At 37.6% G+C, this 72,089-nt stretch overlaps 4 protein-coding genes across 5 annotated transcripts; 2 read left to right on the plus strand and 2 right to left on the minus strand.

Annotated features, from left to right (window-relative positions):
- Positions 1-21,608: 21,608 nt before the first annotated feature.
- LOC107788892 (uncharacterized) lies at positions 21,609-29,915 on the plus strand. 2 transcript variants are annotated; one of them, XM_016610623.2, is made up of 10 exons: positions 21,609-23,084; positions 23,740-23,974; positions 24,062-24,195; positions 24,285-24,353; positions 25,569-26,063; positions 26,175-26,243; positions 27,265-27,429; positions 28,050-28,266; positions 28,418-28,759; positions 29,154-29,915. In XM_016610623.2, exons 1-10 carry the CDS (start codon positions 21,837-21,839, stop codon positions 29,267-29,269), a joined length of 3,090 nt encoding a protein of 1,029 aa, XP_016466109.1. In that variant the 5' UTR covers positions 21,609-21,836; the 3' UTR covers positions 29,270-29,915. The 2 variants fall into 2 exon arrangements, with proteins under 2 accessions (XP_016466109.1, XP_016466111.1); XM_016610625.2 differs by having other exon boundaries at positions 21,664-23,084; positions 24,068-24,195.
- A 6,627-nt stretch (positions 29,916-36,542) lies between these two features.
- On the plus strand, positions 36,543-44,127 carry LOC107788890 (serine--tRNA ligase). The gene is made up of 9 exons (XM_016610622.2): positions 36,543-36,848; positions 37,568-37,638; positions 39,474-39,635; positions 39,716-39,821; positions 40,753-40,946; positions 41,468-41,571; positions 41,707-41,890; positions 43,267-43,446; positions 43,666-44,127. Exons 1-9 carry the CDS (start codon positions 36,716-36,718, stop codon positions 43,873-43,875), a joined length of 1,344 nt encoding a protein of 447 aa, XP_016466108.1. The 5' UTR covers positions 36,543-36,715; the 3' UTR covers positions 43,876-44,127.
- Positions 44,128-48,752: 4,625 nt separating this feature from the next.
- Positions 48,753-54,163, minus strand: LOC107788889 (uncharacterized). The gene is made up of 6 exons (XM_075238493.1): positions 53,399-54,163; positions 53,267-53,309; positions 53,088-53,168; positions 51,263-51,449; positions 49,448-49,715; positions 48,753-49,324 (listed from the first exon to the last, which is right to left on the minus strand). Exons 1-6 carry the CDS (start codon positions 53,453-53,455, stop codon positions 49,118-49,120), a joined length of 843 nt encoding a protein of 280 aa, XP_075094594.1. The 5' UTR covers positions 53,456-54,163; the 3' UTR covers positions 48,753-49,117.
- A 336-nt stretch (positions 54,164-54,499) lies between these two features.
- Positions 54,500-59,118, minus strand: LOC107816269 (peroxisomal adenine nucleotide carrier 1). The gene is made up of 5 exons (XM_016641970.2): positions 58,846-59,118; positions 56,449-56,680; positions 55,586-55,732; positions 55,243-55,400; positions 54,500-55,161 (listed from the first exon to the last, which is right to left on the minus strand). Exons 1-5 carry the CDS (start codon positions 58,986-58,988, stop codon positions 54,891-54,893), a joined length of 951 nt encoding a protein of 316 aa, XP_016497456.1. The 5' UTR covers positions 58,989-59,118; the 3' UTR covers positions 54,500-54,890.
- Positions 59,119-72,089: the final 12,971 nt, after the last annotated feature.

The following is a 72,089-nucleotide window of genomic DNA, read 5'->3' on the forward strand; positions in this document are numbered from 1 at the left end:
AGGATAATCTCAATGCTATTTAACATAAAAGCCTTCGTAAAGGAGTTCAAATCAAAACAAAAGTGCGAAAAAGAAAAGCCCGACATCGGGGTGTCACTAGTCATGAGCATCTACTACAACTTGTATGACAATATCGAGACAAACATAGTCTGGAAAATACCTAAATATAACTAAAGGAAGATAAGAGGGAGAAGAGTAGGGCTGCGATCGCCAGGCAGCTACCTTACTATCCCTAAGAAAATCTACAACCGGAATAGTCAACAGCCGCTACCGTGTCCAGCTACACCTGGATCTGCACACTTGGTGCAGGGAGTAACGTGAGTATGCCAACTCAGTACGTAACAACAATAAATAAAGACTGAGCAGTATTGACGAGCAATAAAACATATAAAGTTCATATCATGAAAATCTCAGTAAAATACCACATGCTTTAAAAGAAATCGGGGTTTGAATCAAAATATCTCGTTTAAACCCAATTTCAGTAAAATCATTTAAAGATATTTTTCAACAGTTTTCAAACAAAGGCGCAATGCAAGGTGAGCAAAAATGATGAAATCATAAACATCCCCTCGGGCGAAAATATCACTCATATACAGCCCATCGGAAAAACCTCACAGTCACTCGTATACAGCCCCTCGGGCATACCTCACAATCACTCATGCCTCTCGGGCATGCCTCACAATCACTCATGCCTCTCGGGCATACCTCACAATCACTCATGCCTCTCGGGCATACCTCAAATCACTCATACCTCTCGGACATACCTTACAATCACTCATGCCTCCCAGTCACTCAGCATTTGGCACTCGCACTCAATAGGTACATGCACTCACTGGGGGTGTGTACAGACTCCGGAGGGGCTCCTTCATCCCAAGCGCTATATCAAGCCAAATCATGGCATAAATTACTAAGGCCCTCAGCCTATATCAGAACATGTTACGGCATGCAGCCCGATCCCATAAATATCCTCACAAAATCAGGCTCTCGACCTTACTCGGTCATAAACCTCTCAAGCCACTCGGGCTCTCAGTAAAACAGGGCATTCAGCCCAAAACAACATTTATATGCATCAAAACAGAGTAATAAAAATGGAGTTATAAAGTAAACATGTATAACCATGACTGAGTATAGATTTTCAATCAAAAACAATGAGAGGATAGTAAGAAAAGGCCCCTAAGGATCCAAACAGCACTGGCGCAAGGCCCAAACATGGCATTCCGCCCAATTTACAGAAATTAAATTCTAAAACTCATAAGTATCATATAGTTTCAACAAAATATGCAACTTTACAGTTGCTACGGGACGGACCAAGTCATAATCCCCAACAGTGCACGCCCACACACCCGTCACCTAGCATGTGCGTCACCTCAAAATAGTAGAATGATACGAAATCCAGAGTTTCATACCCTCAGGACTAGATTTACAATTGTTACTTACCTCAAACTGGTCAAATCTCTACCCCGCGATGATCTTGCCTCTCGACTCGGCCTCCAAATGCTCTGAATCTATTCACAATCAGTACAATACCATCAATTTATGCTAAAGGAATGAATTCCCAAGAAAACTATCAATTTAGACCAAAAACCCGAAATTCACTCAAACCCGTCCCCCAGGCCCACGTCTCGAAATCCGACAAAATTTATAAAACTAAAAAGCGCATTCACTCACGAGTCCATACATATAAAATTTATCTAAATCCGACATCATTTGGTCCCTCAAATCCCCAAATTACTCTCTCCAAAATCCTAAGCCCTAACCCCTCATTTTCACTACAAAATCCTACTAATTAATGATGAACAAGCCAAAGATTCACGAAATTTATACCATTATGGGTTAGAAATACTTACCCCAACGTTGCTTTTTGAAAACCTTCGAAAAATCGCCTCTCTCCTGAATTTCTCAAATCCAAAAATTGAAAATGAAGACAAAACCATGAGCTGGGGCTTTTCTGCCCAGCACGATCGCACTTGCGGCCCCTTATCCCGCTTCTGCGACGCCACACCTGCAGAATTTCCATCGCAGGTGCGGAACTCACTTAAGAGCCCAAGTTCCACATCTGCGGCCCAATTCTCGTGCCTGTGGAAGCGCATCTGCGCATTTCCTTCCTCTTCTGCGAAGCCTGTCCAAAATCCTCCTCTCTGCATCTGTGCCCCAGTCCTCGCACCTACGGGCTCGCAGATGCAACAGAATTCTCGCACTTGCGTATCCTGCCTAACCCCAGCACTGTCCGCACCTGCGAACTCCCACGCGCATCCGCGACCTCGCACCTGCGGGGGCCCCCTCCGCAGGTGCGAAAATATCAGTAGCAACAGCTTCAGCTGCATTTTTCAACTTCAACCAATCCGTTAACCACCCGGAATCACCCCGAGACTCTCGGGACCTCAACCAAAAATACCAACAAGTCATATATCAACACACAAACTTAGTCGAACCTTCGAATCATTTTGGATTCAAGCCTAAGAACTTCTAAACTTCCAAATTCGATCACGGATGCCGAAACCAACCAAACCACATCCGAATGACCTCAAATTTTGCACAAAATGACATCACAAACCTCCTCCAACTTTCAGAATTCCATTCCGACCCCGATATCAAATTTTTCACTACCGACCAAAATCGCCAAATTTCCAACTTTCGCCAATTCAAGCCTAATTCTACTACGGACCTCCAAATCACATTTTGGACGCGCTCCTAAGTCCAAAATCACCTAACGGAGTTAATGGAGCCATCAGAATTAAATTCTGAGACCGTTTATACATAGGTCAATATCTGGTTGACTTTTCCAACTTAAGCTTCTACTTTAAGACTAAGTGAGTGTCTCATTCCACTCCGAAACCACTTCGGACCCGAACCAACCCGGTATATCATAACATAGCTGAAAAACACAAAAGGAAACAGAAATGGGAAAACGGGGCTATAACTCTCGAAACGACCGGCCGGGTCGTTACAGTTGTCTTCGACCCTGATCTTCGATTGGTACCTATTGTAGACGTCGGCCTAGGTTACCGCTTGGTACTCTACCAAATTTTGTTTTAGCTATTACGAGGCGATGAAACTTTGGGGGTTGGGCCCCTGAGTGAATGCCTGAACAGACCAATCATCCGCAACCGGTGGTAGATCCATCCATTCCATCTGGAATCTTGACACGAACTCTATGAGCATCTCGTTATCCTTTTGTTTGACCTTGAAAAGTTCTGACTTTCTAGTCTCGACCTTGATGGCTCCGGCATGGGCCTTTACGAAAGCATCTACAAGCATAGCAAATGAGTCAATGAAATTTGGAGGCAAGTTGTGATACCATATCATTGCCCTCTTGGATAAAGTTTTTCCAAACTTTTTCAGCAACACCGACTAGATTTCGTCATCATCTAAGTTGTTTGCTTTGATCGCACATGTATAGGAGATTACATGCTCATTTGGATCCGTGGTCCTATTATACTTGGAAATGTCGGGCATTCGAAACCTCTTCGGGATAGGCTTCGGTGCCGTGCTCGTGGGGAAGGGCTTCTGGATAAAATTTTGGAGTCCGGTCCCTTCAATATCGGAGGTTCTCCCGAGATCTGATCGATCCTGAAGTTGTATGTTTCTACCTTCTTATCGTTGGCTTCAATCGTTTTCTTGCCTGACTCCACCCGTTTTGTAAATGCTTCGAGCATCTTCATTACCTCTGAAGTTTCTCCGGGCTCGGCTTCACCCGGTCTCACGGCAACTTGTTCATCTCTGCGAGTATTTTCCCGAGATTGTTCAGGCTTGACCCTATTAGGGGTGTGGCTTTGGTTCTATAGCTGTGTTGTTGCCGCTTGTTGAGCCTGCAATATTTCGAAAATCAATCGTAGGCTCACCCCATCACCTTTACCTTCGGGCGCTTCTCGAGCCGTTGGCTGAGGTCCCCCGCGAACACTGTTTTCGGGATCAGTTGGCAAATTGATGTTGATGGCTACCTGCGAGTTAGCATCGACCAGGTCGGCGGGTGGGACACCATTGGGATCGGCAGGAGGCATAGTATTACTGGGCACCACATTATTATTTTTATTGTGATGGCCTGACTCAGCGTCAACGTTCAAATGAGCAAACTGAGAGTTTGACATTCTTAGGCTGACCTCGGGCTGGAATTAAGACTTCAAAGAACAAGCGTAAAATATGACGTGTTATGGTGATTCGTATCAAATCACCACTAATATCCTTAGCCTCACAGTGGGCGTCAAACTGTTTACCCCAAAAATAAATAACAATTAAATGTGTACGCGATTTTAGAGATATATGGTTTAATTCTATACGAACAATTAAGAATAACAGGTACATAAGTTAAAAATAAAATAAATGATCAAACCAATCGCAATGCAATGGCCAAGCCTGATCTTAGAGTGAATAGTGGAATTCGTCCTCGATTAGACCCTCGGTACGAACTCGGTCGCGAGTGAAGGAAAGAACAAATGAATAATGCCTTGAACAATAGCTAGAAGACAAACGTAAATTTTTATTGCTTTGATTTGTGTGTTACAATATGTCAGAATAAAGAAAATCTTCCCATTTATATAGTAGGAGAATTTCAGTCCTAGTACAAATCTAAAAAAGGGAAAAATCTTCTTTTTCCGGTAAATGTTGATCTACAGTTGATACCGAATAGGATTCGTGCCGCAATATCTGGTTGAGGTCAAATATTACGTCCCTTTGCTCGTCATGTATAACTGTTTACTATGTTCCTGAGGTCCAAAAGCTATACTTGGACTGAGTCTGTCATATCACCGTGTCCGAATTTATACTCATCGTTCATTCCCCTCGGATTTCGATACGAGGGGTTCCTGGGCCTCGATTATAATCACTTCGAGTCGTGCCTCCTCTTTATTCCTTCATCGGGGAATCAGGGAAAACTCTGTCTCGATTTTATTCATATACAATTAGTAAATAATTTTCTTTAATAAGATCTAATGTAATGTATTGCAGATACATTGTCTATATCTTGTAACTAAAACTATCGCTGACCAAAATAAATAAGTATTATATGAAGTCGTTTGTTGTGAATTTCAAGACTTTACTTACATATAAATTTCAAGTATGATTCGATTATTATGCCAAGACCAAAAGAAGTTGAGAAAAGATTGATTTTATTATGCCAAGGCCAAAAAAAGTTGAATCACGACAAAATGAAGACATTGATCCCTTGAACCACAAAAAAAAAAAAAAAAGAAAGAAAAAAAGAGAAACATACCTATTCTAACCTTCTAATTTCCTTGATTAATGTGAATAAAAATTGTAAAATGGGAACCATGGAGAAGTTTGTTGATTACTTGATTATGTCATTCTCATTGCAATAATACATCGAAGTAAGATCAAATACATACTAATATTAAACTGATAATTCAGTAATTGGCTCGGTAACATCACAAAATTTTATTGTATGACATTTCTCTAAGTTATTCTTTTCCGCGTCATGCAGAAAGAAGATGTAGATATTATTATACTTAGTGTGCTTGATTCATTTAGAATGTAATGTTTAAAGTAAATTGTTGATAATCTGCATATACTGAACTCGCCAACGTCAAGCTAATCTATCTTTGTTTGCTTTCACCTCTATGGGAAAATTAAATGACATGTTCTTGGAAAATCAGTTACCTAATATTTTCGTGTTTTTCATGTTCTCATGTTGGCTTAATTGATCTTCTTTATGCATTTCATTGTAACATGAATGCTTAGAAAGCTGGCTAATATTGCAGAAGCGAGCAAAAGCAAATAAAAGATACTCCACAAGCAAAGCAAGAGGAGTTCAAGATCATGGTATCTGAAACAAAAAAAATGTAAAAAAAATCTGTGCAATGTTAATTGTTATATTAAGAATGTAATAAGTCGTTTTTTCAAGTTTTCATCAAATTCTGATAACGGTAGAAAAAACATAAACTTTAATAAGAAGTTATTATCTTCTTTTATATTCACTTCAGGAAAATAATAAATAGCTTTTTACAACTCTTTTATTCTGTATAATGGTATAAGAACGCAATTAAATCTTATTTTCAAGTTTACAAGTTTTCAATTTTTATTTTCAAATTACAATTAATTTTAGTTCTTTAACGATTGAAAGACTGCCACGTTTATTAAAATGTTAATCAATATTTATAACTCATTATTTTTTACGTTTTATTTGTTTGACTTAATTAAGAAAAAAATATATATTTTCTTGTATGTTGCACTAAATGTAGTAAAATCTCTTTGCCAAGTTTTTAATTTTTTATTTCAAGCCTTCAAGTTTTTAACAAAAGAAATATTTTAGGATTTTAAATTAAATTATGCAAATCTTTATATTATTAAATTAATATTTTTATCCAATGAGATCTAATGTAATGTGTTGCAGACACATCGTCTATATCTTATAACTAAAACTATCGCTAACCAATAAATAAGTATTAATAGTTGTTTGTTGTGAATTTCAAGGCTTTACTTACATATAAATTTCAAGTATGCTTTCATTATTCCAAGGCCAAGAGAAGTTGAGAAAAGATTGATTTTATTACGCCAAGACCAAAAAAGCTGAAAAAAAGATTCTGAAGAACTTCGTTTCATTTGTTAGATCATGGGTGAGTCTTCAGATTATCAATTTCACTGGTTAAGTCTTTCAAAATGGCAGTAACATTATTCAAGTTAAGATTTACCTATCGACTCCTCACTTTAGTTCACCTATCCATTCCGCAAATTTGTTAAACTTTTCAGCATAATTAAAAGAAATAATTTAAAATACTTAATTAATACAGTTGCTAGGGTAGGAAAAATGGCCACGAGAACAGGATCTTCAGTCATCGAAATTTAATAATTACTAAGTCACCATATGATATGCAATTTGCACAACTCAAAGTTATTAGAGTGTCAGCATGATACCTCATCAAGATTAACATAGACTTTCTAAAATCATGATATTTGGAATATATGCGAAAGACTCCAAATTAGGACTTTGACATGACATTCAAACAGAGGAGACATGCATTATGTATTCAGCAATGCTCAAGCAAAACAAAGAACCAATTAACTCCAAAAAAGATGACCTTCAAATTTGAAATAAAACCCTAAAACATGGTTTCTACCAAATCATGGAAATAATACTTCATTTAAGCAGTAAATCAGAGAAATAATTAGAATATTGAAACTTGCCTTTTTCGGACTCGCAAAAGGACAGTGACGTCTCCGAACAGCTATATGATCGCCGCCTCAAAGTCAGAGGGTGTTTTGATTGATTTATTTTAAGTGTTTATTAGTTTTTAAGCACGTTTTAAGTTTTTATGGTATTTGGGAATGATAAAAAGTACTTACTTTATGTAACAACCCGGCCTATCGTTTTGAGTATTATAACCCTCTTCCCCCGTTTACTGTTCAATTTATACTTTACACTTGTTTTATGATCTGCCAGGGTATTTGGTTCGGGTCCGGAAGGAATTCGGAGTGAAATGAGACACTTGGTCTCATAATTGAAAATTTGAAGTTAGAAAAGTGACAGGATGTGGACTTATGTGTAAACGATCTCGGATTTGAATTTTGATGATTCCAATAGCTCCGTATGGTAATTTTGGATTAGGGAGCGTGTCCAGAAAATTATTTGGAGGCTCGTGGTGGAATTATGCTTGAAATGCCGAAAGTTAAATTTTTGGGAAGTTTGACCGGGGGTTAACTTTTTGATATCGGGGTCGGAATCCGATTCTGAAAATTGAAATACTTCTGTTATGTCATTTATGACTTGTATACAAAATTTGAGATCAATCGGAATTGATTTGATAGGTTTCGGCATCAAATGTAGAAGTTGGAAATTTTTAAGTTCCTTAAGCTTGAATTGGGGTATGATTCATGGTTTAATTGTTGTTGGATGTGATTTGAATACTCGACTAAGTTCGTATGATGTTTTAGGACTTGTTGATATATTTGGTTGAGGTCCCGTGGGCCTCAGGTGAGTTTCGAATGGTTAACAGAACAAAAAGTGGACTAAAATAGCTGCTGCAATTTCCTTCTACTGCAAATTCCTTCGCCCAGAATCGAGCCCAGAATAGAGCCCAAAAATCAAGCCCAGAATCTCCCAGAATCGAGCCCAGAATCTTTCATGATCGAGCCCAGTATCGAAGCCATGATTGAAGCCAGGGTCGAGGGCCATGATCGAGGCCCATGATCGAGGCTCATGATCAAGGCCCAGGATCGAGGACAGGATCGAGGCTAGGATCGAGGACCACAGTCGAAGGCCAAGATCGAGGCAATACAGAGGGTTGTCTGGGCAGAATTATAAAGCAAGGGACTTCGTCTCATTCGTCATTTTTGACAAATTGGAGCTTGAGGAGAGGCGATTTTTGATAGATTTTCAAGAAAAACTTGAGGTAAGTCCCTTGTGATCATTTCTACTTCATAATATTGAATTATCATCGAATAATCCGACTAGATTACATGATTTTGAGGTGTAAATCGGAGATTTGAACTTAGAGAAATTTGGAAATAAGATTTGTAGATTTGAGGGTCGAGTTGAGGTCCGATTTTGGTAAAATCGGTATGGGTAGACTCGTGGTTGAATGGGCTTTCGAATTTTATAATTTTTGTCGGGTTCTCAGATGTGGGCCCCACGGGCAATTTTAGTAATTTTGGATTTTTATGAAAAACTTACATTTTCTTATGGAATTAATTCCAGTATATTTTATTGACTGAAGCGAATTATTTATGGCTAAATTTGAGGCGTTTGAAAGCCAATTCACGAGGAAACGACATTGCAGAATAAGAATTTCACGGCTTGATGTAAGTAACAGTTTTAAATCTGGCCCTGAGGGTATGAAACCCCGAAATTTTATGTCATGTAATTATTTTAGAGGTGACGCACATGTTAGGTGACGGGCGTGTGGGCGTGCACCGAGGGGATTGTGACTTGGTCCGTCCCGTGAAACTGTAAAGTTGAATAACTTGTTGTTAGCTATATGCTCTCTATGTGTTGAAGAAATTTGACTGTAAATCATGTTAGAAATCATGCTTAGGCTATGTGATAGTACTGTTGGGACCCACAGAGGTCACGTACTTGTTGAATTATTTGCTAATTGCTATCTTGTGCTCAGTCATGATTTTTCTTGCGTATCATACCTCAGTGTTTCTTGATATTTGTTGATACATTATGTTATTTTTGTTTGGGCTGATCTTTGTGATTTTCGAGAGACTAGAGAGGTTGAGGACTAGTAGAAGCCGAGGGCATGTCGGTGAGGTAAGGATATTATAGCACGTGAGTAGTCCGTAAAGGATATTATAGCACATGAGTTGTCTGTGCAGCACGTGAGTTGTCCGTGCGGATTATGGCACTTGAGCTGTAGGAACCCCTCCGGAATCTGTACACCCCCGGTGAGCGCGGGTACCCATTGAGTGTGAGTGCTGAGGGCTGAGAGCCGAGTGGTTGAGTTTTTATGATGAGTGGAGTGATTGTTGTCCTGAGAGGCTATACTTGCTTTTCATTTGTTGTTGCACTTAGTTGCTATTTGTCATTGTTGTGAAATTCTCTAAAAGATTTTATATCCGGATTACATGAATTTGAACTGTATAAATTGATTTGACTTAAACTGCTGGATTTGAAAGCATGTCTTTTCTCTGTTGGAATTACTGGAGATGAACTATAACCGTGTAGCTTGTCACTATCTTCAATTCCTTATTTATTACTATTACTTGCTGAGTTGGTTGTACTCATACTACACCTTGTACTTCGTGTGCAGATCCACGTGCTTCTGGACATAGCGGTTTTTGTTTTTCTCGCACAGTTGATTTTTCGGAGATTCAGAGGTAGCTGTCGTGTTTTGCAGACCTTGTCTTTCCTTCCCTATCTCCTTCTTTATTGTATTTGGTCTTTTTCTATTATAGACCATTTTCTTTTGACTTGTATCCATATTAGATGCTCATGTACTCAGTGACACCAGATTTTGGGGAATGTTCGTATCAGTATTGGTGGGATTTTGTATTGTATTTAAATATTATATTTCCAAACTTAAGAGAAATTGTGGTTTATTGAGATTATTAGCTTGCCTAGTATCGAGATAGGCGCCATCATGACAGGTTGGGATTTTGGGTCGTGACAAGTTGGTATCAGAGCCCTATGTTACATAGGTCTCACGAGTCATGAGCAGGTTTAGTATAGTCTTGCGGATCGGTACGGAGACGTTTGTACTTATTTTCGAGAGGCTGCAGAACCCTTAGGAAAACTTCACTTTCTTGTATTCTGTCTTGCGAATTTGTTGATTCTGGGAACTAAATTTTTGTTATTCTATTCTCTCACAGATGGTGAGAACACGTACTACCGGATCAGACGACCAACCACCAGTGCCACCAGTTAGGGCCGCGAGTGGCCGGGGCCGTGGTAGAGGTTAGGGCCGAGGTAAAGGTGTAGCTCGTACCACAGTTGGACCGGCACATGTAGTACCGCCAGTTGCTCCAGCTCAGGAGCAGATTCCAGATATAGCTGAGCCGGCGGGACCAGCTCAGGCACCAGCCGTATCCATTGAGATTCCAGGCCTTCAGGAGACTTTGGCCCAGATATTGACAGTTTGCAATGGTCTTGCTCAGGTGGTTTCGGCTTAGGCCGCACCTGCCACTTCTCAGGCCGGGGAAAATACTCATACTCATGTTACCCGTACTCCAGACCAGGTAGTACAGGGACTTCATATACCGGGAGCACTACCAACCCAGCCGGTTGCAGCTGCTCAAGCCCTGGTAGTTCCTTTTATGGCAGACGATGAGCATAGGAGACTTGAGAGATTTGAGAGGCTTCGACCTCCACCATTTAGCGGTGCTGAGTCAGAGGATGCTCGAGATTTTCTGGATAAGTGTCAACGGATGCTTCGGAAAGCGGGTATTTTAGAGACCAGTGGGGTCTCATTCACTACTTTTCAGTTTTCTGGGGCTGCCTTCAGATGGTAGGAGGCTTACGAGAGGTGTAGGCCTGTCAGTGCAGCACCCCTTACCTGGAAGCAGTTCTCCGGTCTATTCCTGGAAAAGTTCGTGCCTCAGTCCCGCAGAGAGGAGTTGCGCAGGTAGTTTGAGCAGCTTCGTCAGGGTAATATGTCTGCGATGGCCTTACTTTTCAGCTGCGATTACTCATGACTAGAGAGAGAGAGTGTCTGGTGCTACTTTCGACGAGGTTGTCGACATTGCTCGTCATATTGAGATGGTTCGCACCCATGAGCGGGTGGAGAGGGAGGCTAAGAGGCCTCGTGGTTCAAGTGATTTTAGCGGTGTTCCTTCAGGGGGTCAGTTTTACCGCGGTAGGGGTCGTTCTTACAGACACGCTCAGACGGGTCGTCCAGCTCATCATGGTGCATCAGCTAGCCACGATTCGTACAGTGCTCACTCAGGCCAGTCTTCATTCAGTGCACTACCAGCACAGAGTTCTCATCATGCCTCGTCCGCTCAAGCTTCTACAGGTAATTCTTTAGGTTATCAGGAACAACAGTTCGATCAGACGAGGGGTTGTTTTGAGTGTGGAGAATTGGGTCATTTCAAGAGAGATTGTCCTAGGCTGTTGAGTGGGGCTCTGCATCAGAGTTCTAGAACAACGGCACCGGCACCGACATCGATAGTTATACCACCCGCCCAGCCAGCTCGGGTGGCGGTCATGCAGCTAGGGGTCGCCCAAGATGGGGAGGCCGGTCAGGTGGCGGTCAGGCCAGATTTTATATTTTTCCTACCAGACCAGATGTTGTTGCCTCAGATGCAGTGATCACAGGTATTGTTTCGGTGTGCCACAGAGAGGCTTCTATATTATTTGACACTGGTTCCACTTATTCATTTGTATCATCGTATTTTGCTCATTATCTGGATATGCCATGTGAGTCCTTAGTTTCACCTGTTTGTGTATCTACACCGATGGGCGATATTATTACTGTAGACCGTGTATATCGGTCATATGTGGTAACTATTTGGAAACTGGAGACCAGAGTTGATCTCTTATTACTCGGTATGGTTGATTTCGATGTAATCCTGGGTATGGATTGGTTGTCTCCATGTCATGCTATTCTGGACTGTCACGCAAAAATCCTGACGATGCTGGGGTTGCCAAAGGTTGAATAGAGAGGTTCTCTAGATTTTGTTCCTAGCGGGGTAATTTCTTATTTGAAGGTCCAACGTATGGTTGGAAAGGGATGTTTGTCATATTTGGCCTTTGTGAGAGATGTTGATGTTGATACTCCTATTATTGATTCAATACCAGTCGTGCGAGACTTTTCGGATGTATTTCCTGCAGACTTGTCGGGTATGCCATCCGACAGGGATATTGATTTCGGTATTGACTAGGTGCAGGGCACTCAGCCTATTTCTATTCCTCCGTATCGTATGGCACCAGTTGAGTTAAGAGAATTGAAAGAGCAACTTCAGGAACTCCTTGAAAAGAGGTTTATTAGGCCTAGTGTGTCACATTGGGGTGCACCAGTTCTGTTTGTGAAAAAAAAGATGATACTATGCGGATGTGCATTGATTATAGGCAGTTGAAAAAAGTTACAATCAAGAATAAATATCATTTGTCGCGTATTGATGACTTATTTGACCAGCTTCAAGGAGCGAGGGTGTTCTCCAAAATTTATTTGAGATCTGGGTATCACTAGTTGAAAATTTGGGATTCGAATATTCTAAAGACGGCATTCAGAACTCGTTATGGCCACTACGAATTTCTTGTGATGTCTTTTGGGCTATCCAATGCCCCAGCAGCATTTATGCATTTGATGAATAGTGTATTACAGCCATATCTTGATTTATTTGTCGTAGTATTTATTGAGGATATTTTGGTGTACTCATGTAGCCAGGAGGAGCATGCACAACACTTGGGTATTGTATTACAAAGACTGAGAGAGGAGAAACTTTATGCCAAATTCTCTAAGTGTGAGTTATGGCTTAGTTCGGTGGCATTCTTGGGACATATAGTGTCCAGTGAAGGAATTAAGGTAGATCCGAAGAAAATAGAGGCAGCTCAGAGTTGGCCCAGGCCATCTTCAGTCACTGAGATTCGGAGCTTTCTCGGCTTGGCCGGTTATTATCGTCGTTTCGTGGAGGGATTCTCGTCTATTGCATCGCCTATGACTAAATTGACCTATAAAGGTGCTCCGTTCAGGTAGTCGGATGAATGTGAAGAGAGCTTTCAGAAGCTCAAGACAGCTTTGACTACAACTCCAGTATTGGTGTTACCTACAGGTTCAGAGTCTTATACGGTGTATTGTGACGCATCGCGTATTGGTCTCGGCGTAGTGCTGATGCAAGACGCTAGGGTGATTACCTATGCGTCCAGACAGTTAAAGGTACATGAGAAGAATTATCCAGTCTACTATCTTGAGTTAGCAGTTATTGTTCATGCCTTGAAAATTTGGCGGCATTACTTGTACGATGTCCAGTGTAAGGTATATACCGATCATCGGAATCTACAACATTTGTTTAAACAGAAGGATCTTAATTTGCGGCAGCGAAGGTGGTAATAGTTGCTTAAGAATTATGACATTATCATTCTCTATCATCCTGGAAAGGCCAATGTAGTGGCCGATGCCTTGAGTAGTAAGGCGGAGAGTTTGGGCAGCTTAGCATACTTACCGGTAGCAGAGAGGCCTTTAGCCTTGGATGTTCAGGGCTTGGCTAACCAGTTTGTTAGATTGGATGTTTCGGAGTCGAATCGAGTTTTGGCTTGTGGTTTCTCGGTCTTCTTTATATGATCGCATCAGAGGGCGCCAGTATGATGATCCACATCTGCTTGTCCTTAAGGACACGATTTAGCACGGTGATGCCAAGGAAGTCACTATTGGAGATGACGGTGTATAAAGGATGCAGGGCAGGCTATGTGTGCCTAATGTAGATGGTTTGCATGAGTTGATTCTCCAGGAAGCTCACAGTTCGCGGTACTCCATTCATCCAGGTACCGCGAAGATGTATCAGGATTTGAGGCAGCACTATTGGTGGAGGCGAATGAAAAAAGATATAGTTGGGTTTGTAGCTTGGTGTTTAAATTGTCAACAGGTGAAGTATGAACATCAGAGACCAGGAGGATTACTTTAGAGACTTGAAATTCCGGAATGGAAATGGAAGCGTATTACCATGGATTTCGTAGTTGGGCTCCCACGGACCTTGAGAAAATTTGATGATGTTTGGGTGATAGTAGATCGGTTGACCAAATCTGCGCATTTTATTCCAGTTGGTACTAATTATTCTTCGGAGCGGTTGGCTGGGATTTATATTCGCGAGATTGTTTGCCTACACGGTGTGCCAGTGTCCATCATTTCAGATCGGGGCTCGTAGTTTACATCATATTTTTGGAGAGTAGTGCAGCAAGAATTGGACACACAGATTCAGTTGAGTACAACATTTCACCCTCAGACGGACGGACAGTCCGAGCGCACTATTCATATATTGGAATGTTACGCGCTTGTGTCATTGATTTTGAGGGTTCTTGGGATCAATTTCTGCCACTCACGGAGTTTGCTTACAATAACAGCAACAAGTCGAGTATTCATATGGCTCCGTATGAGGCTTTGTATGAGAGACGGTGTCGGTCCCCGGTGGGTTGGTTTGAGCCGGGTGAGGCTAGGCTATTGGGTACTGACTTGATTCAGGGTGCTTTAGAGAAGGTCAAAATGATTCAGGAACGGCTTCGCACGATACAGTCTAGACAGAAGAGTTATGCCGACAGGAAGGTTCGTGATGTTGTTCACATGGTTGGGGAGAAGGTTCTGCTCAAGATTTCACCCATGAAGGGTGTGTCGAGGTTCGGGAAGAAAGGCAAGTTGAGCCCTCGGTATATTGGGCCTTTTGAGATACTTAAGAAAATTGGAGAGGTGGCTTATGAACTTGCTTTGCCACCTAGTCTATCAGGTGTTCATCCAGTGTTCCATGTATCCATGCTCCGAAAGTATGTCGGGGATCCGTCTCATATTCTGGATTTCAGTACAGTACAGTTGGACAGTAATTTGACTAATAATGTGGAGCCGATGGCTATTTTAGACTGACAGGTTTGAAAGCTGAGGTCGAAGAATATATCATCAGTGAAGGTACATTGGAGAGGCAAGCCAGTTGGAGAAGCTACTTGGGAGATTGAGCAGGAGATGCAGATCAAATATCCACACATATTTCATACTTCAGGTATGATTCTAAACTCGTTCGAGGACGAACGTTTGTTTAAGAGGGGGAGAATGTAACGACCTGGCCGGTCATTTTGAGTATTATAACTCCGTTCCCCTATTTACTGCTCAATTTATGCTTTACAGTTATTTTTATGACTTGTCGGGGTAGTTGGTTCGGGTCCGGAAGGAATTCGGAGTGAAATGAGACACTTGGTCTCATAATTAAAAATTTAAAGTTAGAAAAGTGACCGGATGTGGACTTATTTGTAAACGACCTCGGATTTGAATTTTGATGATTCCAATAGCTCCGTATGGTAAATTTGGACATAGGAGCGTGTCCAAAAAATTATTTGGAGGTCCGTGGTAGAATTAGGCTTGAAATGCCAAAAGTTAAATTTTTTGGAAGTTTGACCGAGGGTTGACTTTTTGATATCGGGGTCGGAATCCGATTCTGAAAATTGAAATACCTCTGTTATGTCATTTATGACTTGTGTGTAAAATTTAAGGTCAATAAGAATTGATTTGATAGGTTTCGGCATCGAATGTAGAAGTTGGAAATTCTTAAGTTCCCTAAGCTTGAATTGGGGTATGATTCATGATTTTAGTATTGTTGGATGTGATTTGAAGACTCGACTAAGTTTATATGATATTTTAGGACTTGTTGGTATATTTGGTTGAGGTTCCGAGGGCCTCGGGTGAGTTTCGGATGGTTAACGGAACAAAAAATGGACTAAAATAGTTGCTGCAAATTCCTTCGCCCATAATCGAGCCCATAATAGAGCCCAGAATCTCCCATGATCGAGCCCAGTATCGAAGCCACGATCGAAAGCAGGGTCGAGGGCCATGGTCGAGGGCCATGATCGAAGCCAGGGTCGAGGGCCATGATCGAGGCCTGGATCGAGGCCCAGGATCGAGGACCACGATCGAAGGCCAAGATCGAGGCAGTACCGAGGGCTGTCTGGGCAGAATTATAAAGCAGGGGACTTCGTCCCATTCGCCATTTTTGACAAATTGGAGCTTGAGGAGAGGCAATTTTTGATAGATTTTCAAGAAAAACTTGAGGTAAGTCCCTTGTGATCATTTCTACTCCATAATATTGAATTATCATCAAATAATCCGACTAGATTACATGATTTTGAGGTGTAAATCGGAGATTTGAACTTAGAAATTTGGAAATAAGATTTGTAGAGTTGAGGTCAGATTTTGGTAAAATTGGCATGGGTAGACTCGTGGTTGAATGGGCTTTCGAATTTTGTAATTTTTGTCGGGTTCCGAGACGTGGGCCCCACGGGCGATTTTTGAGCTAAATTTTGGATTTTTATGGAAAACTTGCATTTTCTTATGAAATTAATTCCAATATATTTTATTGACCGAATCAAATTATTTATGGCTAGATTTGAGGCTTTTGAAGGCCAATTCACGAGAAAAGGACATTGCAGAATAAGAATTTCATGGCTTGATGTAAGTAACAGTTTTAAATCAGGTCCTGAGGGTATGAAACCCCCGAAATTTTGTGTCATGTGATTATTTTGGAGGTGACGCACATGCTAGGTGATGGACGTGTGAGCGTACACCGAGAGGATTGTGACTTGGTCCGTCTCGTGAAACTGTAAAGTTAAATAACTTGTTGTTAGTTATATGCTCTCTATGTGTTGAAGAAATTTGACTATAAATCATGTTAGAAATCATGCTTAGGCTATGTGATGGTACTGTTGGAACCCACAGAGGTCGCGTGATTGTTGAATTATTTGCTAATTGTTGTCTTGTACTCAGTCATAATTTTTCTTGCGTATAATACCTCAGTCTTTCTTGATATTTGTTGATACATTATGTTATCTTTGTTTGGGCTGATCTTTGTGATTTTTGAGAGACTAGAGAGGTTGAGGACTGGTAGAGGCCGAGGGCCTGTCAGTGAGGTAAGGATATTATGGCACGTGAGTTGTCCGTAAAGGATATTATAGCACGTGAGTTGTCTGTGCAGCACATGAGTTGTCCGTGCGGATTATGGCGCTTGGGCTGTAGGAGCCCCTCCGGAATCTGTATACCCCAGTGAGCGCGGGTACCCATTGAGTGTGAGTGCTGAGGGCTGAGAGCCGAGTGGTTGAGTTTTTATGATGAGTGGAGTGATTGTTGTCCTGAGAGGCTATACTTGCTTTTCATTTGTTGTTGCACTTAGTTGCTATTTGTCATTGTTGTGAAATTCTCTAAAAGATTTTATATCCGGATTACATGAACTTGAACTGTATAAATTGATTTGACTTAAACTGCTGGATTTGAAAGCATGTCTTTTCTCTGTTGGAATTACTGGAGATGAACTATAACCGTGTAGCTTGTCACTATCTTCAATTCCTTATTTATTACTATTACTTGCTGAGTTGGTTGTACTCATACTACACCTTGTACTTCGTGTGCAGATCCACGTGCTTCTGGACATAGCGGTTTTTGTTTTTCTCGCACAGTTGATTTTTTGGAGATTCAGAGGTAGCTCTCGTGTTTTGCAGACCTTGTCTTTCCTTCCCTATCTCCTTCTTTATTGTATTTGGTCTTAGACTATTATAGACCATTTTCTTTTGACTTGTATCCATATTAGATGCTCATGTACTCAGTGACACCAGATTTTGGGGAGTGTCCATATCAGTATTTATGAGATTTTGTATTGTATTTAAATATTATATTTTCAAACTTAAGAGAAATTGTGGTTTATTGAGATTATCGGCTTGCCTAGTATAGAGATAGGCGCCATCACGACATGTTGGGATTTTGGGTCGTGACACTTTAAGTCTTGAAAAGTACAAAAATAAGCCAAAGGTCAAAAGTTGGGTATTACAAACTTATGGCTTTTGGCTTTTTAGCTTATAAGTTACTTTTTAAAAGCCACTCCAAACACCTTCTCAGTTTTCCACGAATGGCTACCAAAGTTAGGGCTGGTCATATATCGGGTATAACCGATAGCCCAACTCGATAAAATGCTATTGGGTTATCGATATCGGGTTATTGGTAAATAGTTCGATAATTGTTTAATGTTGTTTGACTATTGGGTTATCGGTTAGGGTCTCAGTTTGCCCACTTTCATTAACGGTTTAACCAATAGCCAAGGGCAGATCTATGTAGGGGAAAGGGGGTGGTATGCCACCCTAGGGGTGTCAATGGTTCGATTCGGCTAGTTATTTTATAAAATTTATACCATACGAATTTTTCGATTATTCTATTATGTATAACCAAAATTAGACTTTTTGAAACCGGCCCAATCATGTCGGTTTCTCTTCGGTATCGGTACGGTTCAGTTAATTTTCGGTAATTTTTTTGAATGTCATGTAAAAGTCACTTGTAGAAGTAGAATGCAATAACATACGTACTTTTATAGGACTTAGCAAAGCTCTCTAGACATTTTTTACAGTTTAAAAGATGATGAATTAAGAAAACATGAAAGATGGCTAGTGTATAGATCCATCAACTATTTTACAACAACGTAAAAGAAACTAAGCAAATACAATGAAAATATAAATTACACGAGTGAAAAAATATTAACCAAGCTGGCACTCGAGAATAAAGTTTATAGAAGATTAAATATTCAAAAAAAAATTAAATGATAAGAAAGGAAACATATTCAATACATTGTAGTTTGCTACTCATAATCGCTACAATACCTTGTGTCTTGCTAGTGAATATGCTGAAAATAATTTAGTTTCAATAAGAGTAGCATAATAGGTTTGGGAATTACGATTTTGAGTTTAATTAGTTGTTGGCTTATAATTATTTCATAATTTCAAGGCCCAAAAAAAAAACCAATGCTTTATTATTTTTAAACTTAATATATAAATATATTTTTCACATTGTAAATTTATTCGGTACGGTTTTATATTTTTTTGATTTACCTATCCTAATTATCGGCACGGTTATGAATTTAGATAAAAACATACGGTTTTATTAAATGAAACCTAAAAATCGGTTCATTACGATACAATTTAGTTGGTTTAATCGATTTTTAAATATCCATTGACACTCCTATGACACCCAGTCGCTCGATAGAATTACATGTATGCACTAGTATTTCGCGCGGGTCTACCTTAAGACTGTAGGTGCCATGGTCTACCTTACCAGATGCAAGGCCCTAGAGATCGATACTAGCTTTTCTCAATGCAATTAAATTTAACTTTTCCTCCGCTTGTTCCTTTTCTCCATTCTATTTTCTTTTACTCTCTTTTTCGTAATTTCTCTTAATTTCTTCATCTTTGTATTTTCTCTCTTTATACAATCCCATTTTCTTATTTTGTTTAACTTATAAAATTAAATTTGCTTCTGTTTTCATTTTCTACATCTCAAATTTTTATTTTAATATGACTTAATTATTATTGTAATCCATTTAATGTTATTTTTTCCTTGATTTTAAATAAATGACCAAATATTTTTCCTCAATGCAATTCAATATTACTTTTCCTCTGCTTGTTCCCTTTTCCATCCTCTTTTTCTTATTTTCTTCATCTTTGTATTTACTCTCTTTATAAAACCCTATTTTTTATTATTTATTTAAATTATAAAATTTGATTTTGCTTATGTTTATTTTTTTACATCTCAAAATTTTTATTTGAATATAACTTTAATTATTATTTTTATCCTTCTACTGTTATTTTTTCCTTGATTTCAAATATATGACTCAATATTCTTTATTTGATTATCACGTATTTATTTAGGCACCAAAAATCTTATAAAGCGAACTGAATTAATTTAAAATGGGTTGAACTGAACCGAATTAAACAGAGCGAACCGACCAAATGTACACCCTATTTAACCTCCTCCACTAGTGATAAGTTTACAATAAATATAGTGACACCCGTAACCGTAACCATCAAATTCTGAATACGCCAAGTATATAAAGCCACCTTATGACTTCATTCTCTCAATATCTCTTAGCAGTTACTCTTGATCTTCAGACCTTAATCCTTAGAGTAAGTTTTAAACTTTTCTGAATTTCTCATATTAATTCTTCAATTAAGATTTTTAGTTCTAAACTTTAAAGTTGTTCGATCAGATTTTTAGTTTTTCTATATGTTTCTTTTGTTGCACTGATTCTTTAGTATTTATAATATTAGGATTTTATTATTTTCGTGTGAATTATGCCCACCCGTAGTGAGATAGTTAGTAAGATTAGATTGCTGAATATCTTATTCCTAACTCCCACTAACTTATAACTTTGAAAATTTAGATCATTCATTAGGATCTTCAAATGCAAAAAAAAGTTTTCTTTTTCTAAAGTTGAAATTTAATCCCTCTTTTCTTAAGAGCAAAAATTCAGTTCCTTTCTCTTAACAGTATGATTACGATTTCTATAATAAAATATGAAATTTTTGGATATTTTTTATTCTTATCGGGTAAACCGATAACCAAACCGATAAGGATCGATAACCGACTAACCGATACCCGATAACCGATATCTTATCGGTTCGATTATCGGTTTGCCATATTTTAAAACCGATAACCGATATATCTAACCGAACCGAACCGACCGATACCCAACCCTAACCAAAGTAATCAAGCTTCAGTATGCCGCACAGGTTTTCAAGGAGTTCAAATCTCCTCGTCAAATATGATGGTATATTTAAGAGTAAGTTTATAGTTCTTTTTAAGTAGGATTACTAGTTTTAAGGATCGGAGGAATACTCCGTTTGTTTTATTTTATATTACATGATATTCTTTTTAGTCTATTTCATAAATTTTATGTTTGAACATAATTGAAATTGAAAATTTTATTTTACTTTAATAAAATAATTTATGTCACAAATGTGATAGTATATGTAAAAAGTGAAATTCAAAGTTCTTTTAAATAGGAGTATTAATTTTAGACTAATGATCTATTTGGAAAGCCATGTATGATTACCTGACAATGTAATTACTAGGGTAACAATTACACACTCTCATAATTATACAATACTATGACATGTTTGTTTGCCACAACGTAATTACAGTATAATTTTCACTGTCATATTTGATTGGACAAGTATAATTATATAGTTAAATAAAGAAATCAGTTTAACATATGAATAAATTTTACTACATGACAAACATATGTACATAGTAGATATCAAAAATGAATTAACTAAGAGGTATTTAAAATAAATATTTTCCCATCAATATAAATTAAATAATTATAAATTAGTAAATAATATCATAAAAATAAGTGATATCTTATAAATAAATAATATTGTTACTTAAGCTAATTAATCAAAATTTTATTAACGAGTTTAATTTTTATAACTGACGTATATGAACATATAAAAGGTTAAATATGAGCTTAGAAAGTACTTTTTATAACAAATATTTATACTAATAATTAACTAGTAAATATAAAAAATAAATTTTAATGTGTGACAACTACACAATATATGGAAGCACACCATGAACAATATATTGAAAGGTTAAAAAAGGAGGATAAGAAAAGAAGAGAAACGGTTTTAAATTCACAGTACTTAATATATTTAAAAAAGGACAATAAAAAAAAAAATTAAGAGTTACGATTAGTTTGTAATTTCAAATTGTGTAACTACGTCCAAATTCAATTCATAATAAGTAGGAAGGAGTTTAACACGTGATCAAAGTAGTTTGGGTGTTGATATATTACTAATTACTAATTCTATAAGAACTGGGGAATTAAAACTAGTCGGAGGTGGGCGGTTGAGACCGCAAAATGGAATATAACAGCCTCGTACAGTCGGGGGGAACAAGGTGACACAAAACCGCCGTGCACCACCGCCCGCCGCGACAACTATGGCGGAAGACGACGATGACAGCTTCGGCGATTTCACCTTCGCATCTACGAATTCCCTCAACACCCAATTCACCCTACCACCCAAATCAATCGACCCCTCCGCTGAAGACGATGAATGGGGTGATTTCGTCGAACACCCTAGCGGATCTGAACCTTCCACTGCATCCTCCCTCACCCAATCTAAACCCTTCGACCCTTTTGGTAATAGTCCTTCCGTTTCTGAATCTGGGTGGGTAAAACCTTGTGGTGCTCTTCCACTTTCATTATTCGGCGAAGCAGAAGCAGAAGATGATGACGTGGATAAAGAGAAACAAAAGCCTGCTGAAGAGAATACCAATACTAAAGTAAGAAATAACGGTTCTAATTCCAATTTGGGTTATGGATTTGATTCAGTTATTTCAAACTTATACAACCAAGATCACAACTTGAAATCACAAAATGGGTCTCTTTCAAATTCCAATAAATTGGTAGGTTTGAATAGTGTTAAGTCGAATTCCAAAGATTCCGCTTTCCAGTTGAATGGGTCGGGTTTCGATCCAAATTCGGGTTCTCCTTGTGTTAGTAGAGTGCAGAGCTTGAACTACCTGGCTAGCTTGAATGAAGAGGTTCAACAGATCAAGACAGGAAGTACAAATGTATCAAATTCAAATTTTTCTATGTTGAATCCGGACTTTGATTTGTCCAAATCTAATCAGAATGGATTGGACAGAACTTTGAGTGTAGATGCTGTAACAAGCTTGAATGATCAGTGTCTGCAGATCAAGACCAAAAGCACTGGGTTTGATTTCGAGTCGAATGCATCGAGTTCATCAGCAAATTTCACAAGTTCTAGTTTTGGTGTGTGGAATCCGGTTTTCCATGTGTCCAAATCCAATCAGAATGGTTTGAATAGAACTTTGAGTCTGGATGGTCTCACAAATTTGAATGATCATCAGAGTCAGCAGATTAAGACTGAAAGTGGGGTGCTGGTTCCCAATTCAAATGGTTATAGTTCTTCTGTAAATGCACCAAGTTCAACTTTAAGTGGATGGGACTTCGATTTTGGTGGATTTGGATCCGATGCTGGGAGGTCGATTTCTACAGCTAGTCCGGATATTAGTGGGTTGAATTCAAACTTCAATGCTGTTGGCTCAAGTGAAAATTTGAATGATGCTCACAACAACAATGATGACAACGATGATGATGATGATGGATGGGAGTTCAAGGATGCTTACTCAATGTCAACCGTCAAAGATGGTAACAATAAGGTAAAGCCTGACATTTCTCCCATCGATAATAGTTATGTTGTGCACTAGTGTAAAAACCTTCTCTGCACTGTTTTAGACTCACATATTTTTGAGTAAGGTAATAATATTATAAATCACTAGCACAAAGGGAGTGCTTATAGTAGTAAAACCATTACAGACAGAGAGCAAAAATAGTCTTGTAGTAGATCATTATAAGGATACTAGGTTGTCTAAAATAGAAAATACATCATCTAAGAAGCCTTCTTTAAACCAAAAGTGAAATAAAAATATATAATTCATCTTTGTTCTAGTGGTATTTTTGGGTAATTTATTTTGTCCATTCACATGTTCGTGCAATTTTGTTATTTTGGTTACTTTTATTTATTTATTAACACTAAGTCTGGTGTTTGTCATGAGTTCTTTTTTCTCTGGTTAGAGGTTGTATCAGGGAAAGTGAACTCCTAATTTACCCTAAACGGCAAATTATTCAATATTGGGATGAAATGTGCCTGAATTTAGTAGAATGAACATAGAGGATTCATATAGTGACTCCAGCTTGTTTAAGATTGAGGAATAGTTGATTGATTTCTTGATTGGTTACATTTTTGTTCTTATTTACTAGTTTGTAGGCATGAGGGTGTTTATGGTTCACTAATCTTGTTCTTTCTGTGTGAAGGCTACCTCAGAGGCGAAAGAATTGCAGCAAACTAATGCATCCTCTTTCGCTTTTCATAATGGCTTGAATGGCTCAGTCGACTTGTTTGCAACATCTAACGGATCGGTAACAGCTGATTCTAAGGCACATCACGCTGGTGACATGAAGGCATATTCCTCTGGATTTGGCAATAGTCTAAATGGTTCGATCGATTTATTTTCCACGCCAAATGAACCAATTGATCTATTTGCAACATGTAATGGGATTTCTTCTGTTCACCCTGACAATATATTTGGATTTGATATTGAACCATCTATTGCATCTAAAAATGTTTACATTTCAGCATCAGATGGTAGAGGTGAACAAAAAGAGAGTAATGATTCACTGGACCCTCATCCAGTTGTTGGGAGTGCTGAAACCGATGAGGATTTTGGGGACTTTACGACGGCATTTTCAGATTCTGGATTGAAACCAGAGGTAATTTTATTTTGATATTTTTGTTATTGTATACCACTATTGGAGTTTTTCCCCTTATAGGCCATTCTTCTTTTTATCTTTTTGTGCAGGAAGAATGGAAGGTTAATGATGTTACTCATTATGAACTCCAAGCTTCTGAATGTGATGATAAAGACCAGGTCAATTGTTGACTTAATGGCACTCCTTTTGGTTAAGAAATTTCTATTTTTTTTTTGCTGGGGAAAAGATTAATTGCCTCTTCCTTTTTTTTTCTCCTTTTATTTTCATATATTTTGTTAAGTTCGAGACAAGAGGGGTTGCTCTGATGGTAAGCAACCTTCACTTCCAACCAAGAGGTTGTGAGTTCGAGTCACCCCAAGAGCAAGGTGGGGAGTTCTTGGAGGGAAGGATGCCGAGGGTCTATTGGAAACAGTCTCTCTATCTCATGGCAGGGGTAAGGTCTGCGTACACACTACCCTCCCAGACCCCACTAGTGGGATTATACTGGGTTGTTGTTGTTGTTGTTGTTATATTTTGTTAAGTTCAGTTAGCAATCTGGACTTTGTTGAAGAGAGTCTGTGTTTAGTATTTACTCGTTTCTTTTGGCTCTGCTCCCTTGTTTTTCTTTTTTTGTTTGCTAAACATTTTTGGACTTTGTTAAAGATAACTGTTCGTTCAGCATTTAGTTTATTCCATTTGCATCCTCTTCTCATTTTTTTCTTTTCAACCTAGCTTAACAATTGAACTTTGCTACAGTTTGTACCTTCTACGTAGCATTTTGGTCATGGTGAATGCTTTGCCCCTATCAATACATGGTATCTCTGTTTTACAGTAAATGTATAAGCAAGGTGCTAAAAGTTTGATACGAAGTTCCAATCTTCGTCACTTGTCTTTTTCATTCCTACAACCATGGCGCCTGCATGTGTCTCTTGCAAAATTCTTCTTCCCTTGTTCCATCTATGCTTGATTTCTGCAGAGTATGCCTTCTCCAGATATATTTGGCCATTTGGAGCTTTCTATTCTTTTGTGCTCTTTCCAACAACGATGTTTCCTTTTATACATTAATAATAAATCTCTAAGTTTACTCTTGGCATGATTAGGGACGTGTGTGTGTGTGTAATGGTTGGACTGTTCTTCTCTTTCTTTATAGAAATTTTTTTGTAGGTTTTTGGTCTGTTTTTATAGGTAGGAACATTTGATTAAATGAAATACATGTAAAGTAACTACTATATTCAGCCTCTTTATTCTCTTAAATTGCCACGTTTAGAGTTGAGAACTGCATCATCTACCAAGATTGGTAGAGCTTTTCTTTTTTACATTTTGAACTTAGGTAAGTATAGTGTATAGGCAACTTATTTCCAGCCCTTCCTTACCTATTCTTGAATATTATCCAGGTGAAGGAGTTAAAGTTAGAGAATCATAAAGGGGCTCTTCCCCTATCAATATTTGGTGATGAAGAGCAGGAGATTGATGGTTCATCTAATATTGAAGATATTTTTGTCCCCCATAATGCTTCTTATTCGAAGAATGATAGAAGTCCAGATTCAAACATTTCCATTAATGATCTCATTTCAAATTTATATAGCCAAGCTGAACAAATCTCACCTGCTCACTCTGTTCAAGTACCAAATAGCATCAGTGACAATCCACAAGATTTAGTCTCAAATTCAAATCTGGTGAATGGTGAGGATGACTTGGATGATGGTGAATGGGAGTTTAAGGATGGCTCTTCTCAAATGAGAACAGATAACGATACTTCTCTTCTTACTTCTGATGATCCACCAAAGAGAAGCTTTTCCAAACTCAATCTGGATAATTATTTGGATTTGTACTCTAAATTAAGGAAGGAGTTGTGCTATCATGCTAAACGCCATCTCGATGAGCTTAAGGTCTGTGTGGTTGCTCTTTATATTTTGAATTGTCGTCAGTAGTTCCACATACAGAGAACTAGCTGAATTTATGTACTGGTGCATTGACTTGTTTATATTATATTCTTCCAGAGAGCTCAAAGCATTGATGGACTTCCAGTAGAGGAAGCAAAAATTTCAACGCTTAATAAGGAAATTGAGGTTTGTGCTCTTCTATCTATGTCATATATTACTGAATATTACGGACATTTGCTCATGAACAATATCCTCTTTTCTGTTCCCTTCCAACTTGTGAGATTACCAACTTTTGAGAAATGTTGAATTCCTGCTACCGATACCCGAGGATCTAACTAGGTTTCGGGAAAATGTAGAACGTTACTATGTCATGGAACTTCCTATGTATAAAAGGAGGAAGTTTCCTTTGATGAAACCTAGAATTTGTATGCAATGCACAGTGTATTTCTGAGATTTAATGGAAACTTCTAGTGGAACTGACATATACAACCCCTGCCGGGTGGGTGCACTTGCTTATGTATGCGAGTTGGGTTCATACTTTATCAAACTATTAGTAGTTGCCTTTCCATTTAGCTTAGCTGAGACTACTTTGTTCTGACAACTTTGAACTGTCACGTTGATTGTTCATGCTGCTTAAATCTCATTGCCATATTCTGGCATGGGTCTAATATAATAGAGCCTAGTATTCCATTTTGGGAAGCGGACAGTGGTTTACCATGAGCCAAAGTGTAAACATGACATCCGATATAAAGAGCGTTTTGGTCTCCAAACTTCTGTCCCTCTTTGAGTTCTTTTTCTTCATTCTGTGCTTTATTGAGATCCACACTTTTGTCCTCAAGGAGTTGAAATTTGAAAACAGGTGCTTTTCAATTAGGTCTGCTAGATCTGGTGATAGGAATCTTCTAAAAATAGGTGCTGCTCAATTCGGGGAACTCAAGGATGGGAACTGGATACTGAGAGCTGTTTGGTTTCCAATAAATTATTTTAGGTTAAGGTTCTTTGGGAATCGTTTTCACCACCATCTCATGTTTTCATATGCCTCCTTGATTCACTAGGTTTCAGTGCTCTCTGTTTCTAATAGTTTTGAGACAAAAAAAATCTAATAATAAGGTGTGAATTTGCCCTTTTTCTTTTATTTCCTCAATACGATGTGCAAAATGTTCTTTCTCAGTGTTTAATGCTATATGTAATATATTTCATTCTATAGGAGGCTTGCAAGGATATTGACCTGGATAATGCTATGTGCAAGGATGGCCATATGGAAGGACATTTACATCAGAATGCTTGTATGAGTGCATTTATTGAGATTTTGCAGGAACCAGAATTTCAAATACTTGAATCAGACTACCAATTATCAAGGAGACTATCATTGGTATGTCATTTTCTCCATTTCCTAATGCTTAGGAAACTTCTTAACTGCTATATTCTTAGATTTAATTCCTAATTTACTTATCAATTAAGTAATTATGATGTTGTTTACTAATAGAATATTAAAGTTTTTTCCATTTTGGAAAAAAAGACTCTTTAAGTTTTCTCAATATATTCAGCAAGTTTCTGAACTACTTAGTATCCAAATTTGTAATTCTATTGAACTAGACTTCTTGATTTTTGAATAAATTAACAACGTTTACTGAGATATCACAAACTTGTCTCAATTTAATCAAAGTTGGGTAAGTCCCTTTTGTCGTCATCAGAGAAAAAGTGTTGTTTTGAGCTTGGGCATTGCATTGTAACAACGCTTAGCTTGACGCCCAGGCCTAATCAAGGCAATAATGTCAATGTACGGCTTTTTGGGTTTGAATTTCAAACCAATACTGAATATTTTCTAACAAATCCACTCATCAAAGAAAAATGCTTCGTATAAAATCCCATGTACTTGGTCATCCTTTTCGATGTTGTGCTTGTTTATTCATTTGTTATCATGAAACACAAGAAAGAAAGAAGAAACAAGCTTTGATTTGCTATACTTACATGTCATTTTCTGGTAAATAGGTGGAGAATGATTTGGAAACAACAGTGGATCTTGTAAGACATGCTACAATGATGCTAAAGATTTTGAGATCAGGATCTTTGGAGGAGCAATCAATTTATGTTTCAGTATGGTATAAAATGATCTCTGTTTGTGCCCAAGAGTTGCAACATGGCTCCTGTATCTGGAAGAAGATATTGGAAATGAATGCTCAGAGTCATATGTTATCTCTCCCTCGAGGTACATTATCTGTATCTTATTGGTGCATGGCCCACAAAAAAATGGCTTAATGAAAAGTTTGTTGGCCCATAATAGGGAATTCCATGGAATTGTTTTGTAGGAAAGATTCCATTTCGCTGTTCCAGTTTCTCATTTAATATGATAAATGCAGGAAGGGCATTCGTCCGGGCCCTGGGTGAGATCTATAGGGTTACTGTAGTGCTTGAAGCATCTGTGAAACTTTGCAAACCTTGGATTTGGTCGAATTCTGCTCAGTGTACAAGTATTCATTCTATGCTAGATGAATGTCACACTATGTGGTCCTCTTTGGGTCTTGGAGAAGCTGTGTCGAGTATGTTAGACTCTGCTTCTTCTGGAGATGGGAGTTCTGTTGCTTCATTGCTTGACTCTATCAAGTTAATTCATAGTCTTGATGCACTTACCCTTCAAAAACATCTCTATGCTCAGAAAGAAGTGTGTAGGCTGTCGCTTCTAACTTTGGAAGTATTACCAGGTATATTAATTCTAAAAGATCATGATTTTCAGTGTGAATTATTATTGCACTTCTTACCGTTCTTGTGACAAAGCCATTGTTAGTAGCAGGAGCCACAGAGTCATGACAATGTAATGGTTCCTATTGTTGAAGATACATAACAAGATATTGAAACTTAAAAAAGGAATGTTAAAAAAAAATTAGGTGTAGTCCTAGGCTGAAACTTGTGCAATAACTTTGTTCTTAATTGTTCTTTTGTTACTATGATTGGTGTGGTAGAATAAGAATATAGTAAAACTCATTGAACTGCTTGGTTCTGTTATAATTTCTCGGGAATCAACCTTCACACATTGGGTATTATTCTCGCAAGTCTGCTAATTTCACTTTACATTCTTTTACCCTTGCAATGAAACAGGGTTGAAACTTATCGACTGGAATGGAGAGCATTACTTCCTCACACTTGCAAATCTGTGGGCAAACCTTATAAGCAGTGACCCTCCGGAGTTGCCTCATTTAACTATTGGATGGTGAGAAAATATCTAAGGTTGGTATCAAATATGTGATGTGTCAAATCTGAGATGAGGTACTTGGATTAGCACCATGTCAACTGGAGATTGCTCTGCAGAGGCTGCAGTGAGGAATGTAGACTGCTTATTCTCCAGGACTCTGGCCTTTGACTTAATTGGAAGAGTTTTGTGCGCACAAAAGTATGCTCTCGGACAAAAAAAGGTAGCTCTGAACATGGAGAATACTGAGAGGAATGTGCAGAAGCACAGCTTGAGGATCCTTTACAAACAGAGTAGAAAGATGCAGTGAGACATGAATTACATTGATTTTGGTTTTGGCATTCTTTTCTCGCAAGATATGTTGTAAGCATAGTATCAGTAGGTCATTATTCCGATTTTCCCCTCAATTGGGGAAAGGGAGGAGGTGTGTGACCTTGGTCACGGTTGTACCATTAAGTTGCATGTGTATAAGTTGTATTTATTTGGTGAAATCTTATGTTACATCCATAAAGATAGAAGTAGGATTGTAACTTGTAAGGAAACAGAACAAAGATCTCGATTCTTTTGCAGCGCCTGTTTGCTTAATTTCTGATCTGCAGTGGTGAACTCTAAGGAATGGTTTGGTAGGAGGTATTAGAAAAAATAATGTAAGCATTAGCTCTATGCATTACTAATTTCTTGTTTGGTACATTTTTTTAACCTGTGTATAACTAATACATCATACTTGGTATTATCCTATGTATAAATAATGCATAGAAAACCATGGCATTAGTAATACCAAGGCTACTAATGCTTGCATTATGTTAGTTAAAAACAAAATTATCCTTAAAGTCCCTTAAAGCTTGAGAATATGGAGGGCATTTTTGTAAACAACTATTTTTCTTAAAAATTATGCAATGCATTATAATTTTAATACACCACACCAAACATTAGATAAGAAATAATATCTTCATAACTAATGCTTGCATTACTAACCCATGCATTACTAATAGTCTAATACATCTTATTCCGCACTATTCTTATACACCCTACCAAACGACCCGTAAGGTGTAAAATGTCAACTTAGAATTGGTTCCGCAGGATTCAGTTGTATTTGTTGCTTCTTTAAGTGAAAGATAATAAGGTTTGAATCTTTTGAGGGGTAAGTCAAGGTGTGAACATCTTTTCCCTAGCCCTTTATTCAGTTATTGGATTTTGCTGAAAGTCAAAAATTTCGTTTCATTATTGGTGCTAAATGTTTTATATTCTTGCAAAAAATTTCATCAGCCATGTTTGTTTCAATTTTATTGTTTAAGAATGTCTTTCCTCTCTCACACAAAAGCTCATAAATGAAAAAATCTGAAAACTTCTCTTTATACTATCTTTTCCAAACAACTTATTCAGAAAATTCGTTTTAAAGAGAACAAAAGAGTTCGGGCCACGAGTGCCAATTTTTCTAAGTTTCGGTCTTAATTGACATTAATATTTTACACTTTCTTAAATAATTGTAACTAGATAAATAAAAATTTGTATTGTTATAAAATAAAAACTGTAAAGTAAAGACAAATATAGAGAGAAACTGATATATTATTCAAACTTCAAACTTATGTACATAATGAACTGAAAACTCCTCTATTTATAGAAGAAATGTAGCGGCTGCGAGGCTTTTCACGAAGCAGCTACAAGGCTTTTCTTTAACTGCTTGTAAGCTGTCTGCATGAGTTGCTTGCAACTTGCCTGTTTAATAAGAAGCTGCTGCAAATCATTTCATTGAGCTGCTTGCAACCTGCCTGCATCAGCTGCTTGTAGATAAACTTCAACAGAGTACTAAATGGATAATCTTCTTCAGGAAGATTATCTATAGCGGAGTAATAAATGAACATCCACAATATAATTATTTTCATAACACTCCCCCTTGGATGTTCATTAAAAGGTATTGTGCCTCGTTAAAACCTTACTAGGAAAAACCCAGTGGAAAAAATCCTAGTGAAGGAAAAAGAGTATACATATTTAGTAATACACATTTCTAGTTGCCTCATTAAAAACTTATAAGGAAAACCATGTGGGAAAAAATCTTAGTAAGGAAAAAAAGAGTACATCGCGTATTTTACTCTCCCTGATGAAAACCTTGTTTCAAATATTTGAGTCTCCGCATTCCAATCTTATATACCATCTTCTCAAAAGTTGAAGTTGGCAAAGATTTAGTGAATAAATCTGCCGGATTGTCACTTGAACGGATTTGCTGCACATCATGTGTGTAGAATAATTTTGGTGAAATGTGTTTCGTTCTATCTCCTTTATTAAATTCTCCCTTCGATTGGGCTATGCATGCAGCATTGTCTTCGTATAAAATTGTGAATCTTTTATCACACTCCAAACCACATTTTTCTTGAATAAAATGAATCACTGATATCAACCATACGCATTCCCTACTTGCTTCATAAATAGCTATTATCTCAGCATGATTTGAAGAAGTAGCAACAATTGACTGCTTTGTGGAGCGCCATGATATGACAGTACCTCCACATATAAACACGTACCAGATTTGAGATCGAGCTTTATGGGGATCAGATAAATAACCTGCATCTGCATAACCAACAAGATCTTCACTACCTTTGTTAGCATAAAACAAACCCATATCAAGAGTTCCCTTTAAATATCGCAAAATATGCTTAATCCCATTCCAATGTCTCCAAGTAGGAGAAGAGCTATATCTTGCTAGTAAATTAACAGAAAATGTTATGTCAGGCCTTGTAGCATTAGCAAGATACATAAGTGCACCAATTGCACTGAGATAGGGTGTTTCAGGACCAAGGAGTTCCTCATCCTCTTCTGGAGGTCGGGACGGGTCCTTATTCACTTCAAGTGATCGAACAACCATTGGTGTACTCAATGAGTGCGCTTTGTTCATGTAAAAGCATTTTAAGACCCTTTATGTATAGGCAGATTGATGCATAAAGATCTCGTTTGCTAAATGTTCAATTTGCAATCCAAGACAAAGTTTTGTTTTTCCAAGATGTTTCATCTCAAATTCTTTCTTAAGATATTCAATTGCCTTTTGGAGTTCCAACAAGATTTATATCATCAACATAAACAGCAAGTATAACAAATTCTTATGTCATTTTCTTTATAAAAATACATGAACAAATAATATCATTTATGTAACCCTCTTTCAGTAAATATTCACTAAGGCGATTATACCACATGCACCCAGATTGCTTTAAACCGTACAAAGATCTTTGTAATCTGATTGAATACATTTCCCGATATTTTGAATATGCTTCAGGCATTTTAAATCCTTCAGGTATTTTTATGTAAATCTCATTATCAAGTGACCCATATAGATAAGCTGTAACCACATTCATCATATGTATTTCAAGTCTTTCACGTAAGGCTAAACTGATGAGATATCGAAATGTTATGGCATCCATAACTGGTGAATATGTTTCTTCATAATCGACTCGAGGTCGTTGTGAGAATTCTTGTGCGACAAGGCGAGCCTTGTATCTTTCAACTTCATTTTGGTCATTCCTTTTTCGCACAAAAACCCATTTATGACCAACTGGTTTTACACCAGCAGGTGTTTGAACTACTGGTCCAAAGACCTCTCTTTTAGCAAGTGCGTTCAATTCTGATTGAATTGCCCCTTGCCATTTTGGCCAATCATATCTTTGTTGACATTCTTCGACAGATCGGGGTTCAAAATCCTCACTATCTTGCATAATGTTAAGTGCAACATTATATGCAAAAATATTATCCACCACTATTTCAGATCGATTTAAATTAATCCCATCACCAGTAGAACTTATTAAAAGTTCCTTACTCACTTGAGTCTCGGGTTCATTGATTTCTTCAGGAATCTCAGAACTAATCAGATCTTGGGTCTCTTCAGGAGATCCCTTCATAATATCATTTTGATCATTTGTCGATTTTCTTTTTCTAGGATTTCGATCCTTAGAACCCAAAGGCCTACCACGCTTCAGGCGTGCTTTAGGTTCACTAGTTCTTATGCTAGTAGATGGTCCTGCTGGGACATCAATTCGTATAGGCACATTATCTGTAGGGATATGTAACTTAGTTATCCTTTTCAAATCAGTAAACGTGTCTGGCATTTGATTTGCTATATTTTGTAAATGGATGATCTTCTGGACCTCCTGGTTACATATAGGGGTACGTGGATCAAAATAAGATAATGATGAAACTTTCCACACAATTTCTCTTTTGATTTCCTTTTTCTCTCCCCCTAATTGTGGAAAATTTATTTCATCAAATCGACAATATGCAAATCGAGCAGTAAATAAATCTCCCGTAAATGGTTCAAGATAGCGAATAATAGAGGGTGATTCAAACCCAATATATATTCCTAACCTTCTTTGGGGGCCCATCTTACTGCGCTGTGGTAGTGTTACTGGCACATATACAGCACATTCAAAAATTCGTAGATGGGCAATATTTCGTTCATGACCAAAAACTAATTGTGACGGAGAATATTTATTATAATGTGTTGGTCTGAGACGGATAAGTGACGATGTGTGCAAGATAGCATGGCCCCAAACAGTAGTGGACAATTTTATTTTCATAAGTAGTGGTCTTGCTATTAATTGTAGTCGTTTAATAAATGACTTTGCAAGGCCATTTTGAGTATGAACATAAGCTACATGATGTTCAACTTTTATTCCAACTGATAGACAGTAATTATCAAAAGTTTGAGATAAGAATTCTCCAGCATTATCAAGGCGAATAGCCTTTATAGGATAATCTGGGAATTGTGCCCTTAATCGAATTATTTGGGCTAATAACTTTGCAAACGCCTAGTTGCGAGATGATAGTAGGCAAACATGAGACCATCTTGAAGATGCATCTATTAGGACCATAAAATATCTAAACAGCCCATTTGGTGGGTGAATAGGTCCACATATATCCCCATGTATACGTTCTAAAAAGGTAGGGGACTCAATGCCAACCTTCATTGGTGACGGTCTAGTGATCATTTTGCCTTGATAACAAGCATCACAAGATAATTCATCATTTGTAAGAATCTTCAGGTTCTTTAATGGATGCCCACTCGAATTTTTAGTAATTCGTCTCATCATTATTGATCCAGGATGGATGGCCCAAACGGCCATGCCAAAGCACAAAAATATTTGAATCAGTAAACTTCTGGTTTACGATAGAGTGTGCTTCAACTGTACGAATCTTTAAATAGTATAAGCCAGAAGATAAAGTTGGTAACTTTTCTACAATGCATTTCTGGCCAGAAATATTCTTTGTAATACAAAGATATTCCACGTTCATTTCATCTATTGTCTCAACATGATACCCATTTCGGCGGATATCTATAGAACTCAACAAGTTTCTTCGGGACTTGGAGGAGAATAATGCATTGTCTATAATAAGTTTTGTTCCCTTAGACAGAAATACAATAGCTCTTCCGGAGCCTTCAATCAAACTTATATTACCAGAAATTGTAGAAATATTTGCTTTTTCCTTATGCAAATAAGAAAAGTATTTTTGATCTTTGAATATGGCATGAGTTGTTCCACTATCAATTACACAAATATCTTCATGATTGGTCTTTGATCCAAATATAATTTGAGGATTATCCATATTCTTCAAAATGACATAAACAAAATAAATATGATAGTAAACATTATTATCAAAGCATAACTTTTATTTATGTACAATAATTACATAACCATACTATCTACTACAAATAACAAAAATTAAAATATTTACATCTCTACAGATTCACTACCGATCACATGACTTGTTTCTCCTTCTGGGAGTACAAAATAATCAGCTACATCCAAATGCATGAAGTCTAAATTATCTTCAGAAATAAAATTTGCTTTAGCATTTTCCTCTGTCTTCTTCAGGGAGGCTTGATACAGCTCAACCAGGTGCTTTGGCGTACGACATGTATGTGACCAGTGCCCTTTTCCTCCATATCTATAGCATGCATTTTCTGGCTTTGCTTCTTGCACCGCTTCATGCTTTTGTTCCTTCCTTTTCCACTGCTGGTGGTGAGGAGGGTTCTTTGGTGCATTGTTATTACTACGATTAGAGTTTCCTCCCCGACCACGGCCATGACCACGACTGGGGCCACGTCCTCTTCTACGCTTAGCTTGGTGGAAGTTCGTCTCATTCACTTCAGGGAATGGACAAGAACCAGTAGGTCGGCTTTCATAATTTTTCATTAATAGCCCATTATGTTGCTCGGCTACAAGAAAATGTGAGATAAGTTCAGAATACTTTTTAAATCCCATCTCTCGATATTGCTGATGCAGGAGCATATTCGAGGCATAAAAAATAGTGAAAGTTTTCTCCAACATATCATGATGAGTAATATTATCACCACATAGTTTCAATTGGGAAATAATTCTGAACATATCATTATTATACTCACGGATAGATTTAAAATCTTGTAGCCTTAGATGAGTCCAATCATAACGTGCATGTGGAAGAACGACCATCTTTAGGTGGTCATATCTATCTTTTAAATTATTCCACAGTATGACTGAATCTTTAACAGTAAGATATTCCATTTTCAGACCCTCATCAAGGTGATGAGGTATGAATATCATTGCTTTGGCACGGTCTTGGTTTGATGCCTAATTTTTATCTTTGATGGTGTCTGCCAGACCCATCGCATCAAGATGAATTTCGGCATCAAGCATCCAAGACATGTAGCTTTTACCCGATATATCCAGGGCTACAAACTCAAGTTTAGAAAGATTTGACATTATTTAGAAAAAGAAAGTTCGTACTTCTGATACTTTCAAAGTATTTTCTCGAGATGGCAGAGTCTCGTGCTGATAACGTGTTATAAAATAAAAACTGTAAAGTAAAGACAAGTATAGAGAGAAAATGATATATTATTCAAACTTCAAATTTATGTACATAATGAACTGAAAACTCCTCTATTTATAGAAGAAAGTAAGTAGCTGCGGCTGCAAGGCTTTTCTTTAGCTGCTTGTAAGTTGTGTGCATGAGTTGCTTGCAACCTGCCTGTTTAATAAGAAGCTGCTACAAATCATTTCATTGAGCTGCTTGCAACCTGCTTGCATTATCTGCTTGTAGATAAACTTCGATAAAGTACTAAATGGATAATCTTCTTCAGGAAAATTATCTATAACGGAGTAATAAATGAACATCCACAATATAATTATTTTCAAAAACATGTATAAGTTACAACCTATTAACACTAAAAATTTAAGAAATATATACGAAAAATTTATGATAAAAGTAAAAGTTATTTGATTGTTAAAATCATAATCTACTACTACTATAAAAACAGCATTAGGACTAGGCTAAACCCCTGCGGTCCTAACCCTTAACTTTTTAAACCTTTATCTCATTGTGGGATTTTGTCCCCTGCTACGCCGTCAGCTCCCCAAGTATCAGCTTAGCTTTTACCCTTCACACTCTCATCGCCAAATTCTCCATTTCTCCTTTTGATTTGGTGTTTGTTTCAACAGCAGGGAAGAAGAAGATGTTGGACATAAATCTGTTCAGAGAAGACAAGGGACACAATCCCGAGATCATTCGTGAATCTCAACGTCGTCGTTTTGCCGACGTCGGTCTCGTCGATCAGGTCATTCAACTCGACAAAGAATGGCGTCAACGTAATCCCTCTCTCCCTCTCTCTTTTTCACTTTGCACTTCGCGATCCAGAAATTTTTCCCTGTAATTTTTTTGTGTGTCATTCTGCTTCTTCGTTTTTCAATTTGTAGGACAATGTTTTCTAGTCTTTGGTTGGCGAGAGAAAAGTATTACCCGGAGAAAGTATAGTATTAAAGATTAACAGAAATATTAACAAATCGGATAGAGTTCTGATGAAATTTTTGAGTATTGAAGATTGATAATAATGTCCAAGTGTTGGTTGGAGGAAATTCAAAGGCAAGGTAGTTGCAAAGAAAATAAATACCTTCGTACCAAACACATAATAACCATTTAGTTTTTTCCCTCGAAGTTGTTTGGTGCTTGGTTTGTTTAATTTGGAGGAGAACCCCTTTTTTAACCTCAATTTTGTGGTCGATAGTGCTTCATATATCCTGTAAGTAAATTTATGCTTTGTTTGTGTAGTTTGGAGTAAATCCCTTTTCTTAATCTCAATTTGATATCGATTCTGCTTCGGCTCTGCCCAGTGTTAAGTTTTGTGCCAATGAAGTTAGTTTTATTGTCATATCATTTAGTTTTGAAGTAATATTGCATTTTTTTCTTACTGACACCAAGTGCTGCAAGGACTTGCAAAATATTTTTGTACTTGCTACTCAGATTTAACCGGATAGAGGGATACCCAGTTTACATGCATGATTTTGATGAAGATTTGTGTATTTTTCAGGCCAATTTGAGCTTGATAACTTGAGGAAAGATTTCAACAAGATCAACAAAGAAGTTGCCAGGCTCAAGATTGTGAGTGTTCTATTCAGTTGTTGAATCCAATTGTCCTATCCGTCTGCCATATGTTCTTTTCATATCTTTTAGTGTCTTGTAATAAGAACTTCTAGCACACCTACTGACCTGACTTATGTCTGCTATGCGTCATGATGATTATAATTTGTTATATCATGTATGTTGGACCTACTTGAAAGGAGAACCTAAGAAAATGATCAACTGCAAGTGTAAGTGTGCTTGTTACTGTACATAGACAAATGGTAAGTCTCAAAGATATAGAAGATTAGATGGTACAATAATCTGTATTATTTACGTCTTGTTAATGTTTATGAGTCACTAATGACTGTAAATTCCTGTCCTAATGTTAGGCTTGGTCCTTTTCTAACTAAGAAGTGTGTTACTGTCTGGAAAAAAAGCCAATATTATCTTAACCTTCTTTTTTATATGAAAAGAATTATGGAGGATAAAACTTAATTTCCATGCTCAAAAAGAAAGAGATTTAACTTAGATTCCGTAGTCAAAAGCAGATGTGTTAGACAAGCTTTAGCTTCTTGGTAAGGCTGCAATATGTATTATATATAGGGCTCATTGTATCTTTGTTAAAAAATAGATTTTTCTCCCGTGCATTCTCACATGGTATCAGAGCTTTACTGAGAAAATTATCGTTGTGCGTCATTCCAGTGACATCCGGGAAGAAAGATCTCGTCGCCGTGCAATTTTCCGGCAACTTCGTCTTGTTCAATATGCATATACCAGTACCACCATTAAATCCGAAACCGTTGTGCGATCAAACCCTAGAAATCCCAGTCCCATCGGAACAGAAAAGTCAGTCACCGTGCGTCTTTCCGGTTGACGACTCAAGATTGATTTGTGTTGTCTCCTCATCGGTAAGTGTTGTGCGAAAACCAACACTACCATCTTGTTCGGAAAAGTCAGGCAACAAAACCCCAGTCAATCGCTTCGACAGAAAGTCCCTCATGCGCCTCTACGCGCCACCAGAACTAGGGTTCCAGCGAGCGTGTCTGACATACGCGTGGAGCACTTTCCAGCCAGAATTTTCCCAAAAAAAATTTAGGACAGTTGTTTTGTGGAGTGATAGTCCACCAGTACAATTCCCGATTCCGAGATTTTTGGAATTTTCCGGATTCAATGCTAGAATTCATAGATGGTCTAGGCACCGTGTGAAGGAATCTCTACCTTTTTGTATACTTTTGTACTTATCAGTACCTCCTGGTACTGATTTTGTTAATAAAATTTATCTTACCTTTCAAAAAAAGTCTACCTTCTTTAGAGCAATAAACCATCCCTCCTTTGGGGGGGGATGGACTTTAAGAGATGATACATACAGTGATGATTCATGATGTTATGGCAATTTTTATGCTGGCTATCAACCTACCACAGTTCTCCTCATTTAATAGGACTTACGGCTCTGGGCGAAACCTAAAGAGGTGAATAGAGCTGAATTGGTTTGAATAGAGCTAATGGGCTTAAAGGATTCATATAGCTGTCCTGACTAGTTTGGGATTTAGGGTAGTAGTTCTGTTTGTGCATATGGTGCAATTAGGGCTTTATGTTTCGTGATGAAAATTTATTTGGGAGGAAATTCTTCTGTTATTCTTGAATATAGTTTGATATAATGAATGTTCCCAAAAAGGGTTATAGAATTTATTATCACCCTATCAAATGATTATGCACCAACTTTTTTGGTTCTTGATTCTTGAGCAATTAAAATTTCTATCTCTTGGATTGGCAACTGATTTTGTTTGCTTTTTGTTTATTGCCAAGCATGCGTGTTTTTCTCAAGTTTAATGCTGAAGTTGAAAGTGAATCATGTTTTTTCCCCTTTTGTAAAGTCTGGTGAGGATGCAAGTCACAAGATTAAGGACACTGAAGAGAACAAGCAACTAACTGCAAAGAAAGAGGCAGAAGTGCAGGAGGCTCGAGCCGCTTTATATTCAAAGCTGGAAATCATTGGAAACCTTGTGCACGATTCAGTGCCAGTTAGTAATGATGAGGTATGTAAAGTGTGCTGCCTTTTTAGTGACATAGGTTAGCTTAAAATGAAACTTCTCCTTTAACCAAAGATTATTTGTAGGCAAATAATGCTATAGTTCGATCTTGGGGAGAGAAGCGGACTGAGAAGGGTCTTAAAAATCATGTTGATCTCGTTGAGCTTCTTGGAATTGCAGACATAAAAAAGGGTAAGTGCTATATTGAGCTTACAAAACTAGGCCTCTTACTTTTCTTAAGTGCGCTATCTTTCTGCATGTTATATTAAATGACTAGGAAACTTTCCTGGACTCTAGGTAGTAATTGGTAATTCCCTCGCTAGCCAATCCAGATTATACACTCAATAGCTAACACATACTAGGAGTTATCCTAATGCTGTGGAGAATAGTCTTAATACTGAAAAGCTAATTGCTTTATGTTGTGTTTTTTATATAATGCACTACTGAAGTTACTATCGTTAAGATAGTTCTGAAAGAGGAAACCAGGTATTTTGAGAAGTAAAAGTGGTGGATATTAAGGATTTTTTACGGTGAATTTCTTACTAGTTAGTACTAGCTATGGCTACATGTCCACATTCCTATTTTTAAATCACAATGCTTTTTCTCTTTAATTTCTCTAGAATTTCTGTTTCCATTTTCTGAAAATCCCCCTTGCCAATGCAAGCCTGGAATAAATAAATTAATATTGAATCTTGCGTCTAAGAATACATTACCAAGGCAAATTTGTAGTTATCAGAAAAAACAGGACGTCTTGCGTTAAGAACACTGTTACAGAGTTTTTCATGTATTAAATAAACCATAACAAAAGACTCTTTGGTTGTCTGCTTATTAAAATCTTGATGCTGACTGCTGAGCTGCTCCTCCCTCTCTCTATCTCTCTCAGTCTCGCTTTTCTATTTTGCCTTTCCCCATTCTACGTTTTCATTTTCATGGTCTTATTTTGTCATATTTTGTGTCTGCGAATTGTTTTTCCATCCCTTATTTTTATCTGTTAACCCACTATATTCAGGTTAAATTGTTCCTTTTACCCTTTTCCTTTCTGAAAATTTTGTAGTTCGTTTTGTATTCTTTTGTCAGTTGTATATGAGTTGCTAGTTAATGCAAGGATATCTGAAATATATAGGTGCAAATGTTGCTGGAGGAAGAGGTTACTATTTGAAAGGGGATGGTGTACTTCTTAATCAAGCTTTAATTAATTTTGCTCTTAATTTCCTAAGGAAGAGGGGATATAATCCATTGCAGACACCGTTCTTCATGAGGAAAGAAATCATGGCAAAGTGTGCTCAGTTAGCTCAGTTTGATGAAGAACTTTACAAGGTAATCTCTCGTATGTTTTGGTACATGGAGCTGAATGGATTTAATAGACACTGATAGTGCAGTTTGTTCCATGGATTAGCTGCTGTAACTGCAGCAGAAGGCCTTTGATAACAATGTTGGTTTATTTGGCAGGACCGTTGTGTCAGAGGGAAATTGCTCCAGTTTACTATTTCATTAGTGACAGTAACTCTTCATTTTTTAGTAGGTTAAAGATATTTCATTAAATAGACAAGAGAGTCCCAAAAATATGTACATCAGAATAGAACTTCCTCATCCCGGATGCAAGAAATGAAAAGATTCTCCTACAAAGGATGTTCAATATATGTTATATACCTCGAAAACCTAAGTTTTCGACGAAGGACCACCCTTAGGACAATGTGGCTTCGCCCCTGCCCGGATTATTGGAAAAAACATTAGCACTACATTCGTGCTGTTTTTCTTACAAGATAACAGTTGTTTCATGCTTTCTGATTTGAAATTGATGGTGGCAAGACATACCTCACTTATCTTTTGTTTGATAGGTCACTGGTGAGGGAGATGACAAATATCTGATTGCCACTGCTGAACAACCTCTATGTGCTTATCATTTGGATGACTGGATTCATCCTTCACAGCTTCCGTTAAGGTGTTGTAACACAATTTGGCACCACAGTGTCCTCTATTCCCTCAGTTTCAGTGATGATAGAAGTTTTCTCTTTACGGAGAAAAAGAAGAAATTCTAGTTGGCCTTTTATGGACTAACATCTATGCCTTTCACCAGGTATGCTGGATACTCGTCATGCTTCCGCAAAGAAGCTGGTTCACATGGACGAGATACTCTGGGAATTTTCAGAGTACATCAATTTGAGAAAGTGGAACAGTTTTGTTTGACCAGTCCAAATAGCAATGACTCCTGGGACATGCATGAGGAAATGATTAAAAACTCGGAGGAATTCTTTCAACTGGTAGGTTTGATTTTCTCTTCCATTTTCTGAGATATTGCCTTCTGCTAGCAGTATCTTTGAAGCTGCTTAAGCAATGTTGATAGGCATGTGATTATTTACCTGTTACTCAGTTGCTGTAACAATAGACCTTCTATATGAGTGCTACCCCTCTTCAGACTAATGAACGCCAATTAGAGTATAGCAGCTACTCTTTGGAATCAGATGTCACTTTGAGTTTGTGCGTGTGTGAACACAGATGCAAACCACTCGCATTATCACATTTAGCCCATTAAGAGTTTTCTTAAAATAATCTTATCTAGTCCAACATCCTGATATACTCCCTCTGTTTCAATTTATGTGAACCTATTTCCTTTTTAGTCCGTGCCAAAAAGAATGACCTCTTTCCTTATTTGGAAACAATTTACCTTTATGCAATGGTTTATAGCCACACAAAATATATGTGCTTCATTCTACACCACAAGTTTAAAAGTCTTCTCGCTTTTCTTAAATTTCGTGCCCAATGGGTTCACATAAATTGAAATGGAGGGAGTATTTGTTAATTGTTTAATGAAATATTATTCATTCTGCGCCACAAGTTTAAAAGTCTTCTCGCTTTTCTTAAATTCTGTGCCCAGTCAAATGGGTTCACATAAATTGAAATGGAGGGAGTATTTGTTAATTGTTTAATGAAATATTATTCTTCATTTAGCTACTTTAACATTGAAGTTGTTTTTATAAGCGACTCTTTCTATCAATCTTCAATGTGATTAAAAATATAATAGTAATGAATAAATGAGTCGCTAATTGATCCAGCAACACTAGAATGAAATTCTTTTGGAGTTTCTGATTCCTAGAGTCCCATCATCTGTTGTGCTGGATAGTTTTTCTAATCTGGACCTACGTGCACACAACTTGACTAATTAACCAGAACTTTGTCCACCAAGGTTTAGGTAGATGATAAGAATTCACCTTTTGGTCGCCTTTACTCGGATTTGTTCCTAAGGATGCTATTCCAACTCTTTGATCCCTAGACCACCTGCTTAGGGCCTGTTGGGCTGTAGATTATTAATGGATTAGCGACTTCTCATCTCGTGGTTTAGACCACTCACATTTAAGTCATTTTCTGGCGACTTCACTATCAAATAAGTTATGCAAAAAAAGCTATGAGAGAATTATTGAAGTTGCTTAACCAACAGACCACATCAACAGCTCCCCATATAGGGAATTTGAACTTCTGCAGCTCAGGAATGCATTCTGGTACTGCATCTTTTAATTACTAGATTATACTTGGGATTTACTATTATTTGGTCATATTATTAATCATTAGACTGATTTCAATCTTGGCTTGACATACCCTGGATGCAAGGAAATCTAAGCATAGCTCTTTCTCTTCACAGCTAAAGATTCCTTACCAAATTGTATCTATTGTTTCTGGCGCACTGAATGATGCAGCAGCAAAGAAGTATGATCTAGAAGGTTGGTATCCTGCATCTTCGACTTACAGAGAGCTTGTGTCCTGCTCAAACTGCACAGACTATCAGTCGAGGAAATTGGAAATTCGGTTTGGACAGAAGAAGGTATTGTGATCTGCCCCTTCATTCAAATTTATGGCTGCAAAAGAAGATATCTCTATTGAAATACTAAGCCAATAATTGTGGATTACGTGCCATACACTGGTATTCGCTCAGAGTGTTAATGAATAGTGCAATTCAACTTCAGTGTCCAATGTTTTTGTTTTAAATATTTTACTTACACACAAATCTCAACTACTATTCTGACATAATTGTTTCCTTTAGGGTAATGAGCAAGCAAAACAGTACGTGCATTTGTTGAACTCCACTCTTACAGCGACAGAGAGGACTATCTGTTGTATACTTGAGAACTACCAGAGGGAAGACGGAGTTGAGATTCCTGAAGTTCTACGTCCATACATGGATGGGGTGACATTCATGCCTTTCCAGACCCCTCCAGCAAAAGAAGCTAAAGGAAAGAAGTCAAAAGCATGATTGTTCTAAGAAACTTAAATATCCATTGTGAAAGAGCTGAAGCATGTATTCTCTTGAACTTGGACCCTCCTTTTAAGGAGCCCGAAGAGGAATAAGGGAAGAAGGCAACGGCAACTAATTTTGAATTTTGAAGTGTAACAAACAAATTAGAAAACAGCTTATTAAGTGGGATCATTGACATAGAAAGGCAGATTGCTATATTTCCCACTTGATTTCATTATTGGTTTAAGTTAATAGATTGCTTTTGGACACTCCTATTGCTGTACTGCTAGATGTTACTTGCATGATTATTCGCACTTCTTTGAACCTTTATTTTGTTTGTGATCCTTGCTGTAGATGCAATTGTCAGTAATTGATTTTCTGAACCCAAGGATTTAAAGTATTGGAGTGGTTGGTACTTGGTAGTATTAGAAATCTCATGACTATTTTACCCATTATGGTGCCCCATAGTGTGTGCCTGTCCATTTTCTCTCAATTGTATCATAGGATTGTGGCTTATTCGTCGAAAATGGTTTTAACTGGTCAAACAACTTATTTTTGTAACTTGTTAAAGCAAATGCATATGTTCACATATTAGAAACTTTATTCACTCATCAGCTAAATTAGTACCGAATTCACCTTTGTTTATTTGATCAGAAATTCTAACGACAGTCTGCTAATTGTTGCACTTGTGGTAGTTTTACATTGCCTTCTTGGACATTGGAGTGAATTTTTCCTTCTTAAGCAATAGCTTTTTTAGGATACAACGAGATATTTTTTCCAGAATATTATAGATGTGCTTTGATACATGTCCTATCAAATCTTGGGTTCTACCGACTACCAGTTTTCAGAGGCAAATTGTTGTACGCAAGGGAGGTTAGCCTAAACTACAATATCAGAAAAGCGAGAGTATAACGAACTAATTAAACTCAAAGTTGCTTTTTGAAATAATTCAAAATAGGACTTAAACTTAACTCTTTAGTCTTTAATCAATGTGATAAGGGACCTACAAGTGAGGTTGATTTTAACGCGTGGACGTAATAACTTTTTCTAAAGACTTTGTCATATATCCCCATGGAAATATTACGCTCATGGCCTGCAATTAGTCAAATTAATGAGGAAAAATGGCAATTATACATGTATTATTTAAGTCAATAAAGGATGCTTTAGACTTATTCTGCAAGCTTCAAAGTCTCATTCAATGTTCACCGGTCCATGCACTCCACTAATGAGCCTCTTAACTAGGGGCGGAGCTACAAGATTATGTACAAGTTAGTTATATTCTAGACTAAACTCTAAAATTCTGACTCCCTCTTTAATGGTAACAACAATGCAACTAAACTTAAACCCATACACATGTGTAAACTACTTCCAACACTAAAAAGAAAAGCAAGAACGAAGTTGTTACTCCATAGAACTTTGAACTCACTATGATATAAAATTTTCGGAAATTCTGTATACTTTCTATGAAGGATCTTTTCACTATTGTTAACCTTCACTTGTTTTCTGGCAGTTCACTTTCTTCTTTTTCTTTTTTCTTTTGCAGTGGCCTGGTTTTTACTATACTGGAGAAAGAAATTAACACTCTGATTTTACTAAACTAAAAAGAGAATAATATATTCTTATCATGAGTTGTTAGTGCCAGAGAAATGGAAGCTGATGTGAGTTTAAAAGGAAACGGAAGCGGGTTTCACAAGTTAATTAATTAACGAATGAAAGAATAATATAAAAACGAGACTGAAAGCTCTAAGGGTTTCCAGAGCTGTTGATTACAAAAAATCAGAAAAAGAGTAGTAAAGAAAAGCATTACAAAAAAAATTAGACAGAGGCTTTTGGCCATATATTATTAGCAGAATGACAATGTTTCACAACCCCTTCCAGAGCAATGGTTTTTTTTTTCTACCTTTCATGCAAGGGGTTGTGAAGCATCTTAATCATACCATTCCGTTTCTCTAACATACAAATGTAATTAAGGATAGCTGCTTGCATTGTGGACAGATCTAGTTACCCGATATCTTTGCTGGTGGAAGATAATAATAGAAGCGAAATAGCCGAAGTGCATGCAAACGAACGAGACCTTATGATTAAAAGCTTTAGCTTTAGTGATTTATGTACAACTATCTCTGATGTTTTTCTTTGCTGATCACCTATTAATTGTGCAAGGGATCAGGAGAAGAGGGCACTTCTCTATTGACATATGCAACAAAACCTTCATTCCCAATACGGCTGCTTCTTCTACTTCTATTTGTAGCTGTAGGACTTTGTGCATCTTCTTCCATGTTATTTGGCAAGTCCCGAGCTCCCAAAACCTCAGCTGAAAACGTCAGAAAGATCAACAAAAGACACCATATAATATATACTATACTTCTTTTTGCAGGCATGGCCCTTAATTTTTTCTCACAGTTTCTCTCTTGCCTTTTCTCTAATCAATTCCAAGAAAAGATTGCTTAATTAACCTTGTGTGAGAAAAAGATGTATATGCCTACTGAACCAAGAGGAAAAAGAATAACTGCTTTGAGGGAGCTGAAATAATTTGCATGGTAGCTAATTTTAAGGTGTGTGCTACACAGACAAATATTGTTCTCTTTCTCTTCCAGAGTATTTGTGTGAAAAGTGAAAAGTTAGTCAATAGAAAGGGCTTTCGGTTTTGTGGGGGTTTTTTTTTTTGGGGCGGGGAGGTTTGGCATTTGGTTGGAAATTGATTTAATAATTTTAAAGAAGTAAAAATCTTGGAGAAGTATATATGGAAATATGGATGATGACAAATTAAGTGTAATGTCAGCCAAACAGTCATGTCTAAAATTCTTAGAAATTTCTACCAATAGGCTTTTTCAATAAGCCTTTAGGTGAAAAGCCACATACCTTAAATTCAGGATCTAACCTTTGACTCTAGCTTAGGATGTTTCTGCCTTTTATGCACTATGTTTCTCTCTTTCCCTAAAGTCTAAAAAACACTAAAACCCTAATGTTTGTGCAAATATCTAGGTACCGTACAACTTAGTTTAGCTCTTGTGTTGACTGAGACCTAATTTATTACAATATACATGGCTTTGATTTCATAATCAAAAGGGTACTTACCTTTGAAGAAACAACACATTTTTCATTAAGGCATCTTTAGCATTTTTGTTTTGTTTTATTTTGCGTTAGACTTCTTCCTTGATTTAATACTATCTTTGTTTCTTCTTTTGTTCTTACTTGTGGCACCTCTCTTAAAAGTAGAGATCTGTACTTTAATTATCTTAATGCTTGGATTTGTCTTTGCTTAATTTGAGGCATTCCTTTCTCTCTCTCACACAAACACACACTATAAACTCTTGTGACGTTTTGTTTAATTATAAAACGAGTTATTAGTACTGTTTCTTTTGCATTATGTTGATGTTGATTATGCTTTTCTGCGCAAAAGCTTTAACTCTTTCTCCAATAGGTTAATTAGTTACTAAAGCTTCTTGATAATTTCTGACTTATATATGATGCGATAACAGACACCGTTTTCTTGATAAAACATATGAATTTGAGTAGTAGTAGAAGAAAATATTAAAACAATTACGACCGAAAGTTATATGAAATAAAGAAACATCTCTAAATTAAAATTTTGATTTGGACTATTAAAAGTTATGAACGTTATATGAAATTCCTGTTAAACCCTTCTCTAAAGATTTTATTACTTGGTGGTCTTAAAACTGTATATTCTCAACTTCTCATATGCGTTCCAAATCCCTACTTACTCTTTAAAGAGGGAAATCGCTCTACCAAAAGGAATGTATGTCACTGAAATTGTAGGCGGCAAAACCATGTTTGGGCAACTTGTTTTTCCTTTTTCTAATGCCTGATTTCTTAATAAGCAAACCAATATCTCTAATGCACTAAATTACGTATCGGAAAATGAGCACTTAGCCGCCCTCTTGGTTTTTGAAATTTTTGTATACTTTTGAAATATACCTTGAGAAAAATGTCCTTTCTCCTTCCTCCCTCGTTGTTTTATTGCCTAATATAAAAAGAACCTTGACTGTTTTATATGTAATGAAGACATCAAATATACATCATAACCTATAGTAAGTACACGGCCATGGCAATTACTTTTTAATGACAAATTATTTTTCCAACAATGACGCTTTAGCTGAACTCACTACACGTGTTGTTACTATTTTACAAGCTTAGACTTTGAGATTATGATCTTGCGTTGGGATCTTCGTATATGCTACTAACTCCGTCACTTTTACTTGGCACGTTTTGACTTTTTACGCCCCTTAAGAAATAATAAATGAAGTGCATAATTTACCATGTTACTCATATTAATTGATGCATATTTTATTGGATTTGAGAAAATGATTTAAAATGGTAATAAATATTGTGGGTAAAACAAGAAAATATTTGTTGTCTTCTCTTGATATACGTAAAGTGTGAACATCTATTTTTAGTATACATGCCAAGTAAAAGTGACCGGAGGGAGTAACTCATAATTTGCTTGCAATAGTTGTTTCCTTTGTTTTAGTCGACTTGGTAATTTACATAGCAAAGCTCCAGAACGAGGATATTTTAATAGTTTATAAATTCGTCCGACTAATTTGGTCTTCTTAAATATATATTAGCTAATGAAAACTAGTAATATATTGAATGAATAGAATTTGTATTTCATATGTCAAGATAAAAATTGAAAAGAAACTAACAAAGTCGTAAAAATATAATAACACGCTATAATTTTCTTGCTTTGGTCTGTGGATCGCCATCTTATACTCTAATGATCTGACTATTAAGAGAAGTAGAATTAACAAGTTGCAGCCGCAAGAGTTGAGAAAATTGCAGTTAATCATTACAATCTTATTTTGACCGTCAATGGAGCAAGCAAAGTAAGAATAGGTAGATACCATGTTGAAAATTAGGTCATTCAAGGGTCATCATGGCAAGCAAAAGTATTTCCGCATGGTTTGATTATCTTGTAAGTGGACTTGTAGGAATTTGCTAATCAGTCTTGACATTACAATTAAATCCCCACTAAACACAAATGTTTGACTAAATCATCGACCCTCGAACTCCCAGACCACTATTAAAGCTCAAAAGTGTGACATTCTCAATAAGAAGACCACAAGCTGAGAACCTTTTGATGAAACTATATTATTGTATATCGTCAAAAATGAATGAATACAGTTCCGTTTCAATGACCAAGCACACTTACAGTCGAGTTGATACCAAGAACAGTGTCCTTTCTCTGTTATTTATATGACATGTTCCAACCGAGCCTAGTCGCATTCCAATAATTTTGTAGTTATACTGTGACGTTGAACAAGTAAACCCTCAGTACCAAAGCAAGTGCAAGTTGCAACAGGAAGATAGCAGCCACAATGAAGAACCACCTTTCACCAGCCGATGCTATGTGGTGTTTCAGATTAAGAGCCACAAATGTGGCAGACATTAAGCCAGCTACACCAGCAACCACCCATCTCACTATCTCCCAGGGAACAAGAGACAGACACTGTAAGCAGTTAATCATAGATCTTAGTATGGATCCTAATGGCAAACTTAAAAATGAAAGGATTCATCAAGCAACAGGTTTCCCAAAAGTTCAACAAAGTATACTGTAATTAAATAAACTTACCAATGCCGGAATGAAGACAAAAAGGGAATAGCCGTAAAGGCACAGCAGCTGAACGAGGCCAGATGGGGCAGAGAAGTACTTGAGGACTAGAAACAAGCAAAGAGGAACTACAGTGGAATAACCATAGAATAAACCCGCAGACCAAGTGACAAGGTTGATGTCATAGTTCCACTCCTTTTTCTGTAGCTTGTGTGCTATATAGGTAACAAACGTGCCAATGGAAGCTGCAACAAATACCAAGGTACTGCATATCCAGAACGGGCCATACCTGAAAAGAAAAAATTGAGTAATTACGGTAGAGAAGTTCGCTAATATGGAAATAATTGAAACATACACTCATGACATCTTAAGGGGCAAAGAAGTCTAGACACCACCCAGTACAGATAATGGCTGCATAAGCATCTAGCAATAGTTTAAGTTTAGATGCAAAGTTTGCGGACATCATTTCTGTTCCTGCACTGCACCCTTTAGCAAAACTTCCCTGCAGGCAAGTTCTGAACAAGCGTCTTCTTACTCAGAGAGCATGTAAAGCTGGGCTAAAGACGAACAGAGGGGCAGCAGTGGCAAAACTTCACTTGCTAATCACTGTTCTTTTCTTTTTTAAATTCTTTTAGTAGGTTGTTTGATGGTTATTACTTTTTTGTCCATGAAGGTACAGTTGAAATATCACATGCGCAGTTACAACTCCACAAAGCAAACCAAGTGTCAATCAAGTTAAAAAGGAGCAAGGACTTAAAAAGCAGTCATAATGTATCATAAGCCCAACAACTGAAATAACTTTTCATGAAACAAATATGCCAATAATCACCATTATGAGCTCTGCCGCTTGCCAATAAACAAACATGTGCTATTATATCACGGTCATACGTAACACAGGAACATGCATAAAGAAGATGAAACAAGAGGAATGATTAGCTGAATGATCCCCCCCCCAAAAAAAGTAATACAAATTTGGAACAGAAACTTAAGAAATAACAGGTTCTGAAGTGTAAACGGAATGTCTAAACAATCCTATATAATAGAAGATAGATATAGGGACAGAAGAAGAAATCAAAACGAAAGCACATACATTCTAGAAGGGAAATCTGATGACTTGCACAAAACTCACTAGCTTTAGTACAATGCGCAGGACAAATTCCAACTCGAAAACGACAAAGATACCAGCCCAAATTATTCTTATTGGTTCTTCTGTATGCCTAATGGTAATTTTCAAAATATACCGCCAGAGATTTGAAACAAACTCCATCTAGTTAAATGTAAGAATTGTTCCATATCCATTAGCCTGAATTTACACAACCCCATTACAGCCTGCATTTAATGCATGGAAGTTTCCACAATAAATCATTATTCAATTCGAGCAAGTTAAGCATAGTGGTTGCCCATTGGCAACCTCCTAGCAGGTAAATGCCTCTTAGTCGAGGACTAAATAGCTGATCAATGAGAATATTGTAGGATGAAACTGATAGACAGGGATATTAATTAACGGTCATCTCATCCAAAACCATAATAAGAAATTAGAACGATATCATTCAAGAAGAAGAAAGTGTTACTGGGAGCAAGATATATTCTTGGTCTCCTATAAACTGCCAACTTTATTCATCCGTGGTAAACGGGAAAAAACAGGGCAGAGAATTGATAGAAGTGAATGGGATAAGAATTATATAAATGCCATTTAATAACGGTAGAAGCCCAAAGGCCTATATTTCCAGGAAATAACTACTCATAATAAGTTTTTATAAGAGTTATACTTAGGATTAAAACACGAGAATAAATGCTAATTCAATAAACATAGAAATAAAAGAGCAGGGAGCATACAAATCTGGGTTATTGGCGGTCTTCTCCGAAAAGGATCCCGTGAAAGGAAAGAGTGAATCTTTTATTCTCTCCAGAACATCTGATGTATCAACATCAAAATAGGGCTTGTACGCAGCAATAGTGAAAGCGCGAAACCAACCGCTCTGCTGGGGCTCATCAGAACCAGATACTGGTTTAGAGAATGTATCTACAACAACAAGTCATAATTATTATCTAAAAAGAGAAGTAAATTCAACCTGAACTGTGGAAAGTGGAGAGGGAAAAATAGATTTGCTAATAACTTAATGAAAAGGACGCAATAGCACGACTCACAACTTCCTTCAGTTAAGCTTTGAGAGTTAACTCTTTTTAGAGATAACAAAATAACTCTATGAAGAAGCACCAGATGAAACGTGCAAATTTTTTAGGAGAAGAAAGATACTGTGATCAAACTCAAACACAATTATATATCTTTGCTTAGTTTTTGGTGCAACATGGCTGTGGAAAATGTGTTAGAGCCCGAAGCCATTTTGGACTTCCTCCGTTCATTGCATGACTTGTGATGCACATACTTTTTTGAATATACAACTAAGCAGCACTTTGTTGTCCGCATCAATAAACTTTACCTTATCAAAAAGAAGCACCGGATGAGACAACCTGTACGGAACTAGGTATACCTAGACTAAACATAACCACATTATTGTAATCCCTCGAAACCGATCCTGGGACTTCCTTGTATTTATTTTACCCTGGCAAAATGGTTTCTTCCTCACCTCATTTTGACTTATACGTTTACACAAAATTCCATTCGTCTTTCCAATTTTGTACTGGTGAAACAATTTCTTTCTTATGATCCTACTGCCTCATATAGTATCAGATTTGAATTCAAAATCATTGTAGGAAGAATGTATATTTGAATCCAGGCTTTGTAGCCTTGAAGTAAAAATTTCAATTTGAAAGAAGTCATAGCATAATTAGCAGTGTGAAAGATGTTAACATCAGCTTAGTTGAAAGAAAAAATGCTGAAACATGCTGGACAGCCCCTTCATAATGCAATGTTAAGCACTATCATCGGTGTGTTTATATCGCTATTATAGAGACAAGTGTTGTATCATGAACTTCAAAGATCTAAAGACAAACTAAAAAGCTGCACTAGCTCCACTTCTTGTATGTCTAAATTCTAAATAACCCTAGACTAAACATAACCACATTATTGTAATCCCTCGAAACCGATCCTGGGACTTCCTTGTATTTATTTTACCCTGGCAAAATGGTTTCTTCCTCACCTCATTTTGACTTATACGTTTACACAAAATTCCATTCGTCTTTCCAATTTTGTACTGGTGAAACAATTTCTTTCTTATGATCCTACTGCCTCATATAGTATCAGATTTGAATTCAAAATCATTGTAGGAAGAATGTATATTTGAATCCAGGCTTTGTAGCCTTGAAGTAAAAATTTCAATTTGAAAGAAGTCATAGCATAATTAGCAGAGTGAAAGATGTTAACATCAGCTTAGTTGAAAGAAAAAAATGCTGAAACATGCTGGACAGCCCCTTCATAATGCAATGTTAAGCACTATCATCGGTGTGTTTATATCGCTATTATAGAGACAAGTGTTGTATCATGAACTTCAAAGATCTAAAGACAAACTAAAAAGCTGCACTAGCTCCACTTCTTGTATGTCTAAATTCTAAATAACCCTAGACTAAACATAACCACATTATTGTAATTTTTTTGCAGAAAAATTAGCTGAATTTAGCTGAAAACCACACGTTAGTTAATAGCAACACACTATTACGTCTTTACGTCGTAACTATATATGAATAACTTAGGAGGAGATACCGTCGGCGTCACGTGGAGGTCCAGAAGCACCAGAGATTTTCCCCTGGGAACTGGAAGGTGGAAATGTCTGCAAATTCGAATCTGCAATCACAAAATAAACCCAAAATTTTCACAAACCAATTCAAAATGATCCACAAAAATACTACTGTATGATTTTGTTGAAAATCTGAAGACATTACCAGTGAATTTGACGGCAACTTGGCCAGGTGGATCTGCGACTGCCTATAATATATAAGAAATTAGACAATTAGATCTGAACGACGGCCAGAATAAAAATTCAATCAAACCAAAAAAAATGAGAAAAGAATTACAGGAACAGATCCGGAAACATTCTGATTATCAATTGCGGTGTAATTGCTGGACATCATCTTCGTTTCTTCTCGTATAAAACTGTATATGCAAATTTGTTCTTTCAGCTCAGTTTCGGACACAGATCTGGAGTGGTTTCCTGTATATGCAAATCTTTCTATTTGTTTCCTTAGTTATTTTAATTTTCTTTTCTCCTTTTTTTTTTGGTTTTTGGTTTTTTTCGGTAAGGGGTGATGGATCTTGTCATATTTGGGCTTTGGGTTATGGGTCCCAACTCCGAAGCTTAGACGAGAATCTTTCATCTTTTATGTCTTTTTTATTTAAAACATTTTCAAAAGAAAAAGAAAACAATAAGGAAATATTTGAAGTTCAAAAAATAAATTTGTGAAAAGGTAAATTGTTGTTACAGTTCTTATAGGAAAAAAAGAAAAAGCTAAAATACAAAATGAACATGTGGTTTTATTGCTGGACTATGTCTAGATTTTTTGTGATACATGTTACTGTCTTATACCAATTCTCCTATAAAAGTCCCTTTTTTTATGTGGAAAACAATATGGAGAATTGGGAAGTTTCAAAAATAAATAAAATGTTGTAAGAGTTTTGATGGAAAAATATGCAAAAGCTATAATATATTATCTAGAGGTGGTTTTATTGATGAAATGAATATGGGTAAACTTTTGTTTAACAAATTAAAACAGTCTTCGAGCCCGTTTGGATTGGTTTATTTTAAGTATTTTTAAGCCAAAATAACTTTTAAGCAGTTTTGTAATGTTTAGATAGAGTAAAAAAAATACTTTTAAGCACTTGCTTTTAAGCTAAAATGACAAAAACAAGTCAAAAGCTAAAATTCATAACTTATGGCTTAAAAACTATTTTGGCTTAAAAGTCACTTAAAATAAGCTCGTCCAAACGGACTCTTAAACAAAGTCTCCTTTGAAAGTCAGTTTTGTTAGGAAAACAAAATGTTTGAGTTTTTCTTTGATTAATTTGAATTTCGTAAACTTGTGATTGTATTTTTCAAAACGGAAATGACTAGTTTTCCATAAAACCAACTAGAGTTTTCATCCTCATATATCCACGAGTTTTAAAAAAGAAAAAGAAAAAAAAAAGAACTATCCCCTTGTATACCACGAAGAACTCTGAGGGTTCATTCAGTTTAGACAACAGATCCAAGTTCATATTGAGAAACCAACTAACTGGGGAATAAGAAAATCAAATGTTGATTGTTTCTCTCCTACATTACTGAATAAACAAATATTTCTTGTCAGGTTATTCTCTTCGAACAAGTCTGAAAACTATCATCTTATTGTCTTAAATTCAATCATTTGCTTGAGATCTTGCTGCCTGTAATCACATATGTTGTATGCCATGGACCTGAATGATGTTTAACAATGAATCTTCTCCCCCTCTTGAAACTAAATACTTAAATTGCAACAATGCGATTAGCGTTCTTTCTTCTGATTTCTCATCAAAGTCATTATCCGCAAATACGATTTATGTACTTTTTAGCCTTCTCTGCCTGATTAGTAGAATTCTCCTAAGTGCAAGTATGAGGACCCAAGTTGAGGCGGAGATCTTTTCCTTTATCATTAGAAGCAATGCTGAGCTTAACACTGTTTTGAGGATTTGAGCATGTAATCCTTTAAAGAAACCCAAGATACCTTCTTTCTTCCAGATAGAGCATATGACACCACTGATTGTCTTACTTGATTTCGGTTCAGCCTTCTTATCCTCATCGTCTGCAGCTTGAATCATGACCTTACACCTGATTTCAGGTTGATGTTAAAAGGCTTACATTGGATTTGAAAATGACGTGAATCCATGATAAAATCCAAAAGAGATTCACCTGATTGCTGGGTAGGTTAGGACTGTGGCTATGCTCTTTGACAGCGCACCTAATGCAAAAGCTGAGAATGCAGAAAGTACAACAGGTGATGCATCTCTTTCTGTCGTCTTCTCCTTACCTTTCAGCAAGTGTTGTTTAAGTTGATCAAAAACTGTATACTGCATCACATAAACATCTATTTTAGCATATTCTATCATTACTTAGTAGAAAATTGTGGCTTCACGAATGATGACATTACTTGAACTAACAGAGTTTCAAGTTATTCAATCAAATTTGTGTACACTAATTCAACTAGTTACTTATTCAATTTACAAGAATTTAGTTTTTAAGAAATATTAAGTACCTGAATGGCAGGGTTTGACGTCAACAGTAAAGAAATTCCAAGGCCATCAAATGCTTCACTCCAACTACCTTCTGTAAGTGTTTTCCAGAGGCCTTTCGATTTCCCAAAGGCACTTGTCTGCATCCTTGAGGAAGCAGTATCTAGTGGCTACATAAGAATATCAAATAACTTAGCATCAGCATTCAATTGAGCAGTGTGAGTTTTGGTTGCAGGAGATTATATTACACGATATGCTTTTGGCTAGCAAATATCCACGCAATATGATAAAAAATTGAACAAAGAGCCATGGACATTTAACAATGAGTTTTTGGCTCTTGCACTTACAGTCTTCCATTTTTAAAATCGTGCATAAAACCCTTACCGTAAGTCATGAGCTTATCACACACCATGACCATGGATTGGACATCAGAGAAATTTAATGTTTAGATAGAAAAAATCCAAAATTGAAAGACTTGCACTAATTCTTTTGCAAACAACAGCAGTAATGAGCAACCTGGCAAGTTGCTACTGGTCTATGTGCCGGCACTGTGAATAGGAGGAGTAAAAGGTGCACTACATAAAACTAGTTTCAATGTCTCAACAATTTCTTTCCTTAGTTCCTTCCCAGTTGGGGAAAAAACAGATCAGCATTACTGTTAGCCATATTAAATAGACACCAAGCTTGCTTGTCCCTCAAGAAGCATTTGCACTTGGTCATAATAATAAGCCTCAAGCTCACTTGTAGGTCCTACCTCCTCACAACATACACGTGAGATTAACAAAAAGGGAAAAAAAGGTAGAGCTTCGACACTACTCTTTTTCTTTTTACATTAAATCTTTAACAAGAAACTAATCAACTTGAAGACGATTTACGAACTGCTTACCTGAGTTGCTAGGGCCGTACAAGCGCCAGCTGCAGCTGCAATTATCAGATTGACTCTTGTTCCAATGGATTTGGCACCACTTCTCTCCAAATAGAGTCTTTTAAAGTAGCTATATCCATAGAAATACACAAACTGGGCAATGAAAGATTGCAAGTTCTTGGTTCCCAGACCTTGGTACAGTGACAGTACCTTACCGCTTGATATTGCCTCCAGCAAAACATCGGAGAGATTCCTGCAGAAGGAGAAACTGAATCAGCGACAAATTTAACAACGTCAGAAAAAGTATAGTACTCCAAGTTCTAACATATATATGGACGAGGTACCAGAGAAGAAACTATATATCAAATATCAATGGATGTGTGGTATGCAAATTTCAGATGTGTTGTCACTTTCATGAGATAAATAATTGAAAAAGGGAACACAGTTAAAGAAACTAAGAGCATCTCGTACTAGACTTCATTATAAAATCCAAGCCTTTAAAGGAGTGGTCCATCATATAAAATTAGGAAAAGATTTCTTCCTTGCCACCAAGAGAATGAAACATCAGTTGGTTGACAACATCATCTTGATAACCGAGTAGTACATAATCAGGGATTCAACCGTGTCCCTTTAGGCAGGACTCGGTACATTAGACTCGCAAGTAACTTATCAATCAATCAGAGAAAACAAAATAAAAAAGCTCTGAGGTTTTAAGCTCAATGGCGATTTTCTCATCCATATTAATAAATAAATTGTTCAAGTAGATAATCTCTAACCCAAAAAATTTATCTTTGACAAAGTGATAATGCTGACACCCTGAGGAATAGTGTTATTACACGAAGCAAAGGGACCGGACCAAAAGGTCCGAGTCTATATACCATGCACTTCATTTGCATTAAAATATACAGGATATTTTAATCCTCATACTAAAGGTTGTAAAATAAAAGAGATGACGACCACCCCACACACACAAAAATAAATAAATTAAATTAACCTTTATTTTACAGTTCAAAGTAATGGTCTACAACCTATAAAAGCCTCTCTAGTGACCCTGAACAGGAGGAGGGAGAGCAACTTGTTAATCCTTCTAATATAAGAAGAATATGCAATAGAAAGCTCCTGCATTGTTTGGCCTACCAGATATTGGAAAATTTTCTTAATCTGGCTAACGAAAGAATTGGATTGGACTTCTGCAGATCAAGCATCATAGTCACACTGCTTTTTGTACAATAATGACCAAATCTTCTTGCCTGGAAATTCTAAAGTCGAGAAACCTATATGAAGGCAATACCACAACATTCCAAACAAGTTTCACAAGAGAATACAACATCAGAAGAACAGTAAAATCTTTTAAGGATCCTGGGATCAACAAAAGATATGCAACATATGTAATTATGACTAATAAGGTTAGTATAAATAGTGCCAACAGCACAACCAATCTCTCACATTATGAACACTGACCACTGACTCTTGATCGTCAAGAGAAAATGAAGACTAACTCTTAACAATGCAATTCTTCAGAAAAAAAGCAGACAAAAATTCATATCTGTATTTGAAATATTCTCTTAGTTAACCAGGTAATCTGAAGCTTTGCAATGGACTTCTGGTTTTACTCAAGCCCTTAGTCTTGAGACAACACAGTTGTTACAGAAATTTCTTTCTTTTTCTCTTCTAAGAAGTCATTTCTTACGGATAACTTCTCACCATCCTACCCTCTGAGTCTGAGATGCAGTAAATAACGTTACAAATTTTAAGAAAAGGAACAAGTCATTTTTTTACATTAACTCTGATAACTTAGGAAATTCTGGGTCATCCATTTATTTCTCTGTAAAACTCAAATACTGGAAACTCTCTTATGTAAGCAATTGAAAACTAGAATATCCCGGACAAAATAGTTTCCAAAAGTTCCACTACAAAACAAAAGAAGTATTTTCTTCGTGAAAGACATGCTGCAGAAAAAGCCTTTTCAGCCAAAAGGCAAGAATAGAACAAGATAATTTGAAGAACAAACTCTTAATAAAGGTGAATACCTAATTAAGCAATGGCTGCTTTTCCATAGACGAAATTCACTTTTATTCTTGAGTACTAGATTTGGCCACATGGATTTCAATTGACCCGTTAACTAAAACACAAAAACACGAATCTAATTCATAAGTCCCTTTTAAAGATCCAAACTTTGATTACCAATCAAGGATTCCCATTGATCCAGTCCCACCCCTTCACAAAAAAAGAAAAAAAATCATACTCCTTTTTATTTAAGAAAACGTTGTAGAAAAAGGGGGGGAAAACAAAGAATCTGCCCATTCAGAAAAAACAACCAAAAAGCTGATCAAACAACAAAAGAATCCAAAAAAGGAAAAGAGAGAGAATTCCATGATCAGAGAATAGGAAGTAACCGGGTGAAGAAATCAAGAGAACCTGTATTTACGGAGACGATGAGCTTGAACTTCAGCTTGGTACTTAGCTTTGCAGGTATCAAGAGGGTACAAGATAGTAGTGCTAACTAGAGCTCCTATGGCTCCTGAAGTCGCCTCTGATATGGATTCCAGATCACCTGACATCTCTCTTTCTCTCTCTTCAACTATATAATCAAGAATTCTATTTAACACATCACAATTATCAAAACCCCAACTTTATACTTCAGCAACAACGGATCATTTAACAAACACGGAAATTCCAACATCTAATAAGTCATTGTCTTAAGGAAGAAAAGTAGGCGGCTTTGTACCGAAGTTGGTTTCCTACGTTATGAATGAGCCCAACGTGTAATTACACGGTGTTTGGGGGGGGGGGTCGAGGATGGGTCTTCTTGGGATGTGTAATACGTGATATATTAAAAATGATTTTAGCTCATATTAAAAAATATATAATCTCTTATCTGCTTACCGTATAAAAGAATTTTATACTAGTTACGTAATTTTACCCCTACCATAATAAATTATTATTTTTTACTTATTAATTACAAATTTTATTTGTTATGGAATATTACTTGCTTAAAATTATATATTAGTACGTGATTTACAAATAAAAAATCTTGCTAATAAATAATAAAGTAGTGAAACTCGGTTGGAAGAATGGTTTTGGTTTTTGCGTTGTTTACATTTTCCACGTGACACATCCGACTGGTATTGGTGATGGGTCCGTTTTCGGTACGCGACTCCTTTGACCTTGGCTTGCCAAAAGGGACTTCCTAGTTTCCTCTTCGTGCCCGTTTGGGAAACTTCTTTGTACTCACTCCGTCTAGTAAGGTTATTAAAAATAGTTATTTTAAATTATTTGTTATTTTAAAATTTTTAAAAAAAATTAATTATTTTTTTTCGTTCTTACCCTTAGTAATAATTATACTTGAATACTACAAACACCTCAATTATGAATAATTTTATTCAAATACCAATAAAAAAAGATTAAATATTAAAACATGAATAAAGGCAAAGTAATCAAAATTCCATCATAATTAGTTTTTCTTAAGGGACGTGTACAAGAGAATCATGACAGATAATTTAAGACGGAGGGAGTAATTTTTATTTGTATGAAGTTTATGTATTTTGATTTAGCTAGTTTTTCACAAAATCAGTAGAATAATTTTATAGGATAAGTTTTCTTTTATTTTTTAGTGCAAGGAGTATAGGAGCAAACACATATGTGTATTGGGTAAAATCGATTTATATTAAATGCTCGAATGACAGCGTGACACGTGGAACCGGAGGCATGCGAAAGATGAAGCGAATGGGAATCATGACCGAGGACAGCAGCTTTAGTTAGCACCAGGTAAATTCCGATAGGAACATAAGCAACGGGAGCAAACAAATATTTGTCACTAGATGATATTTAGTGAAAAATATTCCTTAGTATTAAATACGCAAATCGTTACAGAGAATTTTGGCATTCATGACCCGTCCCCCATTATTGTCATTAAAGAGGGGCTTGATCTTATGACCTTGTTCACTAGGTATAGTTATAAATGGCGACTTCAACAACCATTGAACACATAAAATCTCTGGCAAACTTATGCTACACACTATTCCCAAGCAAAATAATATGTTATTTTCTGTCTAATATTATTCTTATTGCTGCCTTCGGAAGCCTTGCTCCCGGAACCAGGCTATCTGCTGTTTATCTTGATTTAAATGTTAATTCTTGCATTTTAATTAATTTATTTATCATTTTTGGGTCAAATCAGTTTGCTTGTCTATAAATCACGTAACAAATTCAACGGTAACGTTTTACGGTAAACAGTTTGGTGCCCACCGTAGATCTTAGACAGTTGCGTAATTAAGTTGATCCTTGCATTTATTACTAACGTATTTGATTCTTTGTTTCATAGCAAAAATCAAAAAAAGGCAGCTAATGATGTCAACATCACACACAACATTGAGGCGCAAGAAAATCTGCCTCAACGTGAGGATTCGATCAGTGAAACCCACAACGAGGAGGACATAGGAACTCCGGTCTATGATTGGCGTTATCTCTGACATGTATGGGAGACAACTCCTGATGACACTGAGGACGATCACATTGCGGAAACAATAAGGATCTTGAGTGAGCAATAAAAGGCCAGCAAGGGCCACCTCTCAAGGCAAGACCAGTTCATGATGGAACTAAAGCAGGCATTGTCAGGTGCTTCCAACAATGTGAATGGAAGAGGCATTGTTCCTCCCAGCCCTCCCGCAAATCAAACAGTTCAAAGGATTGATAACAACACCCCGAGGGAAGAGGTTGGCTTCTACGGAACTGGGGGATAGGCAACGGATCTGGTAACGACAACGGCAATGATCCCTTCAAAACTGAACTCATGAAGGAAATGAACGAGTGAATGTATCAGAATGCGAAAGAGTTCCATGCTCGAATGGATCGAATTCCGGGCGCACCACCAATATTGAGGGGCTCAGACTCGAAGAAGTACACCCAATTACCGTTCAAACCAAGCGCGGTACCAGAATTGATTCTGAAGCGGTTCAAAATGCCGGACATACCGAAGTATGATGGGACTTCAGACCCTCAGAAGCACATAACAACTTATATAACGGCGGTGAAAGAAAACGACTAGGCTCAACATGAAATTGAGTCTGTCTTGTTGAAGAAATTTGGAGAAACCCTCACGAGGGGAGACTTGATAGATCGATTCCTTTCAAATACTCGCAGATTCTTTCATTAAGGCCCATGCCGGGGCCAAGAAGGCGGACATATTCAGAATTTTGCAAGGAGAGTCTGAATTGATGCGCTAGTTCATGATCAGGTTACAGAAAGAGATGATGTTGTTACCGGTCATGCCAGATTAATAGGCAGTTGAGCCATTTATTAAGGGGTTAAACCCGATGAGCTATGACGCTTCCCGGAAACTGAAAGAGCTTGTTCGAGTTCCAAGAAACTACATGGGCGAATGTCCATAACCGCTATGAATCAAAAATAAGGATAGAACATGACCATCTCGGGTTCCCGGTATCAACCAAAGGTCGGGATCGAGAGAAGAACAGGGATAAATCAAAAGATAATTTTGATGCAGATCTGCGGTATTCTAAGGGTCGTTTCTTGCCCTACGAGAGGTCAGAAGGATACAACAATAAGGGATTTCGGTCGGTGGATAGGTTCGGCCCCGACAGAAGGGTTGATCGCGGCCGAAACAACAAGTCGTTAGAGGATAAAGAGGTATCGAGTTCCCGGGATTCCCCTTATCCCAGGTTGTCCGAATATAATTTCAATGTTAGCGTAATGGAGCTGATATCATCCATGAGGAACATCAGGGAAGCACGGTTCCCGAGGTTAATGAGATCTGATCCTAGCCAAAGGGATCTTAATTTGTGGTGTGAATATCATGGGACTAATGGCTACTGAATTGGAGAATTCGACATTTGCATGAGGAAGTGGCAATATTGTTAAAGAACGGCCATCTCAGGGAATTTTTAAGCGACCTGGCTAAGAACAATTATGGCCGCAACCGAACAACGCAGAGCCCTCAAAGGTAAGGGAAGACCCTCATCGTCTAACTATCAACATGATTTTCTGGGGGAACGAGATCAACGATGTAACCTTCTCGACGGCAAAAAGGTCAAAGATTCTAGTGACTCATAGCAAGAGACTCCAGGAAGTCTCCGAAGACGACATCACATTTACGTAAGAAGACACGGATGGACTTCTTCTGTCGTACAATGATGCCCTGGTAATTTCTCTTAACGTTTTAGATTTCAAGATTAAACATGTGTTTGGTTGACTCAGGAAGTTCAACCAACATCATTTAATGGAGAGTGTTGTAACAAGCCAAGTTAACCGGAAGCATCATTCTGGCAACAAAACTCCTCGTCGGATTCAACTTAGCAAATATGACGACTAGAGGAGAGATCTTACTGCTTACGAATGTCGAAAGGGTCACGAAGACTACCCTATTTGAAGTGGTGGACGGCGACATGGTCTACAACATAATTCTCGGTAGACCATGGTTGCATGAGATAAAAGTTGTGCCATCAACATATCACCAAATGCTGAAATTCACGACTCCATAGGGAATCAAACAAATAATAGGGAATCAACCGGCAGCAAGGGAAATGAACGTAGTATCGGTTTCCAGCAGCAAAGGGAAGGAACTCAATGCATAACAATTACAGGAACCTACGACTGCTCCCAAACCGAATGAAGATGACAACGGGGCGAGTCATCGGAATCCTACCAGATACCAAGATATTTTCAGGTACTGGAAGAAATGGATGTGATCAAGACCACGACAAAAGAACTCGAACAAGTGGCTTTGTTTGAAAAATTCCTGGAGAGAAAATTCTACTTGGGGACAGGCCTCAACCCCGAGCTCAGGTCAGGATTAATTAATTTTTTGAAAACTAACATTGATTGTTTCGCATGGTCGCACGGGGATATGACAGGTATCCCAGTAGAGGTGGTCGTGCACAAGCTAAGCCTGGACCCAAGTATCCCACCGGTAAGGCAGAAAAAGCGCCTGATAGTCGATGTCAAAAACAGGTTTGTCAAAGAAGAGGTAACTCGATTACTTGACATCGGTTTAATCCGGGAGGTAAAGTATCTTGAATGGCTAACTAATGTAGTTGTTGTTCCGAAAAAGAATAATAAATTTCGAATAAGCGTAGATTATAAGGACTTGAATAAGGCGTGCCGGAAAGACTCGTTCCCACTGCCAAACATCGATCAAATGATCGACGCCACGGCCAGGCACGTGTTAACTAGATTCCTTGATGCATATTCCGGGTACAATCAAATTAAGATGAACCCGAAGAATCAAGAAAAAACTTCGGTCATAACGAACTTCGCCACATATTGTTATAATGTGATGCCTTTCGAGCTCAAAAACGTCAGAGCCACTTATTAGAGGCTCGTGAACAAGATGTTTGAAAAACAAATAGGTAAAACGATAAAAGTGTACATAGATGGTATGTTGGTCAGGTCTTTGAATGTATGTGACCATTTAAAACACCTCCAGGAAACATTCGACATCTTAAGGAAACATAATATGAAGCTCAACCCCGAAAAATGTGCATTCAGAGTTAGCTCCGGCAAGTGCTTGGCTTTCCTGGTGTCACAAAGAGGGATCGAAGTCAATCCCGATAAGATCAAAGCCATCGATGACATCCCAGACCAGCTGCCAAGCGTAAAAGAAGTCCAAAAGCTAACCGGAAGAATGGCCACTCTAAGCAGGTTCATTTCTCGGTCTTCAGAAAAATATCATCACTTCTTCTCACTTCTGAAAAAGAAGAACACCTTCGAATGGACTCCAGGATGCCAACATGCCCTAAAATACCTGAAACAGTATTTATCGAGCCCTCCATTACTATCAAAATCAAAGTAATGCGAATAGTTGCTAATATACTTAGCGGTCTCGGAGGTAGCTATCACGACCCAAACCGTAGGGCCGCGACGGGCACCCGGTGCCTAACTCAACCGAGTACCAATGTAACGTATCATTCTTATCATACTATCATGGGTAAATGAATCGGAAAGGTCGTCATGAGCTAACTAGAATTAAACATATGAGAGTACTCTATATGGGATGACCCAACATGATATAGAAGCTTATGCATGCGACATACGGGCCTATAAGATCAACATGATCATTTGTATACTCAAAACATAAGCCGACAAGGCCATACAAGTATTCATATACATAACATTTGTCTACAAGCCTCTAAGAGTACATAAATATCATAAAGGTCGGGACAGGGTCCCACCATACCAATTAATACATGTCCAAATCATACTGACCAAATAGGTAACTCCGGAGCAAGTGGAGTGCACTAACACCTTTCGCTGAGCTGATAGCCTACTAGGAGGACTCTCAACCTGTCTATCGGGACTTGCGGGTATGAAACGCAGCGTCCCCAGGCAAAAGAGACGTTAGTACAAATAAAGTACCGAGTATGTAAGGTATGGCAGTAGTATATAAAAGACATGAAAGAAACATGGAGTAAAGAACTCAACCTGTAATTCTGAATAGCTTTATGAATCATGAAAAATTTATAATGTCATGCATGTGCATATAAATGCCATACCGTGCATAGGTATATGCATACATAATATCATCAAGCCTCTGAGGGCATCCCATCATATCATCTCAACCACTGTGGGTGAAATCATCAACGTATATCAGCTGATCAGGTGGTGGTGCGTATATAACGCCATAACCTTTTCCGTATCCCATATACATATAATATACGCGTATATAATGCCATCTGGTCATGGGTCAATGTACATGTATAAATGTATGCAATGCATAATGAAGTAAGCCAGTAATATCTCTCGGAATGTCATAAGATCAATATGCCTTCGTAGGAAATCCTTCCGGCAATATGCCTCACTGAGCTGTCATCAATTACCTCTTTCTGAGGTTTACTGGAATATTCTTGAATTTTTATTTCAATTGAATCCAAGAGTTCTTGACCATATAATGTCTTTGTTTTGGGATCCTTCTTCATCAATTTATCCCATAAATTGTTGTAAAAAGTCCTGTATAAGCATGGGACTTGTTCTTCGGTGAATCCGACTTCTGGAGTCCATTTGTGAATCCAAGGAATAGAGAATTCCAGAAAGAAATAAATCTGGTTAATTTTATCTAGGTAACAGATATGATCCGTGTGATATAAGTTGTTTATAAAAGGGGAAATTTTTATCAATTCTTTATATAACCTGAGAAATGGATCTGGTAAAATTTTTACTGTCGGACCGTGGTATGACCACCAGTTCAAAAACTAATTAGGAACAGCCTCTGCAAATATCTTTGCATATACTTTAATAAACCAAGTATGTCTGTGTCGATTATTATTGTAGTATTACACTTTATCAAATGCTTGGATATAATCCCAATAGGTAAAATTCATCAACTTACATATTTTCTCAGACCCATGAACAGACGATAGAATAATAGGACACATGGGGAATCAAGAACATAGGCAACCCTAGTACTTCTAGGAATATAATCATTTGTGAAAGTTACGTGTTTGCTTATTTCGTTGCATCATATGGATCATGTCAAAAGGAAAGAAGGGATAGCCTTAACATACCTTTGCAATCTTCTCTCCAATCGTCAACCAAGCTCAATATGATCTTCTTACGTCTACAATAAGCATTGTAACTCTCATATTTCAAAACCAATATTCTACAATAAAATGGACAGCACCTCCCCTATTTTTACTACATCCCATAAGTTACCAAAAGTCACCAAACATCCCAAACAAACAACAATATAATTCACAATAAGCTCTTTGGTTACTTCAACAACCATTTGAGCGGCAAGCTCGATTTACAATTAACAAAATATAATTTAATCCAATTCCTTTTCCATGAATCTTCCTACAACTTATATAACATCATACTTATACTTACTATATCATTTTCATCCCAAAACATCATAAGAATAATCTTCAAAAATAGTCCACACGCCTAACACCTTAACCTTTATCGTCAATCTCTTATTTTTCATGTTGTCTTCTTTAATCCACTGAATTAGCACATAGATAAGCTTAACAACATCAGCCTGGCGTAGTGGACTCAACCCTACTATATGAAACACATCAACGGTGGGCCTTCCCCTCTTGGGCGTCCTCTACTCGCCTGAATACTCCGTTGTGACACACATGTGCGGAGTCTAGGACAATCTCTCACCCTGTGGCCGGTATCTCCACACTCGAAGCAACCTCTCTGCTAATGTGGTTGGGAGAACTGTGCGGTATGGGTACTCTGAGACCCATGAGCACTTGAAACACTGTGCAAAGCCTGAAGTCCAAACTGAACTGGCTGCCCCATAAAACCTCTACCATGTCGTACCCTGCCTCCAAAATAAGGACCAATATATCTCTCCGGTTTACGAGGCCTCCTCACCTCCCTGTCCTCTCTCTCCTGATCTCGCATGTACTCTCTCTCATGGTCTCACCTGTCTTCTCTCTCCTGGTCCCACATGCCCTCTACTCGGCGAGCGATCCCTACCACCTGCTGAAACGAAACATCTGACTCTAACTCTCGAGCCATGCTGAACCGAATATCATGCCTCAGTCCTTCAATGAATCTGTGACACGCTCTCTGACAGTGGCGACCAAAGCAGGCGCATGCCTAGCCAAATCACTGAATCTCACGGCATACTCTAACACTGACATAGTTCCCTGGCGCAGCTGCTCAAACTCCGCGTGCCATGCATCTCGAAGGGACTGAGGTACAAACTCTCTCAGGAACATCTCTAAAAACTGAACCCATGTAAGTGAAGCTAACTTGGCTGGGCTACCCAACTCATATGCCTGCCACCACTGGTAAGCCGCTCCCATGAGCTGGAACGTAGTGAAAGCAACCCCGCTCGTCTCCACAATACCTATAGTATGGAGAATGTGGTGACACTCTTCCAGAAAACCATATGCACTCTCTGAAGCCAAACCACTGAATGTATTAGGGTCATATTTCTTGAACCTTGCAAGTCTAAACTGCTCTTCCTCAGATGTTGTTGCCCTGACCACAGGCTAAATTGGAACCACAGGCTGTTTCGCCACGACACCTGGAACCTACCCAATATGAACTCGCTCCTCTAGGGTGTGGGTTGTGGGAGTCTGGGTTCCTCCCCCGGTTTGTGAAGTAGCTGGTGCAACCGGAATCAACCCCGCCTGAGCCAATGTACCAAACATACTCAGGAACTATGCTAAGGTCTCTTGAAGTCCGGAGGTAAAAACAAGCGCCTCCGATACCTGCTCCCTAACTGGAACTACTTGCGGCTCCTCAGCTGCTGCTCTGGTAGGTGCTCTAGCTGCGACACTCACTCCTCGTCGGCCTCTTCCTCTACCTCTAGCGATACTTGCTCCAGGAGCAGCGTCGTCTATAACTGTAGCTCGTGTCCTCACCATCTGTGAGAGAATGGAATGATAAAAGTTCAAACTTCGAGATCAATAAGCTCGCACGATAGGAATGAAAGAAGTGAGGTTGTCCTAATAGTTTTGTAGCCTCTCGAAGATAAGTACAGACGTCTACGTATCGATCCGCAAGACTCTACCAAACTCGCTTATAACTCGTAGCACCTATGAACCTAGAGCTCTTATACCAACTTGTCACAACCCAATTTTCCCTCCGTCTGGGTATCGTGATGGCACCTAGTCTTAGGGACTAGGTAAGCCTAACAATAATTAAAATAAATATTATTTAAATAGAATCTCTTAAAATTCCCAAAACCGGTAGTACAAGTCATAAGCTCTACAAAGTGTTTGCTAGAAAACTTTTAAATACAACTGTCCAGAAATAAGAATAAACAGTGCAAAACGAAAAGTTGAAGGTGACTCCGAAGCCTGCGAACGCAGCAACAGGTTTACCTTGATCTCCACAGCAACAGTCCACACAGCTAGCTAACGAACAAGTACCTAGATCTGCACAAAAATATGCAGAAGAGTAGCATGAGCACACCACATCGGTGCCCAGTAAGTACCAAAACTAACCTCGGTGGAGTAGTGACGAGAAACAATCAAGACACCTACTGGTCTAATAAACTGAACAGATATAAGTACATCAACAACAGAAGTATGATGTCACCTAAAGACTATGCAATATGGCTCATAGTACAGTGATGGCAATAAGGAAGGCAACAACAAGTATCATCGGAATATCATGAAAATGACACAGAAAGATGAATGGAACACAACCTAAATCCGATATCAAAAATACCGCAAGGACAAGTAATAACTGAGCAACTACAACCGCTATTACATCAAGTTTTAGTCAACAACTCCACGAGGTACCAAACCTCGGATAAATCGCAACTCATGGGTCTCAATACCTGAACTCTAACACTTAGCATCATGAGCCCTCATAACATCTCATAACCGCACTGACGACTAACGTGCCAATAGAGCCATTCTCACATAGAAGGAAAGTAAACAAGGGTGAGCATCTATGCTTAACAATATCAAGAACACCTCTTATCCGATAAGAGTGCTTAACTACGTGTATGTTTGTGCAAGTGTCTTACCATAGTCCATATCAGCAAATAAGCATAAGGAAAAAGAATGAACAACACGTAGAATATTTTCTCACAGCTTTCACAAGATAAAGCTCACACAGGTATGTATACCACTTCACAAATATCAACAACAAGAATTCCCTTAGGCCACAAATCATCACAAATCAATTCCTGACACATACCACCTTATCTCGCCATGTGTGCAATAGTAACATAAATGCCCGCCTTGTCTCGCCACACGTGCATAATAATGTCACACACACTCACACACACACACACACACACACACACACACACACACACACACACACACACACACACACACACACACACACACACACACACACACACACACACACACACACATATATATATATATATATATATATATATATATATATATATATATATATATATATAATAATAGCACGGCAGAAACCTCGTGCAACCCTATAACAACAACCGCACGGCAGAAACCTCGTGCATCACCACAACAAATACAACAACAGCAATGGCAATAATACTAAGTACGTCAAGTAAATCAACTCAAGAACTTTTAAATCATAGGAAAATATGGGACCAAATCACAAGGAATAACCACACTCTGAAATGCTAGGCGTAACGCGAACAACTCAACAAAGGAAAAACTAAGGTGTAGCAACGAATCCCACAATATACACTTCAACAACAGGGAAGCTAACACGAATACAATAATGCCAAATAAAACAAGTCGACTAAGATATAGGATATCTAGACTTCTTTTAAGGTTGAGAAAATTACGAAGGATATTCAACAATTCAATTAATGATAACAACAGAAAAATAATCATAACCTCAATTAAGACTGAACAATTATAGGATGAAATAATATAAATTCCAAATAAAGATAAGTAGTTATGAAAATATAGCATGGCTATAAAAGAGATAACAATTTCAATTAAGGCACATATGAATCAAGTAACGATAATAGTGGATCATGAAGCAATTTATTCTAATTAAGCAGGTAGATGTGAATCTAGTAATTAAGATATATAATCATAACAAGAACAACTGCATATTCAATGAATACAAGGACCTAAGAACCCTAAAAGGCCAAATTTCTACAAATAAGTCCGTGCACGCACTCGTCACCTCGTGTACACGGACTTCAATCAACATAGAAGACTCGAATCCTAAGGGGAAGTCCCCCACACAAGGTTTGGCAAGATACTTACCTCGAACCAAGCTCAAACAATCGGTCACAATGCCTTTCCACGAATATCCGGCTCTGAATGGCCCAAATATAGCCAAACACAATTGCATAACATGAATACAACAACAATAGACTTATCTAATCAATTAAATCAATATTTTAATAAAAATTCTGAAATTCGCCCTAAAAAGTCGACCCGAGCCCATGTCTCAGAATCGGGTAAAAATCACAAAATATGAACACACATTCACTCATGAGTCCAACCATATAAGAATTACTCAAATCCGACCACAAATGCTCTTTCAAAATGCGAACTCTTTATTGAAATAGTTCTTCCAATTTTCCCAATTTCAACCCCAAAAATCCGAAACTAAATGAAAACAAATATATAGATTAATGGAATACAACCAAAAATAAGTTAGGAATCATTACCTCAAAGCTTCCTCTGAAAATCCCTCGAAAAATCGCCAAATTCCGAGCTCTCAAGTCCAAAAATGAAGAATGAAACCAAACCCTCAAATTTCTCTTTTCTGTCAGGGCGTGACCGCACCTGCGACATAATTAATCGTATCTGCGCGACCGCAGGTGCGCACGTCCAAACCGCACATGTGCTTCCTCTTGCTTCTGCGCGCCAAAATCCACTTCTTCGGAGCCGCTGATGCGCACAAATTCTCCGTACATGCGGAGACTATCAAGTTCAGCTTTTCTCGCACATGCGCCTCAATCTTTGCATCTGCGGAATTTTCCTCGCACCTACGACCCCCTGGAACTCCTCCACTTTTCCTCTTCTGTGCTTTCCTCTCCGCACGTGTGCTCCCGCACCTGCGGTCTCTTCACCGCAGGTGCTAAAATACCAGAAGCCTGAAGACTTAGCAGTAACACAAATCAAACTTTTAATCCGTTAAGCACCCAAAACTCACCCGAGGCCACCTGGACCTTAACCAAACATACCAACCAATCCTAAAACACCATACGAACTTAGTCGAGCCCTCAAATCACATCAACTAATGTTGAAACTACGCATCGCACCATGAATCAAACTTATAAATTTTTAAATCTTTCAACTTCTAAAACTCGTGCCGAAACCTATCAAATAAACCCGGAATGACGTCAAATTTTGCAGGCAAGTCCCAAATAACATAACGGAGTTGTTCCAACTCTCGGAATAATATTCTGACCCCGATATCCTAAAGTCCACTTCCGGTCCAAATCTCCAAAAAATCGACTTTCGTTATTTCAAGCCTAAATCAGCTACAACCCTCGGATTTACAGTCCGGACACGCTCCTAAGTCCAAAATCACCCAACGAAGCTAATAGAACCAAAGGAACTCCATTCCAGAGTCGTCTTCACATAGTTCCTACTACTATCAAAATCCTAAGACTTAAGCTTCCGTTTTAGGGACTAAGTATCCTAAATCACTCTGAGACATCCGGTAACCGAATTCAACCACGCGCGTAAGTCAATACACATAATATGAAGCTGCTCAGGGCCTTATGCCACCGGGCGAGACTTAAATTCTCAAAACGACCGGCCGGGTCATTACACTTCCTATAGATTGTTATTGATATACGTGTTGGGGCATTGTAGTATCTTAAGGAAAGCTCAAGAAAGGTATGTTGGCTAAACTTCTCTTTTAGAATCGGATTGCATGATGTCCCCGTAAGTTTCAAGTATTGTTGGCCCAAGTTCCTAGTTCCCATGTTTCGAGTTGTTCCTTATAAATTTACTATTCTGAGTAAGCTTGTGTTGAAAGATACGTACTAGAAATGTGTACTGAATGCCCCTACCGTATTTTTCTCTCCTTCGGGAATGTATTCAAATATGACCAATGTGTAGGAATATTATGATTTCAATCATGTTTTATTGCAAGTTATTATACCAAGTTATGGAAGAAAATTCAATGTGCTAAGACTCTTATTGTTCATATACACATCAAATCTCGATTTCCAAGTATCCTTATTATTGATAAACTATTACTAAGTTCGGAAGTGGAAGAAGTAAGAGTGAGGTATAAAATGTGGCCATGGTTGT

The sequence above is a fragment of the Nicotiana tabacum genome, chromosome 19 (genome assembly GCF_000715075.1).
Source record: "Nicotiana tabacum cultivar K326 chromosome 19, ASM71507v2, whole genome shotgun sequence".
Lineage (NCBI taxonomy): Eukaryota > Viridiplantae > Streptophyta > Magnoliopsida > Solanales > Solanaceae > Nicotiana > Nicotiana tabacum.

Coding starts and splice junctions, on each gene's coding strand:
- LOC107788892 (XM_016610623.2), top strand. CDS start 21,837: ATGGCGGAAGACGACGATGACAGCTTCGGCGATTTCACCTTCGCATCT. Junction 23,975..24,061: donor AATTGATCTATTTGCAACAT/GTAATGGGATTT, acceptor TTTACATTTCAG/CATCAGATGGTAGAGGTGAA. Junction 28,267..28,417: donor TATGTTATCTCTCCCTCGAG/GTACATTATCTG, acceptor TGATAAATGCAG/GAAGGGCATTCGTCCGGGCC.
- LOC107788890 (XM_016610622.2), top strand. CDS start 36,716: ATGTTGGACATAAATCTGTTCAGAGAAGACAAGGGACACAATCCCGAG. Junction 37,639..39,473: donor AAGTTGCCAGGCTCAAGATT/GTGAGTGTTCTA, acceptor CCTTTTGTAAAG/TCTGGTGAGGATGCAAGTCA. Junction 41,891..43,266: donor CGGAGGAATTCTTTCAACTG/GTAGGTTTGATT, acceptor TTCTCTTCACAG/CTAAAGATTCCTTACCAAAT.
- LOC107788889 (XM_075238493.1), bottom strand. CDS start 53,455: ATGATGTCCAGCAATTACACCGCAATTGATAATCAGAATGTTTCCGGA. Junction 53,169..53,266: donor AGTTGCCGTCAAATTCACTG/GTAATGTCTTCA, acceptor TTGTGATTGCAG/ATTCGAATTTGCAGACATTT. Junction 51,450..53,087: donor ACCTCCACGTGACGCCGACG/GTATCTCCTCCT, acceptor TTGTTGTTGTAG/ATACATTCTCTAAACCAGTA.
- LOC107816269 (XM_016641970.2), bottom strand. CDS start 58,988: ATGTCAGGTGATCTGGAATCCATATCAGAGGCGACTTCAGGAGCCATA. Junction 56,681..58,845: donor CATCGTCTCCGTAAATACAG/GTTCTCTTGATT, acceptor CTCCTTCTGCAG/GAATCTCTCCGATGTTTTGC. Junction 55,733..56,448: donor GTACGGCCCTAGCAACTCAG/GTAAGCAGTTCG, acceptor ATTCTTATGTAG/CCACTAGATACTGCTTCCTC.